Genomic DNA, 70,376 nt, shown 5'->3' with positions numbered 1-70,376 from the left:
CTACGTCGCCGCTACCACTCAGGTGGTCAGCGCCACGATCGTGGTTGAGAGACGAGAAGAGGGGCATGCATTGCCCGTCCAGAGGCCGGTCTACTTCATCAGTGAGGTACTGTCCGAGACCAAGATCCGCTACCCACAAATTCAGAAACTGCTGTACGCGGTGATTCTGACTCGGCGGAAGTTGCAACACTACTTCGAGTCTCATCCGGTGACTGTGGTGTCATCCTTCCCCCTGGGGGAGATCATCCAGTGTCGAGAGGCCTCGGGTAGGATTGCAAAGTGGGCGGTGGAAATCATGGGCGAAACAATCTCGTTCGCCCCTCGGAAGGCCATCAAGTCCCAAGTCTTGGCGGACTTTGTGGCTGAATGGGTCGACACCCAGCTTCCAGCAGCTCCGATCCAACCGGAACTCTGGACCAAGTTTTTCGACGGGTCATTGATGAAAACAGGGGCAGGCGCGGGCCTGCTCTTCATCTCGCCCCTCGGGAAGCACCTCCGCTACGTGTTGCGCCTCCATTTCCCGGCGTCCAACAACGTGGCTGAGTACGAGGCTCTGGTCAACGGGTTGCGCATCGCCATCGAGCTAGGGCTCCGACGCCTTGACGCTCGCGGTGACTCGCAGCTCGTTATTGACCAAGTCATGAAGAACTCCCACTGCCGCGACCCGAAGATGGAAGCCTATTGCGACGAGGTTCGGCGCCTGGAGGACAAGTTATACGGGCTCGAGCTCAACCACGTCGCCCGACGATACAACGAGACTGCGGACGAGCTGGCTAAGATCGCCTCGGGGCGAACAACGGTTCCCCCGGACGTCTTCTCCCGAGACCTACATCAACCCTCAGTCAAGACCGACGACACGCCCGAGCCCGAGAAGGCCTCGGCACAGCCCGAGGCACCCTCGGCTCAGCCTGAGGCACCCTCGGCTCAGCCCGAGGCACCCTTGGCTCAACCCGAGGCACCCTCGGCCCCCGAGGGTGAGGCACTGCGCGTCGAGGAAGAGTGGAGCGGGGTCACGCCTAATCGAAACTGGCAGACCACGTACCTGCAATATCTCCACCGAGGAGAGCTGCCCCTCGACCGAGCCGAAGCTCGGCGATTGGCGCGGCGCGCCAAGTCGTTCGTCTTGCTGGGGGACGGGAAGGAGCTCTACCACCGCGGCCCCTCAGGCATCCTCCAGCGATGCATATCCATCGCCGAAGGTCAGGAGCTCTTACAAGAAATACACTCGGGGGCTTGCGGTCATCACGCAGCGCCTCGAGCCCTTGTTGGAAACGCCTTTCGACAAGGTTTCTACTGGCCGACCGCGGTGGCCGATGCCACTAGAATTGTCCGCACCTGCTAAGGGTGTCAATTCTATGCAAGGCAGACCCACCTGCCTGCTCAAGCTCTGCAGACGATACCCATCACCTGGCCGTTTGCTATGTGGGGTCTGGACCTCGTCGGTCCCTTGCAGAAGGCACCCAGGGGCTACACGCACCTGCTGGTCGCCATCGACAAATTCTCCAAGTGGATCGAGGTCCGACCCCTAAACAGCATCAGGTCCGAACAGGCGGTGGCGTTCTTCACCAACATCATCCATCGCTTTGGGGTCCCGAACTCCATCATCACCGACAACGGCACCCAGTTCACCGGCAGAAAGTTCCTGGACTTCTGCAAGGATCACCACATCCGGGTGGACTGGGCCGTCGTGGCTCACCCCATGACGAATGGGCAAGTAGAGCGTGCCAACGGCATGATTCTGCAAGGACTCAAGCCACGGATCTACAACGACCTCAACAAGTTCGGCAAGCGATGGATGAAGGAGCTCCCCTCGGTGGTCTGGAGTCTGAGGACAACGCCGAGCCGAGCCACGGGCTTCACACCGTTATTTCTAGTCTATGGGGCCGATGCCATCTTGCCCACAGACTTAGAATACGGTTCCCCGAGGGTGAGGGCGTACGACGACCAAAGCAATCAGACCAACCTAGAAGACTCACTGGACCAGCTGGAAGAGGCTCGGGACATGGCCTTACTACACTCGGCGTGGTATCAGCAGTCCCTGCGACGCTACCACGCCCGAGGGGTTCGGTCCCGAGACCTCCAGGTGGGCGACTTGGTGCTTCGGCTGCAACAAGACGCTCGAGGGCGGCACAAGCTCACGCCTCCCTGGGAAGGGCCGTTCGTCATCGCCAAGGTTCTGAAGCCCAGGACATACAAGCTGGCCAACAGTCAAGTCGAGGTCTACAGCAACGCTTGGAACATCCGACAGCTACGTCGCTTCTACCCTTAAGATGCTTTCAAGTCGTTCATACACCTCGTTCGCACACAAAGTCTAACCATCAAGGAAGGGTCAGCCTTGCCTCGGCAAAGCCCGACCCTCCCTCGGGGGCTAGAAGGGGGGAACCCCCTCTGCGTCAAAATTTTCTTCGAAAAAAGTCTTCCATCAAAAAGGCTTTCGCGTCTCCCGGCTATATCAGTAACAGGACCCCAAGAAACGAATAAGGGTGCATGTAAGTGGCAAGGCCAACCGAGCCGAGGGACTCCTACGCCTCTGGGATACAGATACCTCACTCGTTGCCTACCACGAAAAATGGCTCTTACTTGGGCAAGCTACCCTGCTACTGACGAACGGGTCCGGATACGCAAAACGGAAGGAAAAGAAACACAACCTTATATTACGATAATAAGGTGTTCGGGCCTCGGCGGCCGCAAAAGACACATATGCATTCAAAGAAAACTGCTCCGGCAGAATCAGGCGTCGCCCGGAGAAGGAGTCGCGCCCTCGGCTTCGTCCCCACCCTCAGCAAGATCCGCCCCGGCCTCGGACAACGGCGCAAGCGGGAGGATCTCTGCCTCGAAGGTGGTTGCCAGCACCGTGCTTGGGCCCACGACGGCCGCGTCGAGCCTCTGGACTTTGGCCAGGGCGGCTTCATCTTCGTCGGGGAGGCAATACCCCTCACTGACCCGCTCTAGATCCACGTCATAGTGGGAAGCGAGCACGGCGAAGGCCCGCCTGACGCCGTGATGCAGCGCCTCGCGGAGTCTGCCACGCGCATGGTCACCCAAGGCCTGCAGGTGACTTTGAGGGGAGCTTCCCGAGGGGACGTCGTCAAAGCCAAAGACCCGGCAGAAGGTCGAGATGGCCTCGGACATGGCCGCGTGGTCGGCCTCCCTCTGCTCGGCCGCCTGAGCAAGCGCCTTGGCGGACTTATCAAGGGCAGACCCGAGCTCTGCGAACAGCCAAAGCGGAAGACTTCAAACATGAGTTGAGAAACGAGGCCGAATCGAAATCTTAAAACAGCCAAGACATACCTTCGGCTCGGGCACGTTGCTCCGAGGATGCGGCTTGGGCCACGGCTAGGTCTGCTGCAAGGGCTCCGGCCCGAGCAGACGCCTCGGCTAATTGGACTCCAAGAGCCTCCGCCCGGCTTTCGGCCTCGGTGGCCCGGCCCCGGGATTGGTCTCGCTCGCCGGTGACCTGGTCAAGCTCCGACTGCTGCCGCTGCACCTCTACGCGTGCCGCTGCTGCCTCTGCTCCCAGATCGACACAGAGCAACTGAAGGTCCGCCACCTCGGCGCTCTATTGGGAGAGGCTCGCGGTAGCCCTGCAAGCGTGGTCCTCAGGGACCGCAGCGAACCCCAGACATCGACCTCGCGGCGGATGAACGACGACTTGGCGGCGCTCAAGTCCGTCAGATCCTGAGGGAAGGAAGCGGGGCGTACAAAGAACGCCTTAATCACGTGAAAGGTATACCTGAAATCATTACCTGGAGGATCTTGGGAACGTCCCTGCAAAGGACCTCCAAGGTCGACTGGAGCGACCCCACCGTTGCCTCAGCACACTCGAGAAGCCCGTCCCAAGACTGCTCCTCCCGCTCGTCGTCAAGAACGAAGAGGGGATCCAAGGCCCCACGGGTCTGGAACCGAAGCAAATGGCGCCGCCCGTCGGAACTGCGTCGAGCAGGGACAAGGCTGCCGCTCGACGGGACGGGTCGCGGTTCCGCGCCCCCCTCCTCCGAGGCACCAAGTAGCGACGCCTCGACCATCTCAGCATCGGCGGCGACGGGTGGCTCCACGGCCAGAACGGCAATGACCTCAGCAGCAGTCGACGCCACCGCCGGCAGCATGTCTGGTGGGCCCGAGGCCACAGCCGCGCCGGCAGCCTCCCCCAGCGCGACGGCCGCCTCGATAGAGGAGTCAGCCTCGGGAGCTCGCCCCACGGCAACTGGTGCCGTCAGAGCCCCTCGCTGTGGGGCGTCTTGCGAGGAGGTCAGCTGGCCGGCGAGGCCCGGCGCGGCACTAGCTGCAGAAGCCGACGCCGTCTTGAGGACCTTCCGGGGAGCCAGACCGGTCGAATCGTTCCTCCGCTTGCTAAGGATAAAAGGAAAATTAGGATCGGGACATACGAAGGAGGAGCCAGGACAAAGATATCCTAAGATACTTACCCACTCCGAGCCATGATCAATCGTGCCTGTGGGGAGGTCTCTCGAACCTCGATCCCCGAGGGTTCCATCGAGGTCTGCCCCGCTGCCGGCTTCGGTACCATCCTCGCCTTGGGCACCCGAGGCACTCGAGGGACGGACTGCCCAGAAGCAGCCACGACGACCCGAGGATCGCCCTCCTGCGCAGTTGGCACGGGCGACGGTTCTCGGGGAACAGGCAGCTCGGCCTGACTCCCCGGGGTCACCTCAACTACCTCGGCCGAGGGGTCAAGTACCCCCTCGGTCTGCCCCCGCTCTTCGGACCAGGACCCCGGCGTCCCGGCCCTGGATACCGACGGCACCAGTCCGCTCGGGGGCTGGCTTGACGACCCCTGGCCCAGCCTCAGATCCGGGCTGAGGCCGAGGCGGGCAGCCATATCGTCGTCTTCATCATCGTCTTCATCGTCGTCGTCGTCGTCAGGCGTCTCCGGCGACGGCTCCCTCGGGAGCCCATCCCTCTCCTGCCGACGACGGAGCCTTTCCAAGGCGTCCCAAGCCCGCATCCGCTCGCGGGCCCGAGCCTTCTTCGCGTCCTTCTTCTCCTTCCTCTTCTCCGCGGCAACCCTCCGCGCAGCTCGGTCCACCGCGTCCTCCGGGACCGGTGGCAAGGAAGGCTTGTGATGCCCCACCTCCTGGAGACAGACGAAAAGTCTCGGCTGTGAGAACCAAGGGCAATCCGACGCAAAAAGAAAGAAGGAACGGACACTCACCAGAGACACACACCCGCGGTCGGGACGCATCAAGAGCTGGGAAAGGGCGCTGGTGTCCGGCTTCCCCAACGTGTCGGCTACCCGCCTGTGGAGGTTGTCGACGGGAAGGGGATTCGAGGACATCCGCAAACCCTCCAAGTCGACTTCCGGCGTCATCTCCCAAAGCGGCAGCCGTCGCTCTATCAAAGGGAGCACCCTCCGGCGATGAATGGCAGCTACCACCCCCGCGGCGGTGAGCCCTTTTCCTCGCAACTCCTCCAAGGCCTTCAAAAGGGGCTGGAGATTCTTCTGTCTGTCGCGCGTGGTCCCGTGGCGCAGTTCTCGGCGGCGGCGGTCACCACTCGTTGAGAAAACGACGGGAGCCTCCCGTCGTCATTCCGGAGATAAAACCACCGGCGCTGCCACCCTTTGTTCGAAGACGCGAGGATGGCAGGGATGTACTGCAGCGCCCGCGCCTGCCTCAGTTGGAGGATGCAGCCACCGGCCCGCACCGCCATGCGAACCCTTCTTTCCCCCGTCGGCGAGGCAAAAAGCTCTGCGGAGAAAAGATGGGTCCACAGGTCCCAGTGGGGGGCAATCCCAAGTATCCTTCACAAACTGCCGTGAAGATGGCGGCCTGCGAGATGGAGTTGGGACTAAGGTTGTGCAGCTCCACCCCGTAGACGTGCAGAATCGCCCGCATAAAACGACTCGCCGACACTCCGAACCCCCGCTCGTGAAAGGAGACAAAGCTCACCACATACCCCGGCGGCGGGGACGGGGCGGCTCCGCTCGAGGGGGCCATCCACTCCGGTTGCGAGTCACCGGAGAGAGGGCGAAGCAAACCATCAGCAACAAGGGCCTCCAGGTCATCCGCCATAATGGTGGAGAAAGGCCATGGGTCACGCGGCGAAACAATGGTCACCCGGTCAGCCATCACTAAGCAGAAGAGGTGGCGGCGGAGAGGACGAGGTGCGCGGTTTCCTTTCTCTGGCTATTCCCTCGGGTTGCGAAAACCTAAGTGGGAGGCGAGCAGCAGAGTAGAAAACCTCCACCGGTCCCTCTCTCGAATATATGAAGGCCCAGGCAAGACCCGTTCAACACTTCGCCCGAACCCGCCGCGAGATTCAAAACTCAACGCAAGACGCCCATTCCTCGAACGACTCACGCACGCACAACGGCCGCCCCGTGAACCACTCGTCCCGTCGCATTAACTCTGCGGCTGGACAGGCGGCACCTTTGGCAGGCGAAGCAGGCGACGCTTCACCTTCGCAATAATGACCGCGTCAAAAAAGGTGTGCCACGTCATTCGATTTCGTATCCTTTTCCACTTCCTCTTTCTCTCTCTTGCCACAGGGACCGGGAAAGGGGATACCCCGAAAGGGATCCTTCTCCGTGAAGGAAGCGGGCCCCGAGCCCCCCTACTGATCAGAGGTTCGAAGGCTGGCCCCTCAGAAGGGTTCAAACAGCCGCCTTAGAGCACTCGGGCTCCGCGCCCACTACTGGTTAGAGGTTTGAAGGCCGGCCCCTCGAAAGGGTTCAACGGCCGCCTCAGGCCACTCGGGCTCTGCGCCCACTACTGATCAGGGGTTCGTAGGCTGGCCCCCGAAGGGTTCGACAGTCGCCTCAGACGCAGAGCGAGGGATGACCCTGGGTACGTTCGATACATAACCAAGGCTCGGGCTGCGGTCCCGAGGTACCCTAGGACATTTCCGAGACCAACGGGAACGATCTTGTAACGGAATCCCACCAGAGGGAGGCATCGAGCCCTCGGACCCCGTCAAAAGGGGACCGGGTCCGGCAAATCACCCGCAGGTACTTTTGGAGCGTGCCTCCGGGCCACTAGCCGACCCCTAACAAATGGGGCATGGGCGTCCACTCGGATTACCCGTTAGCAACTCACAGGAGACACCATGTTCGGCGCCCTCCGAGGGCAACATGGCACTTTCCCCCCTCCTCCTTGCAGAAAGGCGACGCAGAGGCGTATGTAAAAAAGTCGAGTCTGTCCTTGACCGTTCTCTCGCTCTGTGCGGAGGCTCGGGGGGCTGCTCTCGCAAACCCGGCTCCGGCCAAACCGTTGACAACGTCAACATACCAGCCAGAGAACTTGGGACTCGACTGTGCACCCGGGCTATGGCCAGTTCGCATGAGGGAACAACCAGACCGGCCGAAGCATCACGAAACGCATTAAGACCTTGAAGGAGTCAAACCACTCCTCCGAGGCCTCGGGGGCTACACCCGGCGGGTGCGCTCACGCGCACCCACTGGAACGAAAACGCAACCGGGAAAGGCCGGTCCCCTTGCAAAAAAGTGCGACAAAAGCCTCCAAGCGAGTATTAACACTCCCTTCGAGGCTCGGGGGCTACTGTCGAGGACCATAACTAGGGGTACCCCCAAGACTCCTAATCTCAGCTGGTAACCCTCATCAGCACAAAGCTGCAAAGGCCTGATGGGTGTGATTAAGTCAAGGCTCGGTCCACTCAAGGGACACGACCTCGCCTCGCCCGAGTCCAGCCTCAGGCAAGGGCAGCCGACCCTGGAGGATTCACGTCTCGCCCGAGGGTCCCCTCAAGCAATGGACACACCTTCGGCTCGCCCGAGGCCCAGTCTTCGCCGAGAAGCAACCTTGGCCGGATCGCCACACCGACCGACCGTATTGCAGGAGCATTTAATGCAAGGGTGGCCTGACACCTTATCCTGACGCGCGCCCTTCAGTCGACAGAGCCGAAGTGACCGCAGTCACTTCGTCGCTCCACTAACCGGCCTGACAAGAAGACAGCGTCGCCTGCGCCGCTCTGACTGCTGTGCCACTCGACAGAGAGAGGTTGACAGCAGCCAAGTCCGGCCTCGGGCGCCATAGGAAGCTCCGCCTCGCCCGACCCCAGGGCTCGGACTCGGCCTCGGCCCCGGAAGACGACGAACTCCGCCTCGCCCGACCCCAGGGCTCGGACTCGGCCTCGGCCCCGGAAGACGACAAACTCCGCCTCGCCCGACCCCAGGGCTCGGACTCGGCCTCGGCTCCGAAAGACGACGAACTCCGCCTCGCCCGACCCCAGGGCTCGAACTCGGCCTCGACCCTAGAAGACGACGAACTCCGCCTCGTCCGACCCCAGGGCTCGGACTCGACCTCGACCTCGGAAGGCAGACTCGACCTCGACCTCGGAGGAGCCTCCGTCTCACCCGACCCAGGGCTCGGACCAACCACGTCACAGGAGGGGCCATCATTACCCTACCCCTAGCTAGCTCAGGCTACGGGAAACAAGATCGGTGTCCCATCTGGCTCGCCCCGGCAAACAAATAATGATGGCGCCCCGCGTGCTCCGTGACAACGGCGGCTCTCAGCCCCTTACGGAAGCAAGGAGACGTCAACAAGGACTCGACAGCCCCGACAGCTGTCCTTTCGCAAGGCTCCAACGCTCCTCCGATGGCCACGACATCACGTGAACAGGGTGCCAAAACCTCTCTGGCTGCCACGACGGCATGTACTTAGGGCGCAAGCTCCTCTCTGCTAGACACGTTAGCACACTGCTACACCCCCCATTGTACACCTGGACCCTCTCCTTACGCCTATAAAAGGAAGGTCCAGGGCTCTCTTACGAGAAGGTTGGCCGCGCGGGAGGACGGGACGGCGCGCGCAGGCCTCTCGCCCCCTCCCACGCGGACGCTTGTAACCCCCTACTGCAAGCGCACCCGACCTGGGCGCGGGACAAACACGAAGGCTACGGGTTTCCCCTTTACGCATGTCTCCCTGTTTCCCCCCTCCGTGCTCCGTCTCGCGCCGACCCATCTGGGCTGGGGCACGCGGCGACAATTTACTCGTCGGTCCAGGGACCCCCCGGGGTCGAAATGCCGACAAAACCCTTGTGTGTTCTTGTGTTCTTCCTGATTCCATCTAGTAGGCAAAACGCTTAGGCCCCTCCTCATCTTAGGATTTAGGGCGGGTGCGTTCCTCCACCCGGCCGGAGAATTCCCTCTCCGACAGAAATCAATCACAAAACACACGGGCAATCACATTGAACGAAAGTAATTCTTGCAAGAATTACTTTAGGAGCAAATCAAATTGATATGAAATCAATCACAAGCAAGAGAACAACAAAGGGGAGAGGAAGAAGCAAATCACAAAGTGGAGATCAAACACAAAACACACGGGCGATTTGTTTCCTGAGGTTCGGCTCCAAAAAAAACCTACGTCCCCGTTGAGGAGTCCACTTAGAATTGGTCTTTTTCAACCATTTCCCTCTCTCAAACAGTCACAGAGATCGATCGAGTTTTCTTCTCTTTTCCGGGGACACCAAGTCCCATAAGGACCTCCACATAAAGAAATAGAGTCTCTTACTTAGCTTTACAACTTGAGAATATGGTTGTGAAGAAAAAAAGAAACTTGAGAACAAGAGCACATGAACTTGCAACACTCAAATAAAGAACACTCTCGCAAGGCACTAGCTCGGATCACTTTGATTTGGCACTTGGAGTCTATTGAATGCGTAGGAGTTATTGCACTTGTTGTATGGATGTTAGGTGTAGCTCTTCTATCTTCAATGTGCTAGTTGGGAGTATTATTTATAGCCCCCAACCACCCATATAGTCGTTGGAGTTGAATCGGTAGAAGCAGCACTTTCTGCGTGTGCGCCGGACCGTGCACACTACTGGTCCGGTGCACACCAGGCCCTCTAATTCCGACTATAGCTGCTGATCATTCTGACTTGACAGGGACATCAAACCATCTACAGTGAAGGTCCGGAGACCATCGGAGCACGACCACACCATTAGAGCAGTTGGAGCGAAGATGATCTTTGAACCTGTCGGATGGCCTAATGCTCTAGCTCCAATCTGCTCAAAATGCATCCACCCTGCATAAGCGATCCGGTGCACACGGGACCGGTCCAACACACCAAGTCACTTGAAGTTTGTTTTTAGCCTCTCTAAGTAAACGGTCCGGTGCACACCGAACCGGTCTAGTGACTCGCTGGGCAGACTTCCTACGACAATTTTGCACATGTCTTTTAGATTGAATTTGTCTAGCTTTGAGGATGTTCCTATGTCTTCGACAAACATATCTAGTGGCAATCCGACTAGTCTAAGTCATGGAATTCGGTCAATACAAATCCTCTAAGTCATATTCCTTGTTCTAGCTCAAACTACCTCCAAAAAAAGTTTCATTGAATTTGAGCTTTCCTACATTTCTAGATAGATCAATTAGGTTCCTAAGGGTGTTTAGAACTTATTAAATCTGTAGAACTATTGATAGTTCTTATATTCCAAGTTTTACCCCTTTTTGGTTGGATTTGAGTTGATTCTGACTTAGAAACTAAACTGTTTAACTTATTAACCTATGAATCATAGACTAGACAAACTAGTTAATCTGAATGGTTATAATGGTCATCAAGCACCAAAATCAATATGGAAAATATTTTAAGGACATTTCCCTTTCACAATGTCCATCACTTATGATACCCATAACTCATATCTAACTCAACTTGTATGGAATATCATCTTAACTACTTGTGTTGAACCTGACAAGATCTTCACTAAGTTCATGTTCAACACTTCAACAGACTTGTTAGTCCTTTAATAATATAGTCATCCAAACACCAAAACCCACAAGGGAATTCCATAAGGTCCTTCCACAGATCTGACATGTTATACGAGCGACAATATAAAACCCATTCACTGCATTTGTGAGGCACATCAGGAATCATACCATCGTCCAACTTAGCAATAAACTGATTGAAATGAACACACGATGTAAATGTCGCATCCAAATCAATCCTACCCATTAAAAAATAAGATCAAACACATTAGTTAGGTTATATCTTGGTAGTTCTTTTAGGTTTACATATGCTTCCCCTCCCCTGAATCAAACGAGATCTCAAGTCAAATTTTAGCATGAACTAGGAAGGGTGATTGAAAGTGTTTAGGGTTTTACTCAACTGAGAAAACACTAGGATTCATGGATACGATGACACACTCAAACTACGATAGTCATCCATATCCCAAAAGAGAGGATGACATCGACGTAGAAAGAACATCGGATGTTGGCAATTGGCATAGCACAGGCTACACGTCTGCAGAAAAAAACAGAGTGAGAGGTGAGAAAGAGACATCGGTCTAGGTGACCATCCACACAGGGGTAGAACGATCCGCCCATGTTGGTTGACATGACGAAAAGAAACATAAAAATGAAGATAAGGAGCAATAAACACCTAGAAAGAAGAATCATTGAGCAATGATGTCAATGTTTAGAAGGATGACAAATTAGATCCCTTATGTTGAGAGGCAGCTGAATTTAGACCCCTATACTAAATGAACATTGGATCTATACCATTAAAAGATTGCCACTTTAGATATAGACCATTGACTCCACATGTCATTGACTCATGTGAACCCCACATGTAAGTGAGATAGCAAAGGTATATATCTAAAGTTGTAATCTTTTAATGGTAAAGATCAAAATTTCCCATACTAAAATTTCTCCACACGCCCCGTCCGCCTCCCCACCATACCCCCACCACCTCCCCTCCCTCGTCGACAGTCACCACCTTATCACCACCACTCATATCCCCCGATTGTCGAACACTCTCATTACCCCCTATAGAGAATCAACTAGGCATGGAGGCCAAGAAATGGCAGACACTACCATCAATTGGCCAGTGTTGCTCCCCACACAAAGAATCAAATAGGCGCAAAGGCAAGTCAACGAGAGCCACCACTTTCGATTGATCATGACCTCGCCATCAATCAGGAAACCACCTCTATTATCGGTCTACAATCTTGCCTCACTGCATGTCTTCTTGATTGGGTAAGCTTCCTTCGAGAATCTGATCTCTAGACTATCGATTGCCAATTTGTTGATCGATGCATCAATGAATTGCATGATGCAGGTAGTAAGGAATATACCTCTCAATTGCATAGCTTCACCATTTTAGGACTAGGTTGGGGCTTTATCATCGATTTCTTCATCTTCATCATCCTCATCTTTATCTTCACTTAATGAACTTGAGCTTAGCTTGTAACTTTCTTCTTGTCCTTCATACTTTTTGTGTTTATTAGATGTGAGAGCAATGTTTTTACTTGCATAACATCTCAAATATGACTAGCTTCCTAATAACAATTGTTGGGGACTTATGGTCATGGTGATCGTGTCCTCCATGTTGTAGAGTACGTTGATGATCGATACATATTTGTCATGTGGTAGCAACGAGATGATCTTCCTGGTAATGTATGCATCTTCAAGCTTTGTCAACCTATAGAGTTGAGCTAATTGATAATTAGATTCAAACAAGAATAGATAGTTAAGTCAAGGACCCAAATTAAGCTAAATGGTTTTGATACCACTTGAATGGACTATGATACCAGGAAGAGGGTTAATTAGGTAAATTTAAACCAGTTCTAAAACTATGGCCTCTAAAAACCATGTAGTCAAATTCTATATAATAATTAATTTATCTAGATGTGCAAGGTTTTGCAAGAATAGATAGTAATATCCTAGGTTCCGATCCTATCACTACCTATCAAACTAAGGTAGCAATGTAAAGTACACAACCTAAGTACATAATATAAACAAATAAGCTAAAGGGCGATAGAGATACAAACTCCCGTCAATGACTTTACTATTTTTACCAAGGAATCGAGAAGTTCCTCGCTTCCCTAGTCCTCATTGAAGACTTTGTAAGGGCCAAACTACTGGTCTGGTAACTACATGAATAACGCTAGGCCTTCCTCACATGCAAGTGAGTCTCTGAGATGGACTCTCTTAGACCACTCTCTGTCATCTTCACTATCGAGCTTGTAGCCAAATCACTATGTGACTTGTTCCCTCTAGTAACAGTGGTGGTCACACCATAAACATGATCGATGTGGTCTCACAAAACTATAGGCTCTTCAATGTTAAACAATGTGTGTAAGCACCTAATAGCAAGAGCTCTATAAACCTCAATGAACATTAGGCCTAAACCTAGAGCAAGCGCATTTAACGGTGGTCCAACTAGTCTAAGCACTTTATAAAGCACCTACACCAATTGCCATATATATGGAGAGCTCTAACATAGAGTAGTACTCCCTATGCAACTCCCTAGAATAGTTTGTCAACTCCACTTTTAAATGAGCCGATTTGGGGGTATATATAGCCTTCCACCTTCAATATAGCCATCACGCCCTTGATGCCCTCGGCTAGGCCCTAACCGTGCAGTCGTCGGTCAGGCAGTCTAACCATGAGGTGGCCAATGATTGACTAGCGCCCTCCAACATCCAACAACTCCTCTGGGTCCCACTTGTTAGTCTTTTGTCATCTAGTGATCCAACTATGAGTGCTCCAATAGTCACCGCATTGCCACTAATGGTTGTCTTTGTCTCTAGACCCTCGTGTCGTTGACTGGTGCAGTCCGACCGGTGTTGTTCATGGTCCAACTATAAGGCACATGAACAGTGCCACTTGATTCAAGGGCCTCCACCTAGTTCAACCTTGAGACCAATCTTATCCTCCCAATGGTCCCATAGTAGGAGCGGGGCCTAACTCTTCCTTTGTGTAGCCTTCTTCGTTGATTATTCTGGGCTTTTGCTTTCTTGTGTCTTGGACTTCTATATTCTCTTTTAGGTTTTCAACAAAGCCTTGAAGATCGGTGTCCATCATCTACTTTATTGCTCTAGCTCGGTCCAAATCCACTTTGCATTCAATTGAACTGTATCGAATACACTAGCAAAACAATATTAGTACAACTGGTCATGTTGATTATCAAACATCAAAACCAAAACTAAATGGAATATAAGTTCTATTCCTCTTGCACGTAGAAAAAGGTGCAAAGGGCACCGCAGCCTAATATAATCTACCGATTGAAGGCAAGGAAATTACTAATTTGAGTATCTGCACTATGCTTCAAGCACCCCGAAACACTCGTCTGAGGAAGTTTAATCCGCGTCTCTACTTTGTTATAAAAAAATGCTTTGTGCCATGATCAGTTTATTGTTGTTCACAAAATACATCACTTGTTCAGTTGTTCTGGAATGGACACCATGACGCATACGGAAGTATGGATTCCGAAACCCGTAGCGATGCAGTGTACTGGACTAGCATTTATTTATATATAGCAAATGACAAGTCAGCGGTTTGGCCACACTAGGTGGCGTACAAGAAACTGTCTTAAGATCAATTTACTCCCCGGAGATAACCATCACTACAGTAAACGGAGAAACGTCCGACGGCCCCCTTACCTCCGACGGCCTCCTACAGGACCGTCGGACATAAGGTTAGGTCCGACGGCCGCAACCGGCTCTCGGAAATAGCCCTCATGTCCGACGGCCTGCGCTTATGTCCGACGGCCCTATAGGAGGCCGTCGGACATAACCTTATGTCCGACGGCCCTATACCTAGCCGTCGGACATAAGCCTTTTTAACGCGCGGGTCCGACCCGCGCGGCTTTCATTTCACCGTGTCGGTTTCAGCCGCCACCGTCCGCTCGGTCGCCGCCACGCCGTCGCCGCCCGTGCTCCGCCGCCCGCCACGCCGTCGCCACGCCACGCCGTCGTCGTCGCCGCCCGTGCTCCGCCGCCGCCCGTGCTCCGGCCACCGTCCCGAGCTCCGCCCCGTGCTCCGGCCGCCGCCGCCGTCGCCCCGTTCGTCGGTCGCCGCCGCCCCGTGCTCCGGCCAACGGCCACGTGCGCCCGTCGCCGGCCGGCTCTCCACGCCCGCTAAGCTAAGTGAGTATCCTTAATTAGCAATTTTGTTTATTAAAATTGTATGCTTGCATTAATTTATGTGATTAAAATAGTATGCTTGTATTAATGTATTTGATTAGAATTGTATGTATTAATGCATTTAATTGTTTAGTTTGTTATGTCCGACGGTCAAAATTTGATTAGGTAATTAAAGTAGCTTGTTTTAGTTTATTTAGTGGTACTTTAGATAATTTAAATTTTTAATTTCCGAGGGTAATTATTATGCCCTCGGAAATAAGGTCATTTTATATGATTTGTCATCTATAACAATATTATTTCGTATGTAATATTGTATTGTGGTTTATTAGTTTAATTATTTAATAATGCACGATGATTATAGTTAATCATAGTGTATCGTAGTGTGAACAAACGAAACCTAGGCGTCACCCGTTTCGGCCCAACACACCTTACAAGCGACGCATGTGAGGTATGTTGGGCCGGAATTGTCCCTTTATTGGACAGCCTCGGGGTGACCGACAGAGTCCGTGTTTATGACAAAAGCATGTGCTCCTGCTTAGTTTCGGCAGCATAACCTCTCTGTTCTCCAATTGCACCATTTTTAGGCGTGCGATTGGAGAACAACGGGGTTATGCTGCCGAAATTTCGCACGACCACATGTCTTGTCATAAACACGGTCTCGTCGGTCACTCCTGGGTGGGTTTAGGACCTATCCTTTCCTACAGATGTAGGGGCGTGATTTCTTCGTAAAAACGGAATGCATGTGCATTACTTATCTAATTAAGTTAACGTCTCGTATCTAGTATGGAGGAGAATCGTCGATGGATGTATGAAGGTTGGAAGAAAAGAGGTGCTCTATCAAGTGAGTGGGTGGCCAAGACTGATGCTTTTCTCGACCATGCTTTTGCTCGGTCAGAGACTGGAACCGATGTTAGGTGCCCTTGTAGCAAGTGTCGGAACATTAATTTCCTTGACAGGAGGACTATGTCGATACATATTTGCAAGAACGGTTATATGCCAGGCTATGAGGTGTGGGTGCACCACGGTGAGGACCCACCTCGTATTGTATCGGAAGTTCAGTCACATGAAGAGGAGGACTACGATAGGATGGAAGAGATGCTTGACGATGTACGCCATGAGTTTCTAACTGTCGATTCGGAGAACCCCGGTCAACCCACCGAGTTTGAGGATCCAGCTACACCTGAGGTTCAGAAGTTCTTCGAGCTCCTTAAAGCTGCCGAAGAGCCGTTGCATGAGCACACAAAAGTGACCGTCCTTGTATTTGTGACTCGACTTATGGCTATTAAGTCTAAGTTTGCATTCTCAAACAACTGTTACAAGGAACTTTTGAACTTGATCAGTGATGTACTTCCGGAGAATCACAAGATGCCAAAGGACATGTATCAGTCTAAAAAGCTGTTATCTGGCCTCGGTATGGACTACGAAAAAATCGATGTCTGTGAAAATAATTGTATGCTTTTCTGGAAGGAGACCGCAGGTGAGAAGAAGTGTACTGTATGTGGTGAGCGTAGATTCGTTGAGGTTGAAAACGACGATGGTTTGACCGTGACTACGAAGATTGCACGTAAGCAGCTTCGTTACATGCCTCTCATACCTCGGTTGAAACGTTTGTTCATCTCCAAAAATACAGCCAGACACATGAGGTGGCACAAAGAAGGGGTACGTGAGAATCCAAATGTCATGGTGCACCCAGCTGATACAGATGCATGGAAGGCACTAGATGCTTTTGATTCCAGCTTTGCTGATGAAGTGCGGAATGTCCGCTTCGGTTTGGCAACAGATGGTTTCTCACCATTCAATCTAACTGCAACGTCGTACTCATGTTGGCCCGTCTTTGCTGTTCCATACAACCTTCCACCAGCTCTTTGCATGAAATATGAATTTATTTTCTTGTGTCTTATAATACCTGGTCCGGATCATCCTGGAACAAAGATCGATGTGATGATGAGACCCCTGATTGAAGAATTGAAAATTTTGTGGGAAGGAGTCGAGGCGTACGATTGTTACAAGAAACAGAAGTTCAACCTGAGAGCCGCGTTTTTATGGTCTATTCATGATTTTATGGCTTATGGTATCTTTGCTGGATGGAGTTGTCATGGGATTTTGACATGTCCTATATGCGTTGAAGACACTTTATGCTTTCGACTAAAGTTTGGTGGAAAGATATGTTACTTCGATTGCCATAGATGTTTTTTGCCAGAGGATCACCCGTTCAGGTTCGATAGGAACGCTTTTAAAAAGGACACGATTGTGACGAGGGGACCACCCAAGCGTCTAAGTGGTCCTGAGATTCTTGCGAGACTTAATGATTTGAAACTAAACGAACATGGAAATCGTTTTGAAGGTTATGGAACCGAGCATAATTGGACTCACAAATGTGGTCTATGGGAACTCCCTTATATGAAAGCCTTGATTCTAATGCATAACATTGATGTCATGCACCAGGAACGAAATATGGGTGAAAGCATTATCAGCACTTGCATGAATATCACCGACAAAACAAAAGACAACCCTAAGGCAAGGAAAGACTTGGCCTTAATCTGTAGAAGACCAACTATGGAGATAGGAGAGAATCAGAAGAAGCCACGTGCTCCTTTCAGTATTAAACCTAAAAGGAAGAAACAATTGATGAAATGGTTGAAAAACTTAAAGTTCCCAGATGGTTACGCCGCGGGCTTTAGAAGGTCTGTGAATTTGAAGACGGGCAAGTTTTCTGGGTTGAAGAGTCATGACTACCACATAATAATGGAAAGACTCCTTCCTGTTATGTTTCGTGGTTTTGTAAAAAATGATGTCTGGAAAGCATTAGCGGAGCTAAGCTACTTTTATAGACATCTTTGTGCCAAAGAAATAAAGAAAGAGATGATGGAGAAGCTTGAGCAAGAAATACCGATTTTGGTATGCAAACTTGAAAAAATATTTCCACCAGGTTTCTTCAATCCGATGCAACATCTACTTGTTCACCTACCATACGAAGCTAAGGTAGGAGGTCCTGTGCAATATAGATGGATGTATCACATCGAAAGGACACTAAAAAAGCTACGTGCAATGGTTGGTAATAAGAGACGAGTTGAAGGGTGCATCGCTGAAGAATTCAAATACAAAGAGATAGCATCGTTCACGGGCCTGTACTTTGCAGAGGAACACAATGTCAATGCCCATACGTTGCGGTATCATGTCGACGAGCCCCCTATTAGTGATATTGAAATTTTTCAATGGAGGGGCAAAACTGTAGGACCCAGCACAACATACTGTTTCACCAACGACGAATGGAAGACTGCTTTACTTTACATGTATAACAACATGGAAGAGATGAGTCAGTTTCTCCTGTAAGTGTAAACTTTATTTTAGTCATTGCCGCTAGAATTTTTGTTGTGATACTAAAAGGTTTGTTTCCTTGTACTAACAGGGAATTTGATTCTCAAAATTGCATCTCTGGCTGTGAACGTGACCAGATTCGTCGAGAGGGAAAAGATGGGGGACTTAATTTCTTGTGTTGGTTTCGAGATTATGTAGATAAAAATGACAATATACACCCGGACCTTCGACAATTATCCCTAGGAGCAGTAACTGGCAGACGTTATGGTCGGTATGATGTCAATGGTTTTAGATTCCGTTCCACAAGGTTCGAAGATGATCATCCTCTAGCAGCCACGACAAACTCCGGAGTTGTAACTAGAGCTGTCGATGATGAAGGGAAGGTGACTAATTATTATGGAGTCATTAATGATATAATCGAGTACAAGTTTTTTGGAGATAAACAACTCAAAGTGGTGTTCTTCGATTGTGATTGGTTTTCTCCAAATACAACGCGAGAAAATCAATATGGCATGGTGGAAGTCAAACACAACGATAGATTAAAAGGTCACGACACTATAATCCTTGCCCACCAATGCGAGCAGGTGTATTATATGACATATCCATCTAAGAAAAACGGTTTGGTTGATTGGAGGGTAGTGTACAAAGTTAATCCGCGTGAACGACTATATGCTCCTGGTGATGCTGGTTATGTTGAAAGTCAAATCGAGCAGGAAGTGGGGGCTGCTGAGATTTTCCAAGACGAAGAACTTACAAGCACGTTTAATGTACAAACTGAAATGTTGGAAGAATCTTTATTAGGAGATCAAAATGATGTAGAGGTTCCTCCAAAAAGAAAACGAGTGACGAGAAAGAAGAAAGCTACTTGGCGTCCATTAAATCGACGAAAGCAACTAGATCCTGATTTTGATTACGATTACGATTGACGAGTATGGATCATGATTTTATTGCATATTTTATGATTTTATTGCATATTTTATTATTTTATTGTCGATTTATGTACTAACTTGTTTTTGTTAAAATAGGATGTCAAAGAAAATGAAGTCTTTAGCTCGTAGTTTGCTTGGGTCGAGGAGTAGCTCGAGGAGCAGCTCGAGGGGTGAGGATTCAGTTTTTCAGGGCACAGGTTCTACCATGAGCAGACGGAGAGCGCTGGCAGAACATTTGCCTCCACAAGATGTAAGTTAGTTGTTAAATTACATTATTTGAGTTACTTAATATTGTCTGATGTAAGCTATTTGTTTCATAGGATGCTGAAATTGAGGAACCAGTGGTAGAGGATCATGCAAGAGATGATGTTGAAGATGATGGTGGAGATAATGTGGGAGATGATGCTGGAGACGACGCTGGTGGGGATTCTGGGGCTGGGGATTCTGGGGCTGGTGGAGATTCTGCAGCTGGGTCTGGAACTTCTCGAGTTAAGAGAACGAGGAAGCTGCATTTTGTTGGACCACCTCCAGAGCTTCCACCCGAATCTCGGGTTGTGATAAAGCCTAGTGGAAAGTGAGTGACATATCTTTGCTTAAATGTTATTGAAAGTTATGTTTTAATTTCTACATTGATTTCTGTTTGCAGGACTTGGATCGACGACTCGTTCACAGGCACAGGACACTACAGGCAGGTGAACATGGTTCTTGGTAATCTTGTTCGTCTGCACTGGCCTGGTCTTGTGACTTTGCCTACTGGCGAGTCTGTCCCCGCCACCACTTGGGAGCATTATCGCTATGGTGTCTGTAGAACGTTTGGCAACACACAGGCACTAGTTTGGGATGCATTCTGGGTATGACTTGTTTATACTATTTTAGTTATTCCATATATGTTTGCTTTTATGATAACACTATGGTTTTTGCAGAAACGGTACAAGTTGCCGGACGATGGATCATATGATATGAACGCTCGTTACGTGTTTGAGTTTAACGCGAACGATGTCGTTGCAGATGCAATGTACTATGCACGAATTCAGGCTATAAAGGCATGGTACAGAGCAAATGCTGATGATCGACCGATGCCAAATACAAAGGCCGAGTGGTCATCAATTTACTTGACGGAGGAGCAATACCTAGAGGTAAACAGGTTGTTGCCTCTCATATCGCACAAAGCCATGTATTTGCTTGCTTTATTTAAAAAATTTCATGTAGGTGTCGGTGCCGTGGATGGCCACCCGATCAGACGGTTATCGGGCATTGTGCAGATGGTGGGCTTCCCCTGACTTTCGTGCCATTTCCGAAAGGAACAGGGGAAACCGTGGGACTGAGTCGTTCCACAACTACGGCGGTGATGGTCATGTGCGCTTGGCTAAGCGAATGGTAAGTCACAGTTTGTCGTAACTTTGAATCACATAGAAATGTGTCATTATAACTTTTATGTACAGGAAGTCAAATCCGGCCGTACGCCCACGGATGTGGAGGTGTATATGCAAGGGCATAGGGGTTCTGATCCTCAGAATCCTGATGTGTTATGCACTCAGACGGCCACCGACCGTCTAGTGAGTTGATATTGTTACTCTATTATGTGTGTTGATATTGTTTGCAAGGGCATAGGGGTTATGCACTTATATTTGATATTGTTTGCCTCCAGGCTTCGTATGGGCAGGAGATGGTTCAACGCCATGGGGAGGAGTACGATTGGAGGAGCCAGCCAATCGACCCTCAGGCAGCCTATGCTAGCGCAGGAGGACAAGCCCATGGACGGTGAGATTATTTGATTTGGTTTTCAAAATTGTCATCATATGCTTGCGATTCAACTGAGCCATGAGTTACTATACTAAGTGCATGGTTCACTCTTGTAGGTTGGGTATTTTTGATTCTACGATTGATTCCAGAGAGCTGAGACGCCGTGGACGACAATCCACATCGTCGTCTTCACAGTCGTCCCGTTCACGATCAGCAGCCCATGAGATAGAGCTTGCAGTGTTGCGTCAACAGGCAGAGTACCATCAATCAGTCTTGAGGGAACAATTGGAGTACCAGAGGCAACAATCTGAATACCAGAGACAACAAGCCGAGTACCAGAAGAAGAGGGACGAGTATTATGCAAGCCTCCAGGCCCAAAATCAAGCTCTTCTCTCGGTAAGTTGAAGTAACATTTTGTAGCTTATTTTGCAAAACACTTGATGTGTATCTTGTTTGTTCAACAATGACTTGTATATAATTTGTAGCAACTAGCCCAACAAGCGGGCGTCCCGATGCCGACATATGGGATGCCGCCTCCGGACTTTGCACTGCCAATGCCAATGTTGGCGCCTCCACCTCCGTCTCCGCCTCCGTCACAATTCCCTATGGTATGTACACATATGCGTGTGTGACATGTTCATAAATGTCTTATGTGTTTAAATGAACAACTGAGTGGTTACTATTTCATGTGCTTGTGTTATAGGGATTTCAGACACCACCCGCTTCAGTTGCCGCACCTGGAGATGGGTTTGGTCAGGACGACACAACAAATTCGTGGGTGAACACCATTTTCAACACGCAGAGTCCAGCCGGAGGAGGTGGCTACTCGAACCATCCAGACGATGGATATGATTGATGTGTCGTGATGTTTTTTATGAAACACTTTGCAACACTTGTTTGTGAGACACAATTTCAGTTTGCAACAACCGTCGAACCTATATGTTGATGTTAAATTTGTGAATGTTAATATTTATGTGAGACTATTTGTGATTGTGAATACTTATTAGAATGTGTGTATTTGTGATTGTGAATGTGAATTTGTATATGTGCATGAATCTGTTTTTGTTTTGTAAATGTCAGATTTTTTAAAAAACAGAATTTTGTGTAAATTCTGTAATTTGTTATGTCCGACGGCTTAATGGTAGCCGTCGGACATAACTCTTTTGTTATTTCCGACGGCATTAACTACCGTCGGACATAAGCAATGCTTATCTCCGACGGCCTAGCGGGAGCCGTCGGACTTAATTCAGTGGGACCCACATCCCGACCGGTAAAACGGTTGGGATTTGTTATCTCCGACGGGCATAGGCAGCCGTCGGAGATAACTTATGTCCGACGGCTGCCGTCGGACATAGCACTATTTCCGACGAGTTATCTCCGACGGCTTAAAGCCGTCGGAGATAAGGCTTGACCGTCGGAAATAATCTATTTCCGACGGTTTATTCCTTATGTCCGACGGCTTTGGCCGTCGGACGTTTCTGCGTTTACTGTAGTGCATATAATCTATCTCTCTGTTATAATATAAGATATCAAATATTCCGTCGGTCTCGATCAGGATCCGGACAGTTATAGAGCCTGGTTATCTATGAGGCGCTAGTATACTGTTGAGCTTCATAATCAAACAGGGACCATCGAAATCAATGGCCTGCGATACAATAGCGTGGCTGCTTCCGCTACCAGCTCCAGCGCAATAAATTAACACCAAGAAGAAGTTGGAGGCAGCGGAGGAGGACAAGAAGAGTTGAGCACATTACTCTCACAAGATCCGAAGCCGAACCCAAGGCTAGACCTAGACGGACCGTCAGGCAGGAACGCCCGTGCGATGCCTGCCGTCCAGCGCAGCTACCCCCCACCCCAACCCATGTGGCCATGTCCCGGGCGGCAGGCCCAGGCTCCGTCTGACAAAAAACAAGCCTCGGTGAAGGTAGAGTACCGAGCCTACCTACCCAACCCCAGTCGCGCGACGAAGACAGCCGAGTCCTCTCCTCTGCTCAGCCAGTGGTGCTCGCCCTAGTAGTGTAGTACGTGGCTATTTTACCCACCCCACTCGCCGTGAATACCCTCTCCACCAACACCGAGAGGCACTACCGCAGCAGCGCGGGAGCAGGCCCGGCAGGCATGGGCGTGCTTCGGAGCACGCAGAGCCTTGAGGCGGAGGTGGACGAGCTGCGCGCCGCGCTCCTGGCGGGCGGGTGGCGCCGCTCGGCGGGCCACGCGGACGCTAAGCGCGCTCCCCGGGGTGACGCCGGAGGGGCCGCGGCGCGCGCCGTGTGCGTAACTGGCGGCATCTCCTTCGTCGGGTTCGCCGTCGTCGACCGCCTCCTCCGGCACGGGTACACCGTCCGCCTCGCGCTGGAGACGCAAGGTACCAGCCGTCCCGTCCGTCCTCCCCCACACCAACCTACCCGGCTGCTTCTCTCGCTCGCTCTGAAGCTCTCGCGCGCGCCCCTCGGCCCGGCCCGGCCCCGGTGGCAGGGACGGGGTATACGTGAAAAAAAAAATCCTCGTCCATCTCAGCCCAGAAAGCGATCGCTCTCGTCTGATTGGATGCGAATCGTCCACGACCAGTCGACCGCAAGCGCGGTCACCGGATCAAACAAAGTATGGGTAAGCACGAAGCGGACATGCTCGTTCACGCGGCACCATGCGTCCATGTCCCAACGCCTCGACTTCTCACGTGTTTAGGCAAGCCTGCCTACAAACAGGAAGGAAAAGTATTGGGGTCCCGCTTGTCTCGTTATTACTGTTAGCCCGTTTGTTCTTATCATTCTCTCGCGTTGGGCAAAGGCCGCCGGCCAGGTTTTCATCTGGCTCGTCTCTTCATTCTTTCCCTCGATGATGAGTTGCCTTGCTGACAATGGCCTCTTGCTCCGTTTCAGACGAAGGCTAATAGAACAGAGCCTACCTTTTTCTCTCTTTCCCTTTTATCATTTGTTTGCTAAAAGATTGGATGGTACTCTATTTTGTTTGTTTGTTTTGTGATCAACGCACCCGCTGAAACGACCGAGAGAAACACGAGTACACGACGAAGGACGAAACGAACTTATGATCAACCTAACTTGCACGGCAAAGACGGGAAGCACACGTCCGTCCCCGCCAGAACTTGCGCTTTGACTTTGTAATAAAACTGGTCGTCGTCCTCTAGTGCCAAACATGTAGATGAACAGAGTACTCCAAGTGGTACCGTGGTGAGCCAGTGGCGAGGGTCTAGCTAAGGTTTCTGAAACCTCCCCACCACAGCCTACAACTTTGCTATCGCACGTCGTGGGCTGACAGTGACTCTGTTCTGCCGTGTCGTCCGTCACTAGCGAATCCCCCCGGTCACTCCCAGGTTTCGAGCGTTTCGGTTTATTTGATCTCTAAGTACGTGTCTTGGCGTGCAGAGGACATGGACAAGCTGCGGGAGATGGAGATGTTCGGCGAGGACGGCCGGGATGGGGGGGTGTCGACGGTGATGGCGAACGTGATGGACCCGGACGGCCTGCGCCGCGCCTTCGACGGGTGCGCCGGCGTGTTCCACACCTCCGCCTTCGTCGACCCCGGGGGCATGTCCGGCTACACGGTGAGGACGACAACAAACTTTCGTTCTTACTGGGAGCGTTTCCTTTTTCCTATGAATTCTAGCCTCATACCTCTCACGTCGACACTAGGACTAGACATGTCACGTGGCGTCAATAGGTTCGGGCTGTGTTGGGGACATGCATGGTAGCATGTGTAATAGAACCTGGATTGCAGGATAGTCTGATAAGGAGACATGATCCATGAAATCTGCTGCTCAACCGTTGGCTTGTCAGGCTGTTGTTGTTGATGTTCAGTCGTTAAACCTACCGCGAGTAAGACATTGTCCTTTCTTTCTTTACTCACTGCTTGAAGAAAGAATACAATCTATAGCATGGGGGGCAGGCTACGTATCTTTAATTTAGTTGAACTTTAAGGAGTCGGTATCTTTTTTTTATCATACTAAACAAGTCACTAGATTATCTGTAGAATATATATATTCCTGTAGCATATCTATTTAGAATAATAGATAGATGTATATTATTTTCTGTGAATTAGACAAAGTGTAAAATTGCATTTACTGGAAGCCTGAAGAGGGTGGATCCGATACACCTTAAGCTAAGGCAATGTTTGTATCCACCTATCTAATAGTTAATCCCTTCATCCTAATTTGCAAAATTGTTTTGACTTTTTGAGATATATGACTTTTACCTTGTATCTAGATATAGATGTAGTGTATTTATAAATGTCAAAACGATACCCTATTTTTTAAAGTGGAGGGAGCGGTTGCTAAATTTTTTTGCTATGACAAAGTCAAACTAATAGTCCGCATCGAGCAACCATCTCACTAGATGTCGCTTAACCCAGCTAAGGGCTTGTTCGGTTAGCTCTCAATCCATGTGGATTGAGTGGGATTGGATGAGTTTGAATTCCAAACAAGTCAAACTTCTTCTCATTTTTTCCAATCTCATCCAATTCATGTATATTGGGAATAACCGAACAAGCCCTAATAGATCGCGAAAAGACGCTTCGACCGTCCTGTACACATCTAGCTACATGCTCTAAAATGTGAAGGGTGTTGTAGATAAAATCATCAATCCGCCCACCTTAGGTCTTGGATCCAAGCAACAACCATAGGTAGCAAACAATATTTTAGCTAGTTTATGTTAACTACTACTGTATGGACTATTAGTTGCTGCTGGATCCAAATGAGAGGTTTCGATATCCGGGTTTCAATATGGATCGGATGATGCCTCACACAATCCGGCACACGATTCCTATGTCTTCTGAAGAAATTTCTCTGTACGGGGAAGGCAAGGAAATAAAAGGAATTAAGAAAAAACTGAAGAAAAGTGAAGAGAGACAATTGAAATGAAGAATTCATAGTGATATCAGAATATGGAAGTCATACGAATTGAGGATAAGCTGTGTGGAGCATGCTGATTATTGAGTCCCAAATATTGAAACCTCTCATAATCTAGGTTGTCTCCAGTAGATCATGCATATGGTCATAAAAACACTGTTTTATATTACTGACTGTATTGTTTACATAGTGAAATTTAAAATACAAGATATGATAGACGATAGAATAGGTAAGTTGCTGGAGACAGTCGGTCCAAGATGGGCTACTTCTGCCACACCCGTGGCCTTATTTGGATATTTTAATTGTTGCATGCTGATTTAGCAGACTGCTGGCTATCCTTTCTCTTGCTAATAGATACTAATGGAACCATAGATTAAAAGATTGGGCCTTTAACACTACATGTTTGGATCGATCATATATATTTAATATAGTAGCTATTATGTTATCTTTAACATATTGTGCATATGGTCGTGCAAAACACTGCTTTGTATTATAAATTGAAGTTTGAAATAAGAGACGAGATACAAGGGTTACCAGACAGCGTCAAGATAGACCCCAAACAGATCGTACAACAAGTGTGCAAAACACTGATTTTTATTATAGACAATACTATTCAAGAGTGGAGTTTGAAAGAGTGAGGTGTGCTGCTATCTAGAACACAGAACGTCACTCAACTACCCATGACTTTGGAAGTACAACTTTTGCGGAACGAGGGTAAGAGGATGCAAAAGCAAAGGGTAGCTTGTGAAGAAAGAATTTCGGATCTGGACCTTCTCGAGCTGTACTGCACCTGTGCAGGTGCAGCTTCATGAACCTTTGACATTTTTGGCGTTCCAACTGACCCGAAGTCAACACGGCTGACGAATGAGCGATGTCGAGATCTGCAGTTCACTAGATGGGCGATAAATCCTCTACAAGTTCTGTTCATCTGAATCTGAGAGGAGTGCTTGCATTGCACATATCCGATCCGTACGTAAAAGGAAGAGCATGCTCTCCAACAGCAGACGGCACACAAGTACCTGCAGGCCTTTCCGCTCAACCCACCGCCTACTAGCTAGTCTAGCGCCGCCGGAGGTCTCCTCTCCTTTGCACCTTGTCTGTTTCGTCTGCTTTTGATTTCACGCAGCAACCGGAGGTCGACGATGCAACCAACCATCACGACCTAAGCTTCCCTTGCGCACGCTGGAACCGTCGCAGCGTCAACATATCGTTTGTAACACCCAAAAAGCGATTAGGAAACAGATTGACGTACGTGCCTCGCCCCATGTCGTTTGCACCATCCGCAGGTGCACCTAGCGTGGTAGAGGGCTTTAGATTTTATACTATACACTTTAAAAGATTGAATCAGATTAAAATTGATTTTATTTTTATTTATTTTTGAACTAAAATTATTTAAGAGCTATAATTTTTTGTGAATGGATATTTGGATCGTAATCCATTAGCACTTCTAGGTACATCTCACTTATCATCTGAAGAATTTTGGAACTGTTCAGCTGTTTAGACTGCTACAACTGCAAACTACAGAGACAAAACGTGTTGATTGATGGTAGCACTTCGGGTTCGGGAAGTCGATTCTCTCACCGGCTCACTATTTTGTCGAATGCGCAGTAGTCCACTGCAGTGTACTGCCAGCCCAAAGATCGTTGTCACATGATGTGTTACCAACACTTCAACAGTGCTTGTCAGTTATCAAGAGGCTTTTATATCCATTCAAGAGGCTCTCTGTATGGATATTTGTCAGTTATCACCAAATTTAGAAGAAGAAGAAAAAATATGAAAAAAATCAAGCTTCAATAGGTTCTCTGAACTCACTATATATCTTTTTCGCTCTCCAGAACTAACCCTTTATTGATGGAGAGGCTATAAATCACCCTCTAAATTCAATATATAGGTAGCTCTTCTAGTCTTCTGTGATTTCTTTTTGTCACACAAGCAAAATTGACGAGAAGACATTGGAGCACAGAGAACAAAACTAGGGAGTCCGTTGGAGCCTGGAGGCACGGGAGAAGTATAAATAAAATATTTATGGAAATGGCTTTACAAATAGAGGTGAAGAGATTGAAGTTTGGAAATGCTCTTGGAGTTGCTCTTAACATGCTCATATTAAATCCTGTGAGATCTTGATTAGGTGGCTAAGCCAATCTCGAGCTCATCGCTGCTGCAGTTTCAGCCTGCAAATCTATCTATTGCAACATACTGGTTTTCTTGTTTTTTAACAGTAATAATAGTGTCTCGCCTGTTACTGTTAGCAACGTATTTTTGAATAGAACTTCAGTAGACAGTTGAACAACGAAGTGGCATTCATCACCGAAAGAAATAAGCACCAAAGTGACTTTACAGGCTGAATAAACTTGTAGCTAACGCATGGCAACATCTGATTTCAACAGAAGCACATGGCAGCGTTAGAAGCCCAAGCAGCGGAGCGGGTGATTGAGGCCTGCGTCAGGACAGAGTCCGTCAGGAAATGCGTCTTCACCTCTTCCTTGCTGGCGTGCGTGTGGAGGCAGGACTACCCTCATGACCGGCGGTGCCCTACCACCATCGACGAGAGCTGCTGGAGCGACGAGAGCTTCTGCCGCGACAACAAGGTGAGTGATCGGGAGAAGACATTAGACGCATTTGTATTTCTGTTTCTCCTTTGATCACACAAACTATAGTCACTCAGGAAGAAGCCACATACTGTGATGCGTCGTTTTTCCAGCTGTGGTTCGCACTTGGCAAAACGGCGGCAGAGAAGGCTGCGTGGAGGGCGGCGCGGGGACGAGACCTGAAGCTGGTCACCATCTGCCCCGCGCTTGTCACTGGTCCGGGGTTCCGCCGCCGCAACTCCACCGCGTCCATCGCGTATCTCAAAGGTCCGTGCCGTGCCCTGCCGCCCGGATGCGTGCGTGTACATACCGTCCATGAGACGCACTAACACGCGTTGCTCATCGCTCTGAGCCTCTGACCTCCTCCTCCTCCTCCTCCTGCATATTCGGCAGCAGGGGCTCGAGCCATGCTCGCCGACGGCCTGCTCGCCACGGCAAACGTGGAGACGGTGGCCGAGGCGCACGTCCACGCGTACGAGGCGATGGGCGACAACACCGCCGGCGGCAGGTACATCTGCTACGACCACGTGGTCAAGCGGCCCGAGGAGTTCGCCGAGCTGGAGCGGCAGCTGGGGCTGCCGGGAGGGGCCGCGCCCGCGCCCGCGCACGGCTCTGACGACCGGCCGGCCAGGTTCGAGCTTTGCAAGCGGAAGCTGTCCAGGCTCATGTCCTCCAGGAGGAGGTGCGCGTACGACACCTACTACTCCGTCGCGTTTGAGGTTTGACTAGCTACTAGCTAGCTCAGGCGGCGAAGGTGCATTTGCCATGAAGGGGGGAACCGCTGGCACTGACGACGAGAAATCGGCGCAGCAAGGGTTGATCACCAGTATGCAATCTGTGGTCCATTGACAAGAGTGGACAGTGGACACCGGAAGCGAAGCGGAGCAATAGCAAAGCTCTGCTTGATGTCCTTGTGGACGGGGAAGGAGCAGGGAGAGGGAGAGCCAAGTGTTTGTGCAATTTTGTACAGAATATTCATGCAACAATAAAGGCGAGTCATCCATAGGCAGCGCGCATCACAACATCGTGTCCACCTCCACCATCGATCCACGCCACCACAAAATCCGCACACCGCTTGACGTCCAACGAAGTTTGTACACAGGCTGATGACCTTCGATAAAGAAGTATGCTTCTGCTACATGCAAGCAAGTAGATAATCGTGCTTTCGTTTCGAATATACTTGTCCAAACGAAATTCAGATGGGTCGTGTTTGTGCTGAGAAACCGGCCCGTGGTGCAGGCACGACCCAACCCGTCAGTGAACGGTGGCCCGGTTCGGCCCGGCAGTGGCCTACATGTCCAGCCACTAGCATGTCCGGATGAAAACCTTCAACGTCACTAGCGCGTCCAGCCTACATGTTCGGGCGGCCCGTGGTGCATGTTAAGTAATTTTAGGGTGATGTTATCAGCACGCTCTACCGCATAGTATCTACTCTCGTGCCTTCATTTCGGTGCAGCCTACATGTTCGGGCGGCTCAAACTTGCAGCCACGCTACCCGAGCGCCTCCTGTCCTGTCACGCGGCGTCCTCGGCTCGCCGCTCACCCCACCCTCTCCTCCGGTCCGGCCACTTCTCACCGCCTCTTGCCGGACGCCCAAAAAAATCGAAGCCGAAGGAGCCGCTCCCATGGCCGCTGCCCTCTGCCCGCGCCTGCGCGGCTTCATGGCCTCCTCTCGCCCGCTCCTGGCCTTGCGCCCCGTAGCGCTGCGCCTACCCATGCGCCGCGCCGTCCCGGCCATGCCCCTCGCCGCCCGCGCACGCCGCGGCTTAGGTTCCTCCACCGCCAACGCCCAGCTCGACGAAGACTTCGCCACGGGTTAGCCGCCGCCGCCGCCGCCTTCTCCCCCTCAGTTCAAGCCCTCCGGCTACTAGACAACTTCGCGTTCGCTCTCTCTCGGCTTATTAGTTATTACTACTTCGTTGATGTTCTGTTCACGGTGTGTAGCTTCTGACCTCCGGTTCGAATCGCCACTCGAGGTAGTCAAATACCCCGATCCCGTCCTGCGCGCGCGCAACAAACGCATCAACACGTTCGATGACAACCTCCGCGCCCTGGCCGATGAGATGTTCGACGTTATGTACAAGTGAGTGTGCGGATTCTGAACCTTGCACCACTTCTATTTTCACGCTCAAGATGTGTTCACCGATTCGATTTTCCGCTGTTTCAAAGAAATGAGCGCCTATGCTTTCATTGGATGCATGCTATAATTTACTCAGTTAGTGCTTATTTTCACTGAATTCCTATACCGCTATAGAACTTAGGGCAAGGAAATGCAAATTCGTCTGGGTAATTGCTACATTGATGAAAATTTGATTGAATGAAAAGCCGATTGCATATGATATATTTACCAATAATAGGGCTGCCCGTGGTGATTTCAGATATAACTATGCCAGATTTATTAGAAGCTGTACTGCTTAAGTTAAAAAGAGGTTTTTGTACAGGACCGATGGCATTGGTCTCTCAGCACCACAAGTTGGAGTCAATGTGCAGCTTATGGTATTCAATCCTGCTGGGGTGAAGGGGGAAGGAGAGGAGATTGTTCTTGTCAACCCAGTGATATACAAGTCCGCCAAACGATTGCTTGTGTTTGAAGAAGGGTGCTTATCGTTTCCTGGAATATATGGCAATGTGGTGGTAAGAATAGTTTGCCATGCCAATTCTTTTATACTGTGTAGAAGACTTTAGCTGTCCTTTATCTGACTTTAGTGTGATGCTTAGCATAATGATATTTTGCATAATTTGTGTCACATTTATGATTTTTTTTGCCACATGTCACATGGTTTTGACATGCTAACTTAATATATGATTTTGCAAATTTATATTCCAATTGTCAGCCTCTGTATACGAAAGATGCACAATTCATAAACAAAGCTAACTTTGTCACCATTGTGCTCTTGCAGAGACCAGAAAGTGTGAAAATTGAAGCTCAAGATGTTACAGGGGCAAAGATCAAAGTAAAATTATCTGGTATACATGCAAGAGTTTTCCAGCATGAGTTTGATCATTTGCTGGTATGAGTTTAACCATTATCTGAGCCTTTTGGTTGACACCAAATGAAACTATGGGCGTACACTTAATATCATAATTAATCTGCTTTTTTTAAGAAATAAATCCATGCAATATTCAAATATGCTAATTTTCATTTGCTCTCACACAATTCCTCTGGATGCAAATTTAAGTCATCCTAGAGTTCTTTCCTGTCAGGCACTTTCAGATTTAACGATCATTACATAAATGAAGCCTAGATTGGCATGCAAAATTGATATTACTGCAATTTTTTCTGTAGCTTTTTAACTTCGAATATGATATAAGCAGTGTTATTAAAACTACGATTAAACCGCGTTTAAACTACGTTTAAACGTCAAAACTCTAATTAGAGGTTGAAACCACATTTTTGTGTTTGGTGTTCTAAACTGTATAACGCAGTGTTTCATGCGTTTTAGATCATTAGCTACTTTTGGGCCCAGTCTGTTAGTTACTTTTGGAGTTTAGTCCGGTTCATGGGTGAAGTTTTGCTATGCCACTAACCTCTATGTTTCGGTATTTAACTTCATGTTATTGTCTGAAATTATGATATATTGATATTTTTTTCCTATGTTGTTTAAAACTATGTTTAAACTTTAAACGTTTAAAAGTCAAAATTACACCCATGAGCGTTTCAATGTTTTATTGTTTTAATAACCTTGGATAGAAGTTATTAGTGTTTAAATTGTAACTTGCATGCAAGTGCCAATACTGTAGCAGATTAACAAAATGAAGGGAATATATCAAGCTATGCATATTTGACCGGTGGCTCATCACCATGATTCTTAATAAATTTTTGGGATTTGCAGGGGATTCTTTTCTTTGATAGAATGACAATTGATGTTCTTGAAACCGTACGTGAGGAACTGAAGGTTTGTAGTGGTTTTGAGTGTATTTAAATTGTTTTTTTAATTTTGTATTAGCTGTTATACATGTGGGTTCTAATTTACATTTTTAGCATATATCATTCCCCTTGGATGTAAGCACATGATTTTGAACCTTTAACCTTAAAGATTCCTAGTCCGCATGTATACCTCATCCATTTCATAATGATTCCAGCTGAAGTTGCTTTTCGTATAACCACACATTAATATTTATTTTACAAATTTTGATGCATACTCATAACTCTTTCCTTATTACTTCCTTTTCTTTTTACAAAAAAAGAACCTAGAGAAGAAATATGAGGAAATAACAGGACTAGCTAGTCCTGAAACTGTTGAGAACTGCAAGGGTGCAAAAGATGTATTTAGTCTTCCAAGATGATGGCTGTGACAGGTTTGTTTTATCTCAATACCTTTCTAATTTGCTGACTTCTCATGCTCTGTCTGGTAATTTTTTGAAAAAAATGTTTTCCGTTTTATGGACAGACTCGGGAAATTTTGCGAATACTGGAACACATTGTCCAGCTGAGCATTACACTGAAGAGTTTCTGGGACAGCTGATTATACCAGTACCACACACAATACTTGTGGTGTTGGCAGTCTTACTATGTCTAATTTCTTGCAATTTAATGGAACTAGAGATAACAAATTTATTAGTTACAACTGAGGTTTTATGTTTGATGTGTACATCTATAATATTTTATCCTCATATTCGTGACTCTTAGGATAAGGAGATATTGTACTGCCTGTTTTCTCCTTTTCAAAAAATTTTGTGTGTTCTTTGTCTCAGTCTTAATAAACGTACCACTGAGACACAAAATTTCTAACAAAGTAACAATGAGATAAATCTGTAGCTGGCCCTTACAACATGCAAATGCATCATGTTTCAGTGACAGGATTAGTTAGGCTGCATCTTTTATTGGGTAAATCACCCCCTCCCTGGGATCAAAATATAAAGATTTATCACCTGTTTGATTTATGGGACGCAAACAGTGGGTGATGTTCTTTGTCAAATTGGCATTGCTAGTATCCCCAAATCAGAGTTAATGGATGTGGTTTATTTTCATGTTCCAATTCATGGTGAGAGCTTGCATTTTTGTACTTGATCAGTTTTTTGTTTGTATGATATAACCTTCATATGCCACATCGATTTTGTTGGCTGGTCGACTGTTGGACAAGCGTGCAATGGCAGTATGGACTGCAGATGACGTAGTCCACTAACAATTGGACATCACCATCTTCCCAAAACTTTCGAATTATGGCCATCAGTGTTTAAGTTATATTGAACTTCCGTGTAAGTATGTAACATATGTGACCTTAGATTAATCAATAGGAAGTTAGGAAGACTTCCAGTTCCATGGCACTAGACCTACGATTATCTAAGGGCATGGCAGACCGAGTGCCAAAGGCCCCCCACATAAGTCGGATCTGGGGAAGGGATAAACCGAGGCAAGCTTTCCCTTCGCTAATGCAGAGAGGCTGCTTTGAAACCGCAAACTGCTGACTTAGTGAGATATCTCTCACCACTGTACCAGCCTACCAGGTCTACCCTTCTACCTACGATTATGTAAGTTTTAAATATTGATTGATGGATTAGAGCTTCAAGAATTTTGGCAACCAGTGTGAGTGGAGACAATAAGATGAATGGTAGAGGGAAAATTCTTGACCAATTCATACTTTTTCTTGATAATAGACAGCTGGCGACACATAGGTATACTATGTTTAGTTGAAAAAATTAAGAAAGGCACAGAAAAAAAGATATGCTATGTTTTATCTTTTTCTAACTGGTACAATATCTTTCACAATTCTAAATCTTGCTTTCAGTTTCCTTCTTCCTCATAATGTGTTAACGAATATGAAGTTAGTAACCGATTGCAGGACCTTACATATTTACTATTTTTATGCTGCTTTGTTTTATTATTTAGCTGAGGTTCTAGAAAACAAAGCAAAAAAAAAATATGCATATGGATGTTGTTTACATTGGAATTGATTTCTAAATATCATGTTCTTTTGATTAGTTATTTCCTCTTTCTGCATATTTACAGAACATTTTTATTGCCATTTTTCATAATTATTTCAGCTAAACACATCAATAGCCCCTTTCCTAAGTGTTATCTCTATGGTAATCATATTCGTGCAGTGCAATATGTCATATTTGTTAACTAGAAACTGACTATTATGCTTACTCATTTTTCTAAACATTGTCTAGTTTTTCCGAGCAATCATTTTCTTTCCGTATTTGATCCAAGAGATCTTACCCTTAGACATTGACTTCTAATTATTAATCTCATTCTTCAGGATTAGCTATCATTATAGTTGTAAATGTACGCCCATGTTGTTTATCAATTTATAGTTGGACCCTTTGCCATAGCCCTGTTTACACTTATTTAAATAAACAATTGTCATTATGTTTACTCATTTTTGGAGAACTCAAGTACATACTGTTGCTGTATGACCATTTCAAATGAATATATTTATGTTTACTTTGATGAAAAAAGCTACAATGTTGTAATAAGATGACCTCAAAATAACTGTATATGTGCTCATCAGCAAGCAATGGTGCAAATGGGGTCGCATCTATCACAACGACCACTCATGGATAAGCACCAATCAACAAACAAAGGCACTTTGAGTGTTTCAGCATATGTCATCATATGACTGTAAGTTATTGCCAGCAGGTTTTCCAATCTGCAAGCAAGCTATAGGAGGGACAGTTGGAGTGTAGAGCTCCCCAAAAGCTTGCCAGCAGAATGGGTTATTCAGGTGGTAGTGGGGTACTTGCACTGGTCTGAGTTGCACACCGGTAAGAGAGATTCCTGAACAAGGTAAGCTGTCACTGCATGCAAAATGGACAGGTTTGATTGTAAATGTTCCTCTGATATTCTCATATTGAACCCCTGATACTGCCACTGCTGATGTTTGATTTCTGCAAGTGCTTCTGTCACAATAAAACTGATCTATGATGATGGGTGTTTGAACCTCTGAGACTTGTATATTTGAGAACCTTATGTCTTGAACCAATCCTACACCACCCTGCGAGAAATGAGAGTTCACTTTGTTTAGACACTAGGAATTGTTTTGGGTGACATCATTTTTCTTCTTTGAACTTTTCAAGGTTATTGCTTGTATAGATAGCAAACGATGACATGTACGTTTTCTTTCCTTTTTCAGATTTTCTTTTGTGACATTATTAACTATTATGTACTAATGCCGGATGTTGAATTAGAATTAGAATTTTATTTGTACTTATGTTCTCAAGCTTACCTGCCAGGTCTTGATTCTGACACCATTCATGGTTCTGAACATGTTGACATCTCTTACTGTAACATTTGATACGCATGCTTTTGTGTTGTCTCGGCCTAGTCCACCTATGCTGATTCCATGGCCTGGTCCACAATTCACGTTATGTATATTTATGTTGCTGCATCCTGTCTGGATGGAGATGCAATCGTCACCTGCATCGAATAGGACAAAACGATGTTATGATACTCCACAGCAGTTTTTCAGTGTAGTCTTAACTCTGAAACATGTCCTTTGAAGTGCAGAGTATACATGCGTAACAGAACTGAGATGCAGGCTTTTGGTTGACCCTACATATTTATTTGTAATTTTTTGTGTGGATAATGTCTTATTTATTTGGTGTTCTTTATGGAAATGGGTCTTTGTTGTAAAGCTTTGCGAAACAAACTTTTGAGCTAATAGTTAGTGTTTGAATGCACTAGAAATAATAGTTAGTTGGTTAAAAATTGTTAGTGGAATTATCTAGCTAACAATTAACTACCCAACTATTAACCAATTTACCAAAAATAGCTAATAGTTGAATTATTAGCTATGATGTTTGGATGTCTCAACTAATTTTAGCCACTAAATATTAGCTCTAGTGCATTCAAACACCCCCTTAGACATACAGTAAGGATTAAGGAATTACCACAAGCCAGGTTTGTATGATGAATGCTGACATCTTTGGAGTTCTGCAGGTGTATTCCGTCAGTGTTGAGACTGTTCTCAGGGGAGGATATAGTCAAGTCATGGACCATCACTCCTTGACAGTTGTCAAACTTAAGATGACACTGTGAGCTGTTGACAATAGTGATACCAGCCACTACAACGTTGAAACTACCATAAAACCTCAATGCCTGCATCAGGTATGAAATCAGTGTTGTCATTACTTCATTTCAGTTTGGTATGATAATAGTGTGCATAAAAATAGTAATTCTTACTGTAGGTTTAATCTGTGGCATTCTTTCAAACTCCACATCGTACTGCAGGAAAGCATCCAAAGTAAGCACTTAACATGACTATCTTTTATTTTGAGTACTTAATAAAAAATTATACACTTGCTGGCCAGCTCTCACCGTGTCATCATCATCCTCGTCTTCTGTGTCTGAGTAGGTCCACCATTGTTGCCCTCTGCCATTTATAATGCCGTTCCCTTGAATAACCATTCCATTTAGTTTGGTGAACTCGAGCCACTGGAGCAAGCCTGAACCCCAGGATTTAGCACTGGTTGGAGCTAGGATTGTTCCTTCCAGCTGCAAAGTGAGTACAACATTAAACAGCATTACTCAACGAACTTATTCTTCCATTGGTGTGCATCTCAAATTAGATAAAATACAATCCCATCCTGCCTTTTGTTGCTCAATTCAAGCTATGTTGAGAAAACCCTTTTAAGTATCTTATCATTTGGGATAAAGAACATGCTTACCTGAAAGACAATATTCGATTTGCAGTAAGGCCCAGAGAACGAGATTGGCCCAACTAGGAACTCTAGTTCTGGTGGTACGAGAACTGTACATGCCCCCTTTTTGCAGGCAGCAGCCCACGCTCCTTCAAAAGCCTGTATGCAAATGCACGTACAATTATTAGCTCTAGATTTCTGAAAAGACAATCCCTGGAATCTAGCATCACAAAAAATAACTGAGAGTCCAGACCCCTAAGCAGGGTAATCAGCTGTTGCACTCTTGTCTTATATCTTTTTGGTCGCTGTGCCAAAACAAGAATCAGTTTGTGACCCCCCACCCCACCCCCACCACACACGAAGGATTTGAAAAAAACGAAGTTAATTTACTTGAGATATTAAAAAATCTATAGGATTGATAGAGCTTTCAGATAATGAGACAACGCATACTGGAAAATATCGTTAAGTATGGCTTATTTCTTGTTAACCTGGTACAAAACTTCCATGAACTTTCTATTTCGCTTTGCTGTAAGAACAAAAAAATATGGTGTTATTGGTGCATGCAGTGTGCTGTTGCAAAAGAAAGAAAGTTGTGCTCTGTTAATGTCATAGAGAGGGAGTTCGCTATTCTCTTATCTGTAAAGCCTGAGAATCACAATATTACAATTGGGTTTGTTTGTTTTCTCTGTACACAGAAACGTCTTGTAAGAGCTGTGGAAAGGGTTCTGCATTATGTGTATTCTGACTTGCTTGGTGTACTTTGTTCTCTTCCATGGCTTAAAAAATAAAAAATAAACTTGGCCAGGCTGGTGTGTCTATGCCGCTATATGCCACAATCATGTGAGACGGAAAGAACAAGACAAAGCAGGGAACAGATCGAAACAAATGCAAATAAGACTGCAGAAACGTATGGTGCCCGTGACAACTTTTCGGGCTTTCTACTGCAAATCATGTGAGAAAGTGAGAGTAAAACTGGTATGGTCATAGGCACCTTCAAACGCTCACTATCATAAGCTGTGGTGGTTCTGGCAAATGAATTCATGGTGCATTCCAGTTTCTAAGAATTCTGGAGAGAGAGAGAGAGAGAAAAATACGCATGGCCAATTGGAATCTCAAGATGTCATTGGGACGACAGGTCCCCTGGATGGATGTGATTGACATCACTGAGTTCTCATGCAAGTCATGTAAAGATCAGTTTGAAACAGAGCATGTGAAGCCCAAACCCACAAAAGGGATTGCAATTTGAGATTTCTGGCTCAAAGAATGCATGATGCTTGACGATTTTATAATGGAGTTTTGTTTGAAGCAGAGCATTTGCAGGGCGAAGCTATGTACCTTAGTATCGTCTGTAACTCCGTCACCCTTGGCTCCAAAATCAACCACATTGAATACTGCACCCTGCGAGGTCGCTGGCGGCGGCTGTGATGGCTGCTGCTGACCCTTCCCACAGCTTGGAGCCGGCGGCTCGGGAGTGGAATGCCTGCTGCCATTGGCAGGGCTTGGCATAGGAGGGATGTCAGGGGCATTCGGGCTTGGACTTGGGCTTGGTTGGTACGGATTCTGATGATTTCCCTTGCCAGCGCCAGAGCTTGGTGTCGAGCTGACCGGTGGCTTCGGACCTGGCCGGTTGGCGCCGTACTGCCGGTGGGAGCTGCTCTTCTTTCCCTTGCCTTTCTTGAGCTGGGATGAGCCCGGTGAGCTCCTCGACGACCTCCAATGCTTGCCTCTTCTTGCCTCGCCGACTTCAATGGTGGAGCAAAGAGCAAGCAAGACAAGGAGAAGCAGGAGGCCGATCCCTTTTGCTCTAAGCTTCATCCTTCAGCCCCGTATATCTATTGGGTCGTGTGGAGATTAGAGTGTGTACTGTGTGCTGGGTAAGCTGATAGAGAATAGCGCACGGGAGGCCGGGAGGCCTGTGATTGTGAGGAGGGGGAAGAGAGGAAACGGGTTTAAATAGCAAACTCCAGAGCCGGCCACGCTACTGTTTGTCAGGATTTTAGGCGAAAACGAGATGGAAAGTGATTGGGATTTGTGGCCCCAACTCACGTGCGCGCAAGGGAGACATCTGCGCAGTGAAGTTGCAGTGATCCCCTTTTCTTCACCACCATAGTGTTATTTCAGCCGTTTTATTTCCTTTGTCGGGCAGGCTCTTTTATTACACGAGAATCTGCCGGGCGAGGGATTAGCCGGGCATGTTTTTATGGTAATTCCCCCCTGTTATTATAGCATCGATCTTTTCTTAAATAGTAGTTAAAGATTAGGCGATATGGATTGATTTACGGACAATCGAGAATCTTTCTGGTACTGATTTTGGAGGTAATCGAATCGAATTGCAACTGCCAGTATCATTTATTGGGGCGAAAGAGTACAATTACTGGTATCCACTTTGTCAAAAAAAAAAAAAACTGGCACGCTGCCTCGACTCGGCGTCCATTGGCATGTGGAGACGTTCCATGTTCCAATTAATACTGCTGTGCACGATTCTTACTGACCGAGGCAAATACATACTCCGGCTGCTGCATCAATATGGCATGACAGAGCCATAACTCCAGTTTATTTTGAGCGTTTAGGCGCCGTTTCACTGAAAACGGCATGCATGTGTGCGCTCTCCCCTCCCGGGTCACATGTGGCAACGGTCACGGGCGGAAGCGTCCTACTTGTCCGCACCTCGGCCGTAGGACCCAAACCCAACCCAACTGCCGCAACCGGACGACGCCGCCGGGCCCCCACCCCCACGCAGTGCAGCCAGCCAGCCACCACTCCTCGTCCCTCCAGTCCAATCACCCATCCATCTCGAACCGATCTCTCCGGGCGGTGAGCCGCTGAGGCTCCGCGCCTCCCGCCTCCGTCCGCCATGCATGCGCCCATCATGCCCTGCACGCGCATGAAAACTAGCTAGCTGCAGCGAACTGCATCGAAGCTTTTCGCAACGGTGATTGGCGTTTGGAAGTTTGGATGCTGGAACAGAGACCGACTAGGTTCGGATTCGGAATTGTAGGTCCGTTGTCCTGTGACGATAGGAGACAGGGACCAAATCGAGAGGCTCTGATGAAGTCCGAGCCCAGCGCTGGTTGATTGCTCGCTCCACACGTCGAGGTCTAAGCTCGAAACAGGAAACACAGCACAGCGCAAATATAAAAAGAAATCGCATCTTTTTATATATACCCAATCATCAGATGCCGTCACAAGTCCTAAAAATGCATGCATGAACGCACTGCTAGCTAGTCAGATACAACGCGATCGAGTACACGCAATGCTGGACGTATGCACCGCGTCGTCCGACGACGATGCTGCGTCATCGTCACTCACGGGATGCTTTGCTCATCTGAGATCCACGCAAGGTTTGACGACAATGTGCCACGATAGATTATTGGGCATCCATGCATTGATGCATGTAGCAGCAGCATCTAATATAATACTGGCTGCTCGATCGGTGAAATCAAATAGTACGACAAGTACACCGCCGACAGGCCGGCCCGAAGATTAATCGAAGCCGGAGGTGTATACATGGCAGAGATATAGCAACGTTTCGATTCTATTAGACAGCAGTGAACTTTTACAGAACGCAGCTGGAACATCGACCTGCAAGAGTCAAGAGTCACTAGTACTATGTACGTACGCACGTACGTACGCTTGTACGCTCTGTTGTTTCGGAAACCGTCAAGGCTCACGAGCGCATGCACGGCACGCCTCTCCAACTGGATCAATCCGACAGCAGTCGTCAGATACAATACCACTAGCTCTAGCTAGGCAAAAGCATGCATGCAGATGCGTCCGGCTGCGTCGTTTGTGCCAGTGAGCCTGTAGCCGGCCGGCCGGTACGTCGTCGTAAAATATGCGGTGATGGTTACTTAAGGCCCTCGGGGGTGTACGGTGACCAGCTAACTTTAGCATGTGACTCTTAGGTTTGTCAATTAATGCAGGAGATCATACGACGACGACACTGCCTCGCCGCTTTGTCCGTTTGCACACGCGTGCCGGCCCCGTCGCCGTATCCTGCTGGTCCCTTGACATTGCTGCAGAATGCAATTCTTTGATACACGTACATTTTTTTTTTTTTGCAACAAAAAAAGGTCATAACGCATATAGGTACAGTACTCCCTCCACGTCTAGTTAATTTATAAGTTATTCTGATCATGTAAACAGAAGTAGTATCTAAAAACAAGTCGTTTTCTAGCTAGCTAGTATATATCGTGACCAGCCGAGAGACGGTTTATACCCTTGCATTAATAATACCCTTACTCTCTGAAACAACAGTGGAGGGTGTTCTTTACTAAATATACAGAGCAACCAAAGACACATTAGATCTTATTAGATGTATGGACACGGTTTAATATGTGTACCATATGCCACCTATGACTTCGTAAGTTGTTGCACAAGGCAATACTAAACACGAGCTTAGATGTTCAAAACGAGTTATCGAGATCAGGTGGTACAGCTTTGTTTATCTTCGATCATGGTTCGATCACAGCCTTTCTCTCGTCGTAGCTAGCACTACATGACAATGCCCAACAATGTGTCCTTATTATACACTCGATCGAGAGGACATGTAATATAGGTTTATATAAATAAATAAAGTTTGATAGTGTTGAGCACCAAATTGAGCGCGGACGGTCCGGCCCTGAGGCCGGACGGTCCGCGGTCCGGACGGTCCGCGCCTGTGGGCCGGACGGTCCGCGCGTGCGCAGAACAGATTAGGGTTCCGAGTTTTGTGCTACGGTTGTTAGCTAAAATTATGGGATAAGCTCGGAAATTAGTTTGTAAAGGGTCCAGCCCCCCTCCTCTATAAATAGAGAGGTATACGGCCGATTTGTAATAATCAACAATCGAATCAATACAACTTTTATTCGCATTTTATCCTAGGAGTAGTTCTAGTCTAGTTTAGGTTTAGCCTCCCAATCCCCAAATTCTCCGCCTCTCCTCGACTCTACGTCGATTAGAGGAGTCTAGGTCGGCCTGCCCGAGCCTAGACACCACCTAGGATCTCTACTCCCCCACGGGGTCTCTCCCGGGAGCGAGATCCAGGCGCCGTCGGCGATCTTCCGCCGTCCCTGCGTACGTGCGGACCGTCCGGCCCCAGGGCGCGGACCGTCCGGCCGTCAGGCAGAAGTCCCAACCGCGCACCAGGCCGCAGACCGTCCGGCCCCAGGCCGCGGACAGTCCGCCCTTGCGCAGAGAGCACCACCGCGCCTCGCACCAGGCCGCGGACCGTCCGGCCCCTGCGCGCGGACCGTCCGCCCCTGTGCAGAGGGCACCGCCACGGTTCTTGTTGAGTGTTTGGCGCTCCGAAAAGGCGTCAACATACTTTTTGGCGACTCCGCTGGGGACAACACATATAGACCTATCAAATCGGCCCTCAATGGCCGGTTCAAAAGATAGCTCTGAGGTTTCCACCAGCAATATCATCACACCGACATGGGAAGCCTTGCCGGCTGAAGAACAACTCCTGTTCGAGGAGCGCCAGGAGCAGCTGATCCAAGAAGCAAAGGCGAAGTTCCTGGCTGACTTCAAAGTGGACAGGAACAACAAAGTCGTTCGGCAACGGGCGACAGATCTGGCTTCGCTCCGACCTACTACAATTACCCCAAATGTAAGTAGCACCAACGAACTCCAATCTCTTAAAGCTTACATAGACGAACAACGAGAACAGATGCAAAATATCATAGGGGTTATGCAAAACGATTGTAGGAAACTGGTACATGCATTTGATAAATCTAGTATAGCAAATTTTCCTTCACACGAGGTTGAATTAGGAGATAATACGCGTAATACATCGGTTAAAGGTTGTCACGACCAGTCACAACCCCCTTATGGGATGCCGATGGACACGTACCCTGAGCAAACGCAAATCGGCAGTAAACCAGCCGATCTACACATGTCCGGACCGTCCGCTCGCGAGCGCGGACCGTCCGGGTCAGCCACAGCCGGGCCCATTTTTAATGAGTTACCTAGACACGCACCCGAGCCACCACATAGGGCACCGAATTTAAACTATCCAGTCGGACGGTCCGCATACAACGACGGACGGTCCGCATATAATCACGGACGGTCCGGGTACGTATCCGGACAGTCCGCGCATGAGTCTTTTGAGGGGGATTATTACCTGAATCCTCGCCCGTCCCAACAACACTTCCCATCACATTATGCAATACACCAGCCCATTAATTCAGGATCCAGAGCCCAGGAAAGCTTTCCGGCCCCACCTAGAAGGCCGGAAAGAAACGATCAAACATATGAGCCATATAGGGCAAATGGAAATGCACCACATAGCTCAAACCGATGGGGGGAACGACAACATACTAACATGCAACCAACCCCACCTATGTTTGACCGGAGAGTCGGTGGTCTTGCACCGGCTGCCATTGGTATAGTGAGGGAAGAAATAGCCGGGGCGTTCCGAGATAAGCTCGGAGTAAGCATGATCCCTGGGGGGCAATCATATCGGAAGCCTTATGACAGCCGATTTGATCACCACCCATACCCACAGGGAACCAGGATACCCGAGTTTGCAAAGTTTTCGGGTGACCAAGGAAAGAGCACGCGTGAGCACATAGGCCAGTTCCTAGCACAATTAGGAGAATTGGCCGACACCGAAGCATTCCGTGTGCGTTTATTTTCATTATCCTTAACAGGGACTGCATTCACATGGTATGCCGCGCTCCCTCCTAATTCCATTTTGTCATGGGGAGACTTAGAGCAAAAATTTCATGAACATTTCTTCTCTGGTGATTATGAGCTAGATTTAGTAGACTTAGTGACCCTACGACAAGAAAAGGATGAATCGGTTAGTGATTATATCCGGAGATTCCAGGATACGAGAAACCGATGCTTTCAAATTCATTTAACAGATAAACAACTGGCGGGAATAGCCTTTGATGGATTGCGCTATTATTTAAAAGAGAGATTAGAAGGCATCCAGTTCTTTACTCTAGCACAATTACATCAGAGAGCTTCGGCTTGTGAAAGCCGAAGCAAAGAACTAGTCAGAACGGTTCATCATAATGTCCCTATAGTAGAACACAATCAAAGTAGTTCGGACGATGAACCAAAGAAAGTTTACACTGCCGAAATAGTTTGGCCCGAGCAGGCCAAATCTTCGGCTTGCTACTCCTTGCAGTCAGTTCAAAAGGAACGACAGGAGGAGATTAAGTTTACATTTAATGTCGGCAAATGTGGTAAGATATTCGATGAATTACTAAAAAATGGTAACATTAAAATTGATTATATCGTTCCACCTGCCGACGAACTAAAGCGTCGCGCATACTGCAAGTGGCACAACTCATTTTCCCATGCCACTAATGATTGTAATGTGTTCCGACGACAAATTCAATCGGCCATTAATGAGGGACGATTGAAATTTCAGGAGGACACGGAGCCCTTCCCAATGAATGTGATCGACTTTAATGGCAAAAGGGTCCTAATTCGGCCCAACACAGCCGATAAGGGCAAAGACAAAGAAGTCATCATCGGCAACGCACGGGAGGTCGATGGAAACAACAAAATTTCTTGCAAGAAAGTGATGGCCGAGAAGACTCCTGATGGAGGGGAGACACTGAAGATAACCATCACAAACTCCAGCGCTGGGGGGCAAGCGCAGATAAAGGGACATGAGCGAGAACCCATACTACGCATCGCGGACGGTCCGGTGCCCAGGCGCGGACGGTCCGTAACATTACCGGACGGTCCGGAGCATTCCAGCGGACGGTCCGGCAACGCCGAAGAGCCACGACGACCACGTACCTTCAAACCACGACGACCAGAAATAGGTACATGGAAAACTAACACGTTCAAAGCAACTGGTCAGTTGGTAAAATCTAGCCCGACCTTTGATCAATTATTGTCTAAATATGTGAAAAGGAAGGCTGGCCCAAGCGACCGGCCACCAAAGGGACCTCGCTTACCCACCCAGGTGCGACGGCAGGTTAGGCCGATTGGACCACCACACCAATCGGAAAGGATGGAAGGTCATAATGTTCAATTAAGACCTAACGTACCTGCATGGACACCTCCACCACCATATCCAACTATGCCATATCCATATACATACATACCTCCACCATATGCCCCAAATCAGATGTGGGGCATGCCACCATACCCATTTGGGATGCCACAGTACCCCGCTTGGGGGGCACCCCAAACATCTGTATTCAATAGGTTGACACCTCCAGTACAAGACCGATTGAGAACCCCTCAATCTGGTCCACGAGCACAGGCCCAGCAAGATTGCCGAACAACTCGGCCCCAAAGGCTGACTAATCCGGCAGGGGGGCATACAGCTACAACCTCCAACAGTACGAAAAAGGGATATGTCATTAAAATAGGAACGACAGATGTCGTCGTACAACAAAATAACGAAGGGCCGATGATTTTTGGTGAATCGGCTAACACAAACAAAAAAGAAAGTACGACTGTCAATAAAATAGCTGATCCAAAATACTCCATGCCTCGATGGTGCCCATCGGGACTGACACGATCGCAGAAGCGAAAATTGCAGCGCCTCAGAGCAAAGGAGAATCAGGAAAAAGAGGCAGAAAGAATATTCAATGACACGCATCCGCAGTATCCGCCACCGCAAAAAAGATGGAGACCAAAGGCTGTTGAGAAAAGTCAAACGGCCACAAAGATAGAAAATAAAACGACAACTGTGCATCTCTCTGCAGGTATGGTAGACTGTCCGGCTATAAAAGCCGGATCATCTGCACAGGACGCGGACCATCCGACCCCTGAGGCCGAACCATCCGCACTACACCAAGACACCTCCGACGACGTACCGACGCCCATGGAGGAAGACGACCTGCAAGGAGAAGACCTGGTCGACTACGGAGCTACGCCAGAACACTTAGAGAATTAGGAAGGCAAGGTGACGAATTGGTCAGGACCAGTATGACGCTCGGCGATGTTGGGACTGACAGTTCGATCAAATCTAAAGGGATCACGTCCGTTGAGTCAATCATCGAGACCAAGGCCACTGCGTACCATCCTAGTAAGTGGTAAGATGCCTAAGAAAACCGATGTGATAACATCGAGTTAGTTGCTTTTGGTTCGCTCAGCTCCACCAAAAGGCAGGGGGCATATGTTGAGCACCAAATTGAGCGCGGACGGTCCGGCCCTGAGGCCGGACGGTCCGCGGTCCGGACGGTCCGCGCCTGTGGGCCGGACGGTCCGCGCGTGCGCAGAACAGATTAGGGTTCCGAGTTTTGTGCTACGGTTGTTAGCTAAAATCATGGGATAAGCTCGAAAATTAGTTTGTAAAGGGTCCAGCCCCCCTCCTCTATAAATAGAGAGGTATATGGCCGATTTGTAATAATCAACAATCGAATCAATACAACTTTTATTCGCATTTTATCCTAGGAGTAGTTCTAGTCTAGTTTAGGTTTAGCCTCCCAATCCCCAAATTCTCCGCCTCTCCTCGACTCTACGTCGATTAGAGGAGTCTAGGTCGGCCTGCCCGAGCCTAGACACCACCTAGGATCTCTACTCCCCGACGGGGTCTCTCCCGGGAGCGAGATCCAGGCGCCGTCGGCGATCTTCCGCCGTCCCTGCGTACGTGCGGACCGTCCGGCCCCAGGGCGCGGACCGTCCGGCCGTCAGGCAGAAGTCCCAACCGCGCACCAGGCCGCGGACCGTCCGGCCCCAGGCCGCGGACAGTCCGCCCTTGCGCAGAGAGCACCACCGCGCCTCGCACCAGGCCGCGGACCGTCCGGCCCCTGCGCGCGGACCGTCCGCCCCTGTGCAGAGGGCACCGCCACGGTTCTTGTTGAGTGTTTGGCGCTCCGAAAAGGCGTCAACATACTTTTTGGCGACTCCGCTGGGGACAACACATATAGACCTATCAAATCGGCCCTCAATGGCCGGTTCAAAAGATAGCTCTGAGGTTTCCACCAGCAATATCATCACACCGACATGGGAAGCCTTGCCGGCTGAAGAACAGCTCCTGTTCGAGGAGCGCCAGGAGCAGCTGATCCAAGAAGCAAAGGCGAAGTTCCTGGCTGACTTCAAAGTGGACAGGAACAACAAAGTTGTTCGGCAACGGGCGACAGATCTGGCTTCGCTCCGACCTACTACAATTACCCCAAATGTAAGTAGCACCAACGAACTCCAATCTCTTAAAGTTTACATAGACGAACAACGAGAACAGATGCAAAATATCATAGGGGTTATGCAAAACGATTGTAGGAAACTGGTACATGCATTTGATAAATCTAGTATAGCAAATTTTCCTTCACACGAGGTTGAATTAGGAGATAATACGCGTAATACATCGGTTAAAGGTTGTCACGACCAGTCACAACCCCCTTATGGGATGCCGATGGACACGTACCCTGAGCAAACGCAAATCGGCAGTAAACCAGCCGATCTACACATGTCCGGACCGTCCGCTCGCGAGCGCGGACCGTCCGGGTCAGCCACAACCGGGCCCATTTTTAATGAGTTACCTAGACACGCACCCGAGCCACCACATAGGGCACCGAATTTAAACTATCCAGTCGGACGGTCCGCATACAACGACGGACGGTCCGCATATAATCACGGACGGTCCGGGTACGTATCCGGACAGTCCGCGCATGAGTCTTTTGAGGGGGATTATTACCTGAATCCTCGCTCGTCCCAACAACACTTCCCATCACATTATGCAATACACCAGCCCATTAATTCAGGATCCAGAGCCCAGGAAAGCTTTCCGGCCCCACCTAGAAGGCCGGAAAGAAACGATCAAACATATGAGCCATATAGGGCAAATGGAAATGCACCACGTAGCTCAAACCGATGGGGGGAACGACAACATACTAACATGCAACCAACCCCACCTATGTTTGACCGGAGAGTCGGTGGTCTTGCACCGGCTGCCATTGGTATAGTGAGGGAAGAAATAGCCGGGGCGTTCCGAGATAAGCTCGGAGTAAGCATGATCCCTAGGGGCAATCATATCGGAAGCCTTATGACAGCCGATTTGATCACCACCCATACCCACAGGGAACCAGGATACCCGAGTTTGCAAAGTTTTCGGGTGACCAAGGAAAGAGCACGCGTGAGCACATAGGCCAGTTCCTAGCACAATTAGGAGAATTGGCCGACACCGAAGCATTCCGTGTGCGTTTATTTTCATTATCCTTAACAGGGACTGCATTCACATGGTATGCCGCGCTCCCTCCTAATTCCATTTTGTCATGGGGAGACTTAGAGCAAAAATTTCATGAACATTTCTTCTCTGGTGATTATGAGCTAGATTTAGTAGACTTAGTGACCCTACGACAAGAAAAGGATGAATCGATTAGTGATTATATCCGGAGATTCCAGGATACGAGAAACCGATGCTTTCAAATTCATTTAACAGATAAACAACTGGCGGGAATAGCCTTTGATGGATTGCGCTATTATTTAAAAGAGAGATTAGAAGGCATCCAGTTCTTTACTCTAGCACAATTACATCAGAGAGCTTCGGCTTGTGAAAGCCGAAGCAAAGAACTAGTCAGAACGGTTCATCATAATGTCCCTATAGTAGAACACAATCAAAGTAGTTCGGACGATGAACCAAAGAAAGTTTACACTGCCGAAATAGTTTGGCCCGAGCAGGCCAAATCTTCGGCTTGCTACTCCTTGCAGTCAGTTCAAAAGGAACGACAGGAGGAGATTAAGTTTACATTTAATGTCGGCAAATGTGATAAGATATTCGATGAATTACTAAAAAATGGTAACATTAAAATTGATTATATCGTTCCACCTGCCGACGAACTAAAGCGTCGCGCATACTGCAAGTGGCACAACTCATTTTCCCATGCCACTAATGATTGTAATGTGTTCCGACGACAAATTCAATCGGCCATTAATGAGGGACGATTGAAATTTCAGGAGGACACGGAGCCCTTCCCAATGAATGTGATCGACTTTAATGGCAAAAGGGTCCTAATTCGGCCCAACACAGCCGATAAGGGCAAAGACAAAGAAGTCATCATCGGCAACGCACGGGAGGTCGATGGAAACAACAAAATTTCTTGCAAGAAAGTGATGGCCGAGAAGACTCCTGATGGAGGGGAGACACTGAAGATAACCATCACAAACTCCAGCGCTGGGGGGCAAGCGCAGATAAAGGGACATGAGCGAGAACCCATACTACGCATCGCGGACGGTCCGGTGCCCAGGCGCGGACGGTCCGTAACATTACCGGACGGTCCGGAGCATTCCAGCGGACGGTCCGACAACGCCGAAGAGCCACGACGACCACGTACCTTCAAACCACGACGACCAGAAATAGGTACGTGGAAAACTAACACGTTCAAAGCAACTGGTCAGTTGGTAAAATCTAGCCCGACCTTTGATCAATTATTGTCTAAATATGTGAAAAGGAAGGCTGGCCCAAGCGACCGGCCACCAAAGGGACCTCGCTTACCCACCCAGGTGCGACGGCAGGTTAGGCCGATTGGACCACCACACCAATCGGAAAGGATGGAAGGTCATAATGTTCAATTAAGACCTAACGTACCTGCATGGACACCTCCACCACCATATCCAACTATGCCATATCCATATACATACATACCTCCACCATATGCCCCAAATCAGATGTGGGGCATGCCACCATACCCATTTGGGATGCCACAGTACCCCGCTTGGGGGGCACCCCAAACATCTGTATTCAATAGGTTGACACCTCCAGTACAAGACCGATTGAGAACCCCTCAATCTGGTCCACGAGCACAGGCCCAGCAAGATTGCCGAACAACTCGGCCCCAAAGGCTGACTAATCCGGCAGGGGGGCATACAGCTACAACCTCCAACAGTACGAAAAAGGGAGATGTCATTAAAATAGGAACGACAGATGTCGTCGTACAACAAAATAACGAAGGGCCGATGATTTTTGGTGAATCGACCAACACAAACAAAAAAGAAAGTACGACTGTCAATAAAATAGCTGATCCAAAATACTCCATGCCTCGATGGTGCCCATCGGGACTGACACGATCGCAGAAGCGAAAATTGCAGCGCCTCAGAGCAAAGGAGAATCAGGAAAAAGAGGCAGAAAGAATATTCAATGACACGCATCCGCAGTATCTGCCACCGCAAAAAAGATGGAGACCAAAGGCTGTTGAGAAAAGTCAAACGGCCACAAAGATAGAAAATAAAACGACAACTGTGCATCTCTCTGCAGGTATGGTAGACTGTCCGGCTATAAAAGCCGGATCATCTGCACAGGACGCGGACCATCCGACCCCTGAGGCCGAACCATCCGCACTACACCAAGACACCTCCGACGACGTACCGACGCCCATGGAGGAAGACGACCTGCAAGGAGAAGACCTGGTCGACTACGGAGCTACGCCAGAACACTTAGAGAATTAGGAAGGCAAGGTGACGAATTGGTCAGGACCAGTATGACGCTCGGCGATGTTGGGACTGACAGTTCGATCAAATCTAAAGGGATCACGTCCGTTGAGTCAATCATCGAGACCAAGGCCACTGCGTACCATCCTAGTAAGTGGCAAGATGCCTAAGAAAACCGATGTGATAACATCGAGTTAGTTGCTTTTGGTTCGCTCAGCTCCACCAAAAGGCAGGGGGGCATATGTTGAGCACCAAATTGAGCGCGGACGGTCCGGCCCTGAGGCCGGACGGTCCGCGGTCCGGACGGTCCGTGCCTGTGGGCCGGACGGTCCGCGCGTGCGCAGAACAGATTAGGGTTCCGAGTTTTGTGCTACGGTTGTTAGCTAAAATCATGGGATAAGCTCGGAAATTAGTTTGTAAAGGGTCCAGCCCCCCTCCTCTATAAATAGAGAGGTATACGGCCGATTTGTAATAATCAACAATCGAATCAATACAACTTTTATTCGCATTTTATCCTAGGAGTAGTTCTAGTCTAGTTTAGGTTTAGCCTCCCAATCCCCAAATTCTCCGCCTCTCCTCGACTCTACGTCGATTAGAGGAGTCTAGGTCGGCCTGCCCGAGCCTAGACACCACCTAGGATCTCTACTCCCCGACGGGGTCTCTCCCGGGAGCGAGATCCAGGCGCCGTCGGCGATCTTCCGCCGTCCCTGCGTACGTGCGGACCGTCCGGCCCCAGGGCGCGGACCGTCCGGCCGTCAGGCAGAAGTCCCAACCGCGCACCAGGCCGTGGACCGTCCGGCCCCAGGCCGCGGACAGTCCGCCCTTGCGCAGAGAGCACCACCGCGCCTCGCACCAGGCCGCGGACCGTCCGGCCCCTGCGCGCGGACCGTCCGCCCCTGTGCAGAGGGCACCGCCACGGTTCTTGTTGAGTGTTTGGCGCTCCAAAAAGGCGTCAACATACTTTTTGGTGTTGAGCACCAAATTGAGCGCGGACGGTCCGGCCCTGAGGCCGGACGGTCCGCGGTCCGGACGGTCCGCGCGTGCGCAGAACAGATTAGGGTTCCGAGTTTTGTGCTACGGTTGTTAGCTAAAATCATGGGATAAGCTCGGAAATTAGTTTGTAAAGGGTCCAGCCCCCCTCCTCTATAAATAGAGAGGTATACGGCCGATTTGTAATAATCAACAATCGAATCAATACAACTTTTATTCGCATTTTATCCTAGGAGTAGTTCTAGTCTAGTTTAGGTTTAGCCTCCCAATCCCCAAATTCTCCGCCTCTCCTCGACTCTACGTCGATTAGAGGAGTCTAGGTCGGCCTGCCCGAGCCTAGACACCACCTAGGATCTCTACTCCCCGACGGGGTCTCTCCCGGGAGCGAGATCCAGGCGCCGTCGGCGATCTTCCGCCGTCCCTGCGTACGTGCGGACCGTCCGGCCCCAGGGCGCGGACCGTCCGGCCGTCAGGCAGAAGTCCCAACCGCGCACCAGGCCGCGGACAGTCCGCCCTTGCGCAGAGAGCACCACCGCGCCTCGCACCAGGCCGCGGACCGTCCGGCCCCTGCGCGCGGACCGTCCGCCCCTGTGCAGAGGGCACCGCCACGGTTCTTGTTGAGTGTTTGGCGCTCCGAAAAGGCGTCAACATACTTTTTGGCGACTCCGCTGGGGACAACACATATAGACCTATCAAATCGGCCCTCAATGGCCGGTTCAAAAGATAGCTCTGAGGTTTTCACCAGCAATATCATCACACCGACATGGGAAGCCTTGCCGGCTGAAGAACAGCTCCTGTTCGAGGAGCGCCAGGAGCAGCTGATCCAAGAAGCAAAGGCGAAGTTCCTGGCTGACTTCAAAGTGGACAGGAACAACAAAGTCGTTCGGCAACGGGCGACAGATCTGGCTTCGCTCCGACCTACTACAATTACCCCAAATGTAAGTAGCACCAACGAACTCCAATCTCTTAAAGCTTACATAGACGAACAACGAGAACAGATGCAAAATATCATAGGGGTTATGCAAAACGATTGTAGGAAACTGGTACATGCATTTGATAAATCTAGTATAGCAAATTTTCCTTCACACGAGGTTGAATTAGGAGATAATACGCGTAATACATCGGTTAAAGGTTGTCACGACCAGTCACAACCCCCTTATGGGATGCCGATGGACACGTACCCTGAGCAAACGCAAATCGGCAGTAAACCAGCCGATCTACACATGTCCGGACCGTCCGCTCGCGAGCGCGGACCGTCCGGGTCAGCCACAGCCGGGCCCATTTTTAATGAGTTACCTAGACACGCACCCGAGCCACCACATAGGGCACCGAATTTAAACTATCCAGTCGGACGGTCCGCATACAACGACGGACGGTCCGCATATAATCACGGACGGTCCGGGTACGTATCCGGACAGTCCGCGCATGAGTCTTTTGAGGGGGATTATTACCTGAATCCTCGCCCGTCCCAACAACACTTCCCATCACATTATGCAATACACCAGCCCATTAATTCAGGATCCAGAGCCCAGGAAAGCTTTCCGGCCCCACCTAGAAGGCCGGAAAGAAACGATCAAACATATGAGCCATATAGGGCAAATGGAAATGCACCACGTAGCTCAAACCGATGGGGGGAACGACAACATACTAACATGCAACCAACCCCACCTATGTTTGACCGGAGAGTCGGTGGTCTTGCACCGGCTGCCATTGGTATAGTGAGGGAAGAAATAGCCGGGGCGTTCCGAGATAAGCTCGGAGTAAGCATGATCCCTGGGGGGCAATCATATCGGAAGCCTTATGACAGCCGATTTGATCACCACCCATACCCACAGGGAACCAGGATACCCGAGTTTGCAAAGTTTTCGGGTGACCAAGGAAAGAGCACGCGTGAGCACATAGGCCAGTTCCTAGCACAATTAGGAGAATTGGCCGACACCGAAGCATTCCGTGTGCGTTTATTTTCATTATCCTTAACAGGGACTGCATTCACATGGTATGTCGCGCTCCCTCCTAATTCCATTTTGTCATGGGGAGACTTAGAGCAAAAATTTCATGAACATTTCTTCTCTGGTGATTATGAGCTAGATTTAGTAGACTTAGTGACCCTACGACAAGAAAAGGATGAATCGGTTAGTGATTATATCCGGAGATTCCAGGATACGAGAAACCGATGCTTTCAAATTCATTTAACAGATAAACAACTGGCAGGAATAGCCTTTGATGGATTGCGCTATTATTTAAAAGAGAGATTAGAAGGCATCCAGTTCTTTACTCTAGCACAATTACATCAGAGAGCTTCGGCTTGTGAAAGCCGAAGCAAAGAACTAGTCAGAACGGTTCATCATAATGTCCCTATAGTAGAACACAATCAAAGTAGTTCGGACGATGAACCAAAGAAAGTTTACACTGCCGAAATAGTTTGGCCCGAGCAGGCCAAATCTTCGGCTTGCTACTCCTTGCAGTCAGTTCAAAAGGAACGACAGGAGGAGATTAAGTTTACATTTAATGTCGGCAAATGTGGTAAGATATTCGATGAATTACTAAAAAATGGTAACATTAAAATTGATTATATCGTTCCACCTGCCGACGAACTAAAGCGTCGCGCATACTGCAAGTGGGACAACTCATTTTCCCATGCCACTAATGATTGTAATGTGTTCCGACGACAAATTCAATCGGCCATTAATGAGGGACGATTGAAATTTCAGGAGGACACGGAGCCCTTCCCAATGAATGTGATCGACTTTAATGGCAAAAGGGTCCTAATTCGGTCCAACACAGCCGATAAGGGCAAAGACAAAGAAGTCATCATCGGCAACGCACGGGAGGTCGATGGAAACAACAAAATTTCTTGCAAGAAAGTGATGGCCGAGAAGACTCCTGATGGAGGGGAGACACTGAAGATAACCATCACAAACTCCAGCGCTGGGGGGCAAGCGCAGATAAAGGGACATGAGCGAGAACCCATACTACGCATCGCGGACGGTCCGGTGCCCAGGCGCGGACGGTCCGTAACATTACCGGACGGTCCGGAGCATTCCAGCGGACGGTCCGGCAACGCCGAAGAGCCACGACGACCACGTACCTTCAAACCACGACGACCAGAAATAGGTACGTGGAAAACTAACACGTTCAAAGCAACTGGTCGGTTGGTAAAATCTAGCCCGACCTTTGATCAATTATTGTCTAAATATGTGAAAAGGAAGGCTGGCCCAAGCGACCGGCCACCAAAGGGACCTCGCTTACCCACCCAGGTGCGACGGCAGGTTAGGCCGATTGGACCACCACACCAATCGGAAAGGATGGAAGGTCATAATGTTCAATTAAGACCTAACGTACCTGCATGGACACCTCCACCACCATATCCAACTATGCCATATCCATATACATACATACCTCCACCATATGCCCCAAATCAGATGTGGGGCATGCCACCATACCCATTTGGGATGCCACAGTACCCCGCTTGGGGGGCACCCCAAACATCTGTATTCAATAGGTTGACACCTCCAGTACAAGACCGATTGAGAACCCCTCAATCTGGTCCACGAGCACAGGCCCAGCAAGATTGCCGAACAACTCGGCCCCAAAGGCTGACTAATCCGGCAGGGGGGCATACAGCTACAACCTCCAACAGTACGAAAAAGGGAGATGTCATTAAAATAGGAACGACAGATGTCGTCGTACAACAAAATAACGAAGGGCCGATGATTTTTGGTGAATCGGCCAACACAAACAAAAAAGAAAGTACGACTGTCAATAAAATAGCTGATCCAAAATACTCCATGCCTCGATGGTGCCCATCGGGACTGACACGATCGCAGAAGCGAAAATTGCAGCGCCTCAGAGCAAAGGAGAATCAGGAAAAAGAGGCAGAAAGAATATTCAATGACACGCATCCGCAGTATCCGCCACCGCAAAAAAGATGGAGACCAAAGGCTGTTGAGAAAAGTCAAACGGCCACAAAGATAGAAAATAAAACGACAACTGTGCATCTCTCTGCAGGTATGGTAGACTGTCCGGCTATAAAAGCCGGATCATCTGCACAGGACGCGGACCATCCGACCCCTGAGGCCGAACCATCCGCACTACACCAAGACACCTCCGACGACGTACCGACGCCCATGGAGGAAGACGACCTGCAAGGAGAAGACCTGGTCGACTACGGAGCTACGCCAGAACACTTAGAGAATTAGGAAGGCAAGGTGACGAATTGGTCAGGACCAGTATGACGCTCGGCGATGTTGGGACTGACAGTTCGATCAAATCTAAAGGGATCACGTCCGTTGAGTCAATCATCGAGACCAAGGCCACTGCGTACCATCCTAGTAAGTGGCAAGATGCCTAAGAAAACCGATGTGATAACATCGAGTTAGTTGCTTTTGGTTCGCTCAGCTCCACCAAAAGGCAGGGGGGCATATAAAAAGTATGTTGACGCCTTTTCGGAGCGCCAAACACTCAACAAGAACTGTGGCGGTGCCCTCTGCACAGGGGCGGACGGTCCGCGCGCAGGGGCCGGACGGTCCGCGGCCTGGTGCGAGGCGCGGTGGTGCTCTCTGCGCAAGGGCGGACTGTCCGCGGCCTGGGGCCGGACGGTCCGCGGCCTGGTGCGCGGTTGGGACTTCTGCCTGACGGCCGGACGGTCCGCGCCCTGGGGCCGGACGGTCCGCACGTACGCAGGGACGGCGGAAGATCGCCGACGGCGCCTGGATCTCGCTCCCGGGAGAGACCCCGTCGGGGAGTAGAGATCCTAGGTGGTGTCTAGGCTCGGGCAGGCCGACCTAGACTCCTCTAATCGACGTAGAGTCGAGGAGAGGCGGAGAATTTGGGGATTGGGAGGCTAAACCTAAACTAGACTAGAACTACTCCTAGGATAAAATGCGAATAAAAGTTGTATTGATTCGATTGTTGATTATTACAAATCGGCCGTATACCTCTCTATTTATAGAGGAGGGGGGCTGGACCCTTTACAAACTAATTTCCGAGCTTATCCCATGATTTTAGCTAACAACCGTAGCACAAAACTCGGAACCCTAATCTGTTCTGCGCACGCGCGGACCGTCCGGCCCACAGGCGCGGACCGTCCGGACCGCGGACCGTCCGGCCTCAGGGCCGGACCGTCCGCGCTCAATTTGGTGCTCAACATATGCCCCCCTGCCTTTTGGTGGAGCTGAGCGAACCAAAAGCAACTAACTCGATGTTATCACATCGGTTTTCTTAGGCATCTTGCCACTTACTAGGATGGTACGCAGTGGCCTTGGTCTCGATGATTGACTCAACGGACGTGATCCCTTTAGATTTGATCGAACTGTCAGTCCCAACATCGCCGAGCGTCATACTGGTCCTGACCAATTCGTCACCTTGCCTTCCTAATTCTCTAAGTGTTCTGGCGTAGCTCCGTAGTCGACCAGGTCTTCTCCTTGCAGGTCGTCTTCCTCCATGGGCGTCGGTACGTCGTCGGAGGTGTCTTGGTGTAGTGCGGATGGTTCGGCCTCAGGGGTCGGATGGTCCGCGTCCTGTGCAGATGATCCGGCTTTTATAGCCGGACAGTCTACCATACCTGCAGAGAGATGCACAGTTGTCGTTTTATTTTCTATCTTTGTGGCCGTTTGACTTTTCTCAACAGCCTTTGGTCTCCATCTTTTTTGCGGTGGCGGATACTGCGGATGCGTGTCATTGAATATTCTTTCTGCCTCTTTTTCCTGATTCTCCTTTGCTCTGAGGCGCTGCAATTTTCGCTTCTGCGATCGTGTCAGTCCCGATGGGCACCATCGAGGCATGGAGTATTTTGGATCAGCTATTTTATTGACAGTCGTACTTTCTTTTTTGTTTGTGTTGGCCGATTCACCAAAAATCATCGGCCCTTCGTTATTTTGTTGTACGACGACATCTATCGTTCCTATTTTAATGACATCTCCCTTTTTCGTACTGTTGGAGGTTGTAGCTGTATGCCCCCCTGCCGGATTAGTCAGCCTTTGGGGCCGAGTTGTTCGGCAATCTTGCTGGGCCTGTGCTCGTGGACCAGATTGAGGGGTTCTCAATCGGTCTTGTACTGGAGGTGTCAACCTATTGAATACAGATGTTTGGGGTGCCCCCCAAGCGGGGTACTGTGGCATCCCAAATGGGTATGGTGGCATGCCCCACATCTGATTTGGGGCATATGGTGGAGGTATGTATGTATATGGATATGGCATAGTTGGATATGGTGGTGGAGGTGTCCATGCAGGTACGTTAGGTCTTAATTGAACATTATGACCTTCCATCCTTTCCGATTGGTGTGGTGGTCCAATCGGCCTAACCTGTCATCGCACCTGGGTGGGTAAGCGAGGTCCCTTTGGTGGCCGGTCGCTTGGGCCAGCCTTCCTTTTCACATATTTAGACAATAATTGATCAAAGGTCGGGCTAGATTTTACCAACCGACCAGTTGCTTTGAACGTGTTAGTTTTCCACGTACCTATTTCTGGTCGTCGTGGTTTGAAGGTACGTGGTCGTCGTGGCTCTTCGGCGTTGCCGGACCGTCCGCTGGAATGCTCCGGACCGTCCGCTGGAATGCTCCGGACCGTCCGGTAATGTTACGGACCGTCCGCGCCTGGGCACCGGACCGTCCGCGATGCGTAGTATGGGTTCTCGCTCATGTCCCTTTATCTGCGCTTGCCCCCCAGCGCTGGAGTTTGTGATGGTTATCTTCAGTGTCTCCCCTCCATCAGGAGTCTTCTCGGCCATCACTTTCTTGCAAGAAATTTTGTTGTTTCCATCGACCTCCCGTGCGTTGCCGATGATGACTTCTTTGTCTTTGCCCTTATCGGCTGTGTTGGGCCGAATTAGGACCCTTTTGCCATTAAAGTCGATCACATTCATTGGGAAGGGCTCCGTGTCCTCCTGAAATTTCAATCGTCCCTCATTAATGGCCGATTGAATTTGTCGTCGGAACACATTACAATCATTAGTGGCATGGGAAAATGAGTTGTGCCACTTGCAGTATGCGCGACGCTTTAGTTCGTCGGCAGGTGGAACGATATAATCAATTTTAATGTTACCATTTTTTAGTAATTCATCGAATATCTTATCACATTTGCCGACATTAAATGTAAACTTAATCTCCTCCTGTCGTTCCTTTTGAACTGACTGCAAGGAGTAGCAAGCCGAAGATTTGGCCTGCTCGGGCCAAACTATTTCGGCAGTGTAAACTTTCTTTGGTTCATCGTCCGAACTACTTTGATTGTGTTCTACTATAGGGACATTATGATGAACCGTTCTGACTAGTTCTTTGCTTCGGCTTTCACAAGCCGAAGCTCTCTGATGTAATTGTGCTAGAGTAAAGAACTGGATGCCTTCTAATCTCTCTTTTAAATAATAGCGCAATCCATCAAAGGCTATTCCCGCCAGTTGTTTATCTGTTAAATGAATTTGAAAGCATCGGTTTCTCGTATCCTGGAATCTCCGGATATAATCACTAACCGATTCATCCTTTTCTTGTCGTAGGGTCACTAAGTCTACTAAATCTAGCTCATAATCACCAGAGAAGAAATGTTCATGAAATTTTTGCTCTAAGTCTCCCCATGACAAAATGGAATTAGGAGGGAGCGCGGCATACCATGTGAATGCAGTCCCTGTTAAGGATAATGAAAATAAACGCACACGGAATGCTTCGGTGTCGGCCAATTCTCCTAATTGTGCTAGGAACTGGCCTATGTGCTCACGCGTGCTCTTTCCTTGGTCACCCGAAAACTTTGCAAACTCGGGTATCCTGGTTCCCTGTGGGTATGGGTGGTGATCAAATCGGCTGTCATAAGGCTTCCGATATGATTGCCCCCCAGGGATCATGCTTACTCCGAGCTTATCTCGGAACGCCCCGGCTATTTCTTCCCTCACTATACCAATGGCAGCCGGTGCAAGACCACCGACTCTCCGGTCAAACATAGGTGGGGTTGGTTGCATGTTAGTATGTTGTCGTTCCCCCCATCGGTTTGAGCTACGTGGTGCATTTCCATTTGCCCTATATGGCTCATATGTTTGATCGTTTCTTTCCGGCCTTCTAGGTGGGGCCGGAAAGCTTTCCTGGGCTCTGGATCCTGAATTAATGGGCTGGTGTATTGCATAATGTGATGGGAAGTGTTGTTGGGACGGGCGAGGATTCAGGTAATAATCCCCCTCAAAAGACTCATGCGCGGACTGTCCGGATACGTACCCGGACCGTCCGTGATTATATGCGGACCGTCCGTCGTTGTATGCGGACCGTCCGACTGGATAGTTTAAATTCGGTGCCCTATGTGGTGGCTCGGGTGCGTGTCTAGGTAACTCATTAAAAATGGGCCCCCCAACCGCGCACCAGGCCGCGGACCGTCCGGCCCCAGGCCGCGGACCGTCCGGCCCTAGGCCGCGGACAGTCCGCCCTTGCGCAGAGAGCACCACCGCGCCTCGCACCAGGCCGCGGACCGTCCGGCCCCTGCGCGCGGACCGTCCGCCCCTGTGCAGAGGGCACCGCCACGGTTCTTGTTGAGTGTTTGGCGCTCCGAAAAGGCGTCAACAGATAGCAGACACCTACTCTTGCTATTGGTACATGCTACTACTGCGCCTGCTCAGGCGTTCCAGGCAACTTGGACCCGTGGCCCGTGGGGCTGCTGCGGTTGGTGCCGTGCTTTGCCACACCACCACAGGGAAAACGCTATTGCGTGGTGGTCAGTACGTCTAGCCTGAAGCCTCCTCCAGCTAGGTAGCTAGCGCTGTCCGCTTGCGCGCGCTCGTGACGAACCGGCCGGCAGAGAGGGACGCTCGTGAACTCGATCCTCCCCCTCCTTTTTAGGACTAAATAAATTCACCGTTTTGATGAATTCTAAATTCCATTGAACGACGCGACCGTTCAGGTAGATTTTCTGGTAAAAAAAATCGATGATTTTTTATGCATAGTTTGGTAAAAGTTTAGTCGTTACCACGTAATCTCTTAACTCTCGAGGACACCTAATAATTTGTAGATAACTCCTACGGCCTACGCTCTGTATTGGTTTTTAAGTAGCCTCGTTACCATCCATTGCTTCCTCAAATAATCTATGCATGTGTCAAATGAATGCTGTGACGCATACAAATCTCAACTTTATTTTGCATCTTATTTACCAAAGTTACTGTACAATGTCCCTGTCCTAGTTGTAGATTGATCGCCAAGTTATCTCCAGGCAGAAGCGGGCGCAGACATTTGAGATTGTGTATTCAAAAATTTAAAAGATTAAAGAAATGAGTGCTCTAACCGATAATGTGCACCACCGAAGATGGGCCACGAGGCAGGACATCGAGGCCCTGCTCGGACCGACAATAATGTGCGTTTCTCAGGTCCAGAATGAATTCGGTCCATGTAACGACGCCGTGTGTATAGTAGATATTATTTTTCATGCTAGCAGCAGCTAGCTAGCGCTGCCAAACAATTCTTTTTGGGTTTTTTTTCCGGCAGACCAACTAGAGCCATCAGCAGTCGAGTCCAGACTTCATGTACAAATGATGCTCTAAACTGGTGAGACTATCTCCGGTAGAACGTGTAAATGTTGTATATAGGAGTTTGAAATAGGGGGTGAAATAGGGTATTACAAGCATGGATGGAGGAATTTTAACCTGGCCAACTTGCTCATGTAGAATTAATTTGAAAACTTAAACCCCCTGCGATTCGGGAAGGGGTTTGAGTCTCCAAAGTAGCCGGTAGTCATGTTTCGTCCCGCCAGCAGGGCCAAAGACTTTTCCAATGCACTCGTTGGGATTATGAGGTCTGTGGTTATCTAGTTTACCGATCCATCTTTTGTAATCTTCCAACGCTCATATCATGGATCTTACCGTGATGCTAAATATGGGCATTCTTGTTTCCTACAAGCAAGGATGCATGCAGTATTGCAGTGACATTACATAGGCATCCAAGTTTAGGGGCACTCGGCACAATTTAATGATGCGCGGTGGGAACCTACTTACCTACCTACGTAAATACAGTGGAGCCTCTCTAATCCGCCGCACCCTTTTTTTTACAAAGCTACCTACCTATGTAAATAGGCGGTCTTACAAAAATACAACTACAAACACAAATTTAGTCTAAAACTAAGAGTTAGCGCAAAACTAAACCAAATTTGAAATAAAAAGAAAGAAAGTCCTCTTCACTTGATTGCTCTTTCAATATATAAAATAGGCTAAGAGCAGTACTACAAGTGAATTTAGAGAACCTAGGAAGATGAGGAACAATCACAAAGAAATAAGCACGCAAGCCACGTTGATCTTTTTTTTTGCGGTTCGGCCAAGCCTAAAATGCTTGTATTCCACATTGTCGTGTCACAAAGTACAAATGTTGCACTCAACCCCTCTCAAGTGACCTAAAGATCAAACTTGAGTGTCATGGTCTTCCTTTTATCACTTATAACCCTCTCGCAAGGAATCTCCACAAATTGGAGTGTCTTGCAGCCATACAAAAGAATCAGAGTTATGACGTGAATCACAACATAAGAGATGGGAGACAGCACACACAAGAGTTAAAATCGACCACACAACGCAAGAAACAAGAGCACAAACACAAAGAGTTACAAGAACGACTCAAAAACTACGCTCGAATCTCACTACAATCGCTTGGATGTGTTGATATGCTTGAGTGCTGAAAGAGTGCGTATGAGGTCCTTTTATAGCCCCAAAAGGCCCATAACCATTGCCCCTTCCTTCTAGAAAGATGCTAAACTCTTGCTGTCTGTGGGGCCACTGAACCGATTCGGTGCGTCACTAGACTGGGTCCATATGCACCACCTCCGGGATCCTGACATCCTCCTTCCTTCTAGGAAGCGCACCAGACCGGGTCTGTGTTGCTTTCCTGTGAAGTAGCCATTGGCGCCCAGAGCTAGCTGTTATTGGGCGGTCTGGTGCGCCACCAGACCGCGCATAGTACCGGTTCGGTGAATTGTATAATTAAAATTCCTGAGTCCTCACCGTTCAGCCGTACGAGTGGTCCGATGCACACAGACTTGGTCCGATCACCAGTCCACCAAAACTAAAGTCATAGACCCCTGCGGACCAAGTGCGGTGCGCCACCAGACCGGTCCGGTGAGGCACAAATGGATGTGATCACTTTGTAAGAAACTCCAAGTTGTGAAGATTCCCCACAAACGGGAAAATTGATATAAGGAAGAAATTGTGTCACTCAAGTTTGATCTCTGGATCAGTTGAGAGGAGTTGATTGCAACCCTTTTTCAAAGGAGGACACCACAACATGGAGGTAGGCTTTTGCCTAACAACGGGAAAAATCATTGTGTCTCGTGTCTCATTTACCTTATTGCGATTTTCTTCTTCCTAAGTTCCTAACTTCACTTGTGATATTGCTCTCAGAATCTTTCGTATCTTGGAAGAGCAATCAAGTGAAGGGAACCTTGTCTCACTTCTCCCTCTCTCAAACTTGGTTTGATTTACACTAACTTCATTTTTAGACCAAGTTTGGATTGTTTTAATTAAGTCTACTTTGTGGTGCTCTCACCTTTCCCTCTCTTAGTGGATTTGTGAATAACCTTCGAGTTCTTGAGTTGGGGATTGTTTTGGGGTTTCTCTCTAGATTTGATTCAGTCCTTAGACCACTAAGAACCTCTGGTTTGCATAGTTTTGGTTGTGGATTGTTTTGAACTCGTTTTGATAAAAAAGGCAAAACCCCAACAAAAACTTAATCATTTCATATTTTTAGATTTGTGATTGGTTTACAGATCCGAGTGAGTTCAAAATTTGAGGAGACCTTGGAAACACATTTTCAAGGTGTGTGCAAATGTTGAACTCAATCGGAGTCTGTTTGATTCAGTTTCGCATTCAAGAACTAAATTTCGAGCTGCTGAAATCATCACTAGATAGCGGCACAGTTTTGGGTCGATTCAGAATTTTCGGTGTTCGATTTGAGATATGTTCATTGTGATGGTATTGAGTGAGTCTTAGGAACATTTTAAAACCATGAGATCACTGGTTTAATGATGTGCTTTCGGTTTGAGCACTTTGTTTTTCTCAATTGAAGTGAACTGCCCAGTTTTAGTTTTAGCAGCAAAAATGATTGACTTTAATTCACCGCCTCACCGGTCCTTCATAGCACCAAAACGAAGAAGCTAAGTGGCCTAACCCCACTGCATTACCAAAAATAGCGAATGAAAACCAAAAGCAATGAGAAACAAAGAACCTTGATACCTTTATGCATTAGAAGTGTCTTCCTTTGTCTAAATTCACATTTTCTCTTTCATTCCCAAGCATGAGGCCTAGGCCCCCCTAACACCTTGGGACCTCTAGGTGTTAAATATTCTAAGTCCCCAAGGCACATTGTGGCAGTAGATACTAGAAAAAAATTTAGTCACTAGGACCCACATGTCCCTAAGACTCACAACACTAAGTCCTAAGGTATCATGTGTTCGGAGGCCCTTGTAAGCATAAAGTCCTCGGGGACATGGTATAAACCTAAGAGATAATTCCTTATTTGGGACTAGTAAAGATTCTAATTTATCGTTTTGGCCCTCAAAATGAATCTTTCCTATTTGGCACTAGATGTAAATTTGGTTTGTACATGACACTACCATTTGCTCTTATCTCTAACGATGTCAACTTTCATATGAAAAATACAATTTTACCCCTACTATATGAATAATTATTTAAGTATGAATAATTGTAATGATACAAATGTTCATACATAAATAACTATTTAGATAGTTATTCAATAGTGCTACATTACAAGTATTCATATATAGACAATTATTACAAGAACATCTCCAAGAGTCCTTCTAAAATTTACTCTCTAAATTATCATTTAAAAAGTCATTCACATAAAACCCATTTTCTATATCTTTCAAATCTCCAACATCTTCTCTATATCTTGTTTACACTGTAGAGAGAGTCATTAACGTTTTATATCTTTAGCCAGCGAGAAATCTGAAATAGAAGATGATTATATTTAGATAGCCATTTAAACAAGCCGTTAATTGGAGGTTTTTTTAAAAAAAACAAAAATTTCTAGTCATATTAATTAGGAAGAATATAAAGAGTCTCTTGGAAGTTGCGCTCATGCCGTTAATTTGTGAAACACGGCCATGTTTGCTAGTGAATAAAAACTTGTAAACGCGAACAAGATCTTTTTTTTTAATATAAGAGCCGTACACCTGGTGCCCGTGTCCTACGTACTACCCACGAGGAATACCGGGTTCGATTCACGAATATGCTCAGCAGCCAGCCACTCCGATTTGTCTTTGCATACATGACACTCCGATTTAGAACTAGATGGCCTGCACCAATAATGTTTTTCCAGCGTTTTTGGACACTAATCTAACACCATCTCTCTTTCCCTCGGCATCAACGGCGGCATATCTTTCAAACGCTACCCACCAGAGCAAAGCACATCACTAATATCACCGGCCCCAGAGCACGCCCCCGATGATTTAACAAATCCTTGTCTCCGTTGAATGGCAAGTTCGTTCACGCTGCTCATAGTCATAGATAAATCTCCGCACCCAAACGAAGACATCTCTGCTCCAGGATGGAATAACTGGCAGTGGCAGGGTATATGCGGATATGCGCCTCAATGTCCACCGTTAGCGTCGTTGGACACGAGGAGAGAAAACCACCTACTTTTTGCCTCGTCCCCTCGCTTTTCTCCATCTCTCTCATCAGTAAAAAAGACCATGCATAGTGTATATATTTTTTAGCTCACAAATTTTAGCGTTGTGAGCTTTCGCTGTGCTCAGCATTTCCGCCTGTGCAATCAGGAGTGACGTTCTGGTGCAGTACATCCACAACACTAGAGGTGCTTGTTTTTTAATTAAAATGAAATAAAATAGAGAGACTATAAATTAGTTCATAGAAACCAACACATCCTAATGTAATGGTAGTGTTTATTTCAGCATTTTTCAAACTTCTGACCACCAGAAGCTGCCGTGGACTACTAAACGCTCAGTTTTTTCTGTCTGCTTTTATAAGAATCGTTTAGTTCAAAACCGTCCAAAATCAACATCAATATAGAATAGAAATCTGCCACTTTTCTAGATCCTAAACCCTATAAATCATTCATCTTCCTCTCCACGTAAGGTTCATGATATTTAAACTCTCTCGAGGATCAAATTGTTAGAAAAGCTTGTCAGAAAAAAAACTGAACCAAACAGATCCAATGTAATATGTACTTTGAAGACAGAAAATCCGGTTCAGATACCCCTCGTTTATTAAAGCAAAATCGGTTCATAATATTGGCTCACTTCTAGCACCGAATGGCATCAGCATGAATTGATGGGTACGCTCAAATGCCGGTAGTTTCGATGCAGCGTTCGTTTCGGTCATGTTGGGGGATGCGTCCAGAGAATTAGACGCACATGATTGCAAATGCAAACACACCAATTAGAGACCAGAATTAGACGTGTATATATGTCCAGTCAGCAGCCACCGCCATGAACCCTATAAATACGGGACAAGTACCCATTGGCGCCTCCACAGCCATCAGTCCATCACACTTCACACATGCATTGCATGCTCCCGAACAACAAGCACGCCAGAGCAGTCCGCGGCGGCGTGTCAAGGCCACCATGTCCACGGAGAACTACGACCCCTGCTACCCCGACCAGCCGGTGGTCGACCGGTACCTCCCGGTATGGGCCGAGCAGCCGGCGTTCGCCCGCAAGCCCGCCTTCGTCTGGGCCGACGATGCCGGCGGTGGCGCGCCGTCGTACACCGCGCTGACATACTCCGAGCTCAACACCGCCGCGCAACGCATGGCTCTGGGCCTCCTCCAGACCGTACGCAGGGGCGACACCGTCCTCCTGCTCGGGTCGCCGGGCCTCCGCCTCGTCAAGCTCATCTTCGCGTGCCAGCGCGCAGGCCTCGTCGCCGTGCCCATCATACCGCCCACCGACCCGTCCAAGCTCGGCACGTCCGCGCAGGGCGCGGCTCACCGCCACCTTCTGCGCGCCGTGGCGCAGACGAGGCCGGCCGCAGCCGTCGCCGACGACGCCGGGTACATCGCCACGGTCCTGGAGTCTCCGGTCGCCGCACTGAAGCGGCTGCGGTGGCTGTCGGTCGCGCACTTGGAGAGCCGTGGTCCGCGTGACGTGGCCGCCGATGAACGGACACGGACGGCGGCCTATTGCGGCTGCGCGCCAGGGGAGACGTACCTGATCCAGTACACGTCGGGCGCGACCGGCGCCCCGAGGCCCGTCGTGGTCACCGCGGGCGCCGCGGCGCACAACGTGCGCGCGGCCCGGAAGGCCTACGACCTCCACCCGGCCGGCGTCGTCGCGTCGTGGCTGCCGCAGTACCACGACTGCGGCCTCATGTTCCTCCTCCTCACCGTCGTCGCCGGCGCCACGTGCGTGCTCGCCTCCCCCGCCGCCTTCGCCAGGCGCCCGCGCCTCTGGCTCGAGCTCGTCACCGAGTTCAAGGCCACGTGCACGCCTGTCCCGTCCTTCGCTCTGCCGCTGGTGCTCAAGCGCGGCCGGCGCTCCGAGCACGGCACGCGCCCACTCGACCTCGCGAGCCTACGGAACCTTATCCTCGTAAACGAGCCCATCTACAAGTCGCCGGTTGACGACTTCGTGGAAGAGTTCGGACGCGCCGGCCTGGACGCGTCGTCCATCTCGCCGTCCTACGGACTGGCCGAGAACTGCACATTCGTGTCCACCGCATGGTGCGGTGGGCGGCCGAGCCTCCCGTCGTACAAGAAACTGTTGCCGTCCGCCAGGCTACCGTCGCTCGCGTCGTCTTCAGGCGAGGAGACGGAGATCGATATCGTCGTCGTCGATGGACGCACCGGAGAGCCCGTGGAGGACGGCGTGGAGGGGGAGATATGGGTTTCCTCGCCGAGCAACGCGTCGGGCTACCTCGGGCACCCGTCGGCGAGCCGCGAGGTCTTCCGCGCAAGGCTGCCAGGGACAGGCGGCACGAGTTTCGTGCGCACGGGCGACTGCGGCGTCGTGCGCGGGACGGAGCGGTATCTCTACGTGCTCGGCCGGAGCACGGATGCCATTGCAATCGACGGCGGGCAGGGGCAACGGCGCCTGCACGCGCACTACATTGAGACGGCGGCTTTTCGCAGCTCGCCGGGCGCACTGCGAGGTGGCTGCGTCGTCGCCTTTGCTGCGCCGTCGCCTTCGTCTCCCGTGACGGTCGTCGTCGTGGCAGAGCTGCAAAAGGGGAGAGACAACGTGCATCTTTCTAGCATCTGCGACGGCATAAGACGAGCCGTGTGGAAAGAAGAAGGCGCAAAGGTCGGGTGCGTCGTGCTGGTCGATAGTGGTGGCGTGCCCAAGACTACGTCAGGGAAGCTGCGACGAGGCTACACGAGGGATATGCTCGCAGGCAAACTGATCCCCAAGGTTTTCGAGGTGCTCTATGACGAATATGCCAAGGGCGGCGCTACGCCTGAGAAGGAGACGGAGGTGTGTGGAACGAGTGCTAGTTGGGTAGTGGGAGAGGCAGCAGGGGACACCGCCGCAAGCATGGTCGTCATGGCCAGCGGGAATGCTAGTCACCGCATGCGTTTGCGGTCATCTCTCTGAACTTGCTTGTACAACTGACGAGACTGAAGTCGAGTATGGATTTTTATTTTTTTTATCATAAAATCGGGGAATCATGTATTGAAAAGGAAGCTGCCAGCACACCGGAGGAGTGCTAGGCAAGATAACGAAGGTTAGAGTTTACATGCGCACACCTCTGAACAATAGCAGCCCGCGTAGTGGGGCAAAAGCGGTGACACGAAATACCAAGATCGCTAGCGACTTTTACAATAATCAACCGAGGAGGGGGACATATTCCTAAAGACATACTACCTCCATTCACAAATATATGACACCGTTGATTTTTTTTCAAAAAATTTGACCACTCATCTTATTCAAAATATTTATTTAAAAATGTAAAATTTTAAGTCAAGCACAAACTATCTTAAGTGATAAAACAAAAAAAAATGATGACTCGTTTTTCTTGAATATGACAAGTGGTCAATTTTTTTTAAAAATTAACAGTGTCATATATTTGTGAACAGAGGGAGTAGTTATTTCTATCTTCTCACATTCTCCAGAAGATAGCGCCAAAGATAGCGAATCGTTCTGAATCATGGGCCCCACCGCTCAGTGGTGCTTTATGTATATATACAGGGGCTTGCATTGAGAATATTTTTCGTGCTATCTAGCTTTTGTGTTGTGATTGTCGTTTTAGCTTTCCTTTTTCTTGTGAGCGCAATTGTTTTTTAGCTTCGACTTTGTGTTGCGATTATCACTGAAATGGCTGAAGATAAGAAAAGTGTGGACCTCGCGCTCGCTGGTTTCTACAAAGCCGTGGAGAGGACCAATATTGAAAAATCACTGATGAAATGCTAGCTAGGATATCTGGAGATTCCAGCGATAGCGAGAGCTTCAATGTTGAAAGTGAGAACGAAGATACCGAAGATCGGCCGTGGAGGCCAAGCCATGTTGTTTTCGGGAGTCCACCTTCAAACAAGGGCAAATTGAAGCGATGAAGGGCAAATATTTCCATGATATATCTATAGTGAGGGCTGGGGGAGAAAACATTGTTCCTCTTCCTGAGGCAGATGAGGTGGTAGTATTTAAAAGTTTTATGAAGGCTGGACTTCGTTTTCCGTTGCACAAGATGCTGGTCGAAGTACTAAAGACATTTGAGATATAACTTCATCAGCTTAATCCTGAAGCCTTGATTAAAGTCGGAGTTTTTATTTGGGCCGTGAGAAGCCAAGGGCTGGAGCCAGATGCCAAGTGTTTTTGCAACATTCATGAATTATCCTACCAAACGAAGGCAATTGGGAAGGAGCAGTATCATAACAACTTCGGTTGTTACAGCTTTGTGCACCGTTTTGATGTGAGGTACCCTGTGCCGATATTCATTGCAAGAAGAACTACTCTTCCGCACTCTGATTACATTTATATTTGTTCTAACTCTAACCTCGGGTGACGTTCGTGTTCAAAGTTTGTAATTTTTAGGCTTCGCATATTCATCCTACTTCAGGCGACTTTCAATGTCCCAACCTCAAGTGTTAGTCACCACAACTAGTCACCCGGCTTCACGAGTCCTTAGTCAAGACCCAACGCTCATCCTTCACCACTATCGGTCCATTAGCACGAACCCACATGGCCTTCACCTCCACCATTGACCATTGTTTCAGGATTCCACACATGCGCATCACAAGCCAAGAGACATGTTGCACACATAATCACGTCTCGATTAGTCCACACGACTCAAACCAAGACGCTACTCTATTGACAATCACACATCTCCAGAGATGTTAGGCGATGATAAGATATTAGAGTCACAAGGCCGGTCACCTGCTCTGTTGGTGACGCGTGTCGTGGCGGACTATAGAACAGAGGCAGCCACGACCGAGTGGCCTGTCATTGTGATGGTCTTGAGGAGTTGCTCCTTACTCATGTGCGCGCTTGCCAACGTCATTTGCCAGATGATTCGTAGTTCATTATTTTGTTTAGTATTAGTTTGAAAACTTAAATCTCCTCCAGAATTTCTGGGGATGGATTAAAGAAGAAATTGAGCTAAATTTCTACGGGATTTAAGTTTCGAAAGTAGCCTTTAGTACTGGTTCGATGACTAAAGAATTGAAGGGGATCTTTTGGGACGAATCGTTACTGTTTCTTAGTCATCAAAACATCCCTTAAGGACTTGTTCGGTTCTACCCCAATCCATATGGATTGAGGGGGATTGAGAGAGTTTCAATAGTCAAAATACTTCTCAATCCGTATCAATCCCCTACAATCCATATATATGTATTGAAAATATCAAAATAGCCGAACAAGCTTTAAATCGGTGTGATTGCGCTACCGTGAAATGAATATCTTCGCCCTAAACGTCATGTGCGTGGATTTCCGACGACGTACTATCCGCACTCCGCTGGCACCAACTTGAGCAGTGCCATGCCATGTTTGGCGCGCGTATCTAGTTTGGCACCAACTCGCGTAACGGAACAGCGCCCGCGCATGCACCCATGGCAACTCGCTATTGCACGTACGTATAGCCTATAGGCAGCAACTATGCAAGTGTATAGCCAGCGGTTGACCTGGCTTCTTCACATACACTATTATACGTACATTGATATATACGAACCGTCCTGGTTCTTGCACCACCGCCGCACCGATTCGCGCGAAAGCGAACTCCGTGCCTTAGGGCCGAATCATCACCGTCGTCCGATCGATCCGGGACCGGGACTCGGGAAGCATGTTGTTAAATGGCGACAG

The 70,376-nt window shown here is 48.8% G+C and overlaps 5 protein-coding genes across 14 annotated transcripts in view; 4 read left to right on the top strand and 1 right to left on the bottom strand.

The window, feature by feature from the left end:
• The first annotated feature begins 22,831 nt into the window (after positions 1–22,831).
• Positions 22,832–29,300, top strand: LOC103636116 (cinnamoyl-CoA reductase 1). Of its 4 annotated transcripts, none has more exons than XM_008658479.2 (5): positions 22,832–23,194; positions 24,213–24,391; positions 28,078–28,278; positions 28,392–28,545; positions 28,675–29,300. In XM_008658479.2, the coding sequence occupies exons 1-5, from the start codon at positions 22,948–22,950 to the stop codon at positions 29,001–29,003; spliced, it is 1,110 nt and encodes a 369-aa protein (XP_008656701.1). In that variant the 5' UTR covers positions 22,832–22,947; the 3' UTR covers positions 29,004–29,300. The 4 variants fall into 4 exon arrangements, with proteins under 4 accessions (XP_008656701.1, XP_020397893.1, XP_020397892.1 ...); XM_020542304.1 differs by having other exon boundaries at positions 28,356–28,545; XM_020542303.1 differs by having other exon boundaries at positions 28,356–28,545; positions 28,672–29,300.
• A 392-nt stretch (positions 29,301–29,692) lies between these two features.
• LOC103636114 (peptide deformylase 1B, chloroplastic) lies at positions 29,693–38,257 on the top strand. Of its 6 annotated transcripts, XM_020542355.1 has the most exons (11): positions 29,693–30,093; positions 30,223–30,361; positions 30,720–30,912; positions 31,179–31,289; positions 32,112–32,174; positions 32,467–32,577; positions 32,670–35,008; positions 36,161–36,328; positions 36,409–36,464; positions 36,576–36,722; positions 37,557–37,665. In XM_020542355.1, the coding sequence occupies exons 1-6, from the start codon at positions 29,904–29,906 to the stop codon at positions 32,563–32,565; spliced, it is 795 nt and encodes a 264-aa protein (XP_020397944.1). In that variant the 5' UTR covers positions 29,693–29,903; the 3' UTR covers positions 32,566–32,577; positions 32,670–35,008; positions 36,161–36,328; positions 36,409–36,464; positions 36,576–36,722; positions 37,557–37,665. The 6 variants fall into 6 exon arrangements, with proteins under 6 accessions (XP_020397944.1, XP_035817742.1, XP_020397945.1 ...); XM_035961849.1 differs by lacking the exons at positions 36,576–36,722; positions 37,557–37,665 and adding an exon at positions 37,667–38,104; XM_020542356.2 differs by lacking the exon at positions 36,576–36,722.
• Positions 34,635–38,770, bottom strand: LOC100282388 (polygalacturonase). Its single transcript, NM_001155299.2, has 7 exons — positions 38,197–38,770; positions 36,889–37,020; positions 36,539–36,715; positions 36,404–36,445; positions 36,112–36,319; positions 35,448–35,638; positions 34,635–35,216 (listed from the first exon to the last, which is right to left on the bottom strand). The coding sequence occupies exons 1-7, from the start codon at positions 38,674–38,676 to the stop codon at positions 34,821–34,823; spliced, it is 1,626 nt and encodes a 541-aa protein (NP_001148771.2). The 5' UTR covers positions 38,677–38,770; the 3' UTR covers positions 34,635–34,820.
• Positions 38,771–65,599: 26,829 nt separating this feature from the next.
• Positions 65,600–67,828, top strand: LOC103636112 (long-chain-fatty-acid--AMP ligase FadD26). Its single transcript, XM_008658476.3, has one exon. It carries the CDS (start codon positions 65,712–65,714, stop codon positions 67,677–67,679), a length of 1,968 nt encoding a protein of 655 aa, XP_008656698.2. The 5' UTR covers positions 65,600–65,711; the 3' UTR covers positions 67,680–67,828.
• A 2,344-nt stretch (positions 67,829–70,172) lies between these two features.
• The window catches only part of LOC103636111 (putative pectinesterase 11), a 1,951-nt gene continuing 1,747 nt past the window's right edge, over positions 70,173–70,376 (top strand). Inside the window, exon 1 of one of the 2 annotated variants that reach the window (XM_020542604.2) lies at positions 70,173–70,376. This exon is cut by the window's right edge and continues 231 nt beyond it. In XM_020542604.2, the coding sequence (XP_020398193.2) occupies positions 70,357–70,376 (20 nt within the window). In that variant the 5' untranslated portion in view covers positions 70,173–70,356. The other variant, XM_020542603.2, reaches the window with a different exon arrangement.

The sequence above is a fragment of the Zea mays genome, chromosome 8 (genome assembly GCF_902167145.1).
Source record: "Zea mays cultivar B73 chromosome 8, Zm-B73-REFERENCE-NAM-5.0, whole genome shotgun sequence".
In the NCBI taxonomy this organism is placed as follows: Eukaryota; Viridiplantae; Streptophyta; class Magnoliopsida; order Poales; family Poaceae; genus Zea; species Zea mays.
Note: the sequence above shows the minus strand (reverse complement) of the source record. Positions and strands in the feature narration are given on the sequence as shown.

Excerpts from the sequence above, each read along its gene's own strand:
- LOC103636116 (XM_020542303.1), top strand. The coding sequence starts at position 22,948 with ATGGGCGTGCTTCGGAGCACGCAGAGCCTTGAGGCGGAGGTGGACGAG. Across the intron at positions 24,392-28,077 it reads GGGGCATGTCCGGCTACACG|AAGCACATGGCAGCGTTAGA; the intron begins GTGAGGACGACA and ends TGATTTCAACAG. Across the intron at positions 28,546-28,671 it reads GTCCATCGCGTATCTCAAAG|CAGGGGCTCGAGCCATGCTC; the intron begins GTCCGTGCCGTG and ends CATATTCGGCAG.
- LOC103636114 (XM_035961848.1), top strand. The coding sequence starts at position 29,904 with ATGGCCGCTGCCCTCTGCCCGCGCCTGCGCGGCTTCATGGCCTCCTCT. Across the intron at positions 30,362-30,719 it reads ATGTTCGACGTTATGTACAA|GACCGATGGCATTGGTCTCT; the intron begins GTGAGTGTGCGG and ends GTTTTTGTACAG. Across the intron at positions 31,290-32,111 it reads ATGAGTTTGATCATTTGCTG|GGGATTCTTTTCTTTGATAG; the intron begins GTATGAGTTTAA and ends TGGGATTTGCAG.
- LOC100282388 (NM_001155299.2), bottom strand. The coding sequence starts at position 38,676 with ATGAAGCTTAGAGCAAAAGGGATCGGCCTCCTGCTTCTCCTTGTCTTG. Across the intron at positions 36,446-36,538 it reads ACGAGGATGATGATGACACG|TACGATGTGGAGTTTGAAAG; the intron begins GTGAGAGCTGGC and ends GCTTTCCTGCAG. Across the intron at positions 35,639-36,111 it reads TCATACAAACCTGGCTTGTG|GTGACGATTGCATCTCCATC; the intron begins GTAATTCCTTAA and ends TATTCGATGCAG.
- LOC103636112 (XM_008658476.3), top strand. The coding sequence starts at position 65,712 with ATGTCCACGGAGAACTACGACCCCTGCTACCCCGACCAGCCGGTGGTC.